The sequence below is a fragment of the Manihot esculenta genome, chromosome 18 (genome assembly GCF_001659605.2).
Source record: "Manihot esculenta cultivar AM560-2 chromosome 18, M.esculenta_v8, whole genome shotgun sequence".
NCBI lineage: Eukaryota > Viridiplantae > Streptophyta > Magnoliopsida > Malpighiales > Euphorbiaceae > Manihot > Manihot esculenta.
Genome location: NC_035178.2, coordinates 12,581,132 through 12,653,220, shown reverse-complemented (window position 1 = coordinate 12,653,220; position 72,089 = coordinate 12,581,132). Strand labels below are relative to the sequence as shown.

The window sequence follows — 72,089 nt, the reverse complement described above, 5'->3', positions numbered from 1 at the left end:
AATTGCCCCTCAAACTATTGGCGAAGGTTCAAACTTCAAATTAAGCCAATTTTAAAGTTTTTGCTGTAAATAATGTATTTTTATTAATATAATATTATTTTTTTATATATTTTAAATTTAAAAAAAAAATTATAATTTAATCTTTGATTACTACGTTATTAATAAATCAGTTCCTGTATTTTCAAAAATCTATTAAAACATTTTTAATTTTTTCTCAACCTCGATTTTTTTCCATTTTTCTTCTATTACTCTTTTCCTTTTTCTTTTTTTAAGTAGAGGCTATTCATCTATTCTTCTTCTTCTTTATTATAATCATTTTCTTCTTCTTCTTTTTTTATTATCATCATCCTCTTCTCCTTCTTTTTAATTATCATCTTCTTCTTTTTCATTTTTATCTTCTTCTTTCTTTTCTTTTTTTACTTTTTTTATTTTTTTTTATTTAAAAAAGAGAAAAAGAAAAATTATTTATAATATTTTAATAAATCTAAAAAATAAATAAAAATATTTTAATAAATTTTAAAAAATATAGAAACTGATTTATTAATAATAATATTTAAAAATTAAATAAATAATTTTATTTGAGAATAAAATTAAATTTTAAATTTTTTTATTTTTCATTTATTTTTATAAAAAAATAAAAAATTATTTTTTAATAAAAAATAAAAATATTTTAATAAAATTTTTAAAATATAAAAATTATTTTATTAATAATAATAATATTTAAGGATTAAAATCGTAAATCCTCCTTTCAAAAATTATCACTATTTTCAGTTAAACTAAAATTTTTTTAAAAAAATCTTCAACAACCCAAATCTCCACGATCCTCCTCTGCTTCATCTTTGACAAAGGCAAATCTTCTCATTCAATAAGAAATACTCACAAATGCAAACGGCCTACAAACCAACACCATAATAGTTAAATCCAGAAATCAAATCTAGATAAAATTCATAGCCAAAATGAATCCGGAAAAAAATTAAATCAGAAAATTCAACGAAGCTCTAACATCAAAAACCTAGAAATCAAATCCAGAACAAAAAAAAAATCACCAAAGTCAAAATTGAAATTCCAAACAACAATTCACTACACCTGTCCTTTGAATCTCTTCCTATTCCGTTCAACCCAACAATTCACTACAATTTGTTGATGAGATAAATGGCAGTGATAGAGTCGGTCTTTTGGGTTTCCAGTAAGGAGGAGGAGAAGGAGAAGAAGATCCGTTGGTTTCAATTTTTCTCAGAAACCAAATACTGCTGCAAGCTTCAAAAGAAAATTTGAAAGAAAAAACAAAAAGCTTCAAAAGAATCACTCATCAGACTAGAGAATTAGAAGAAAGCAGCCAAGGAATTTCCCGCGAGAGAAATTGTTTATTTCTGAAACCGAACCAGTTCCGTGAGGGTTCCCAGTTCAACCGGTCTGATCTTTGGACTAATCTAAGTCAAAATGTCACGTGCAAAACCTAACGGTCTTCACTTTTCAATTCGGATCCTTAGTTTGGACTTGTGCATTAGAGCAGAAGGACTTTAAATTGAGAGGGAAGAAGAGAGGCAGGACCTAATACTGGTGATGATAGTGTAATTTGAGTTAAATTTAAGGGTTAAAACATCGGATGGACGCAGCATCATCGTCGTGTTCCTCGACTCCGGCGAGCGAATCATCGATAACGTACTATGATTTCCTCAACAAAATGCGAAATCTTGCTTCTCTTGATCTCGTCAGATCCATCAAGAGGTAGTCGCATGCTTTTAGTTGCTAATCTATTTTGTGGATGCGATCACTTTGAGCTTTTGATTACTTCTCTTTTCGCTCACTGTTGTCACAGTAAAATTAGGCCATGTTTGGTTCAATTTTAACTTCTGTTTGCTTTTTGCTTCTAAGAGGGTTTACGTCTAATAGATTGTGATTTTGCTATCAAAAATAAATACGCGCAATCTCATGTTTATTACAGAAATATGAATAATTGAGATTTGTTTTTAAACAAAAGAGTAATGAAGATTTTTTTTTCTTTTCTTTCTATATTAGCCTTTGTTTATCTAACCTGCAAAAATGCTTTTTAAACTTTTCAAATTCCCAAGACAGTTCTTTCACTATAAAAATAGGTTACTTTCGTTGTTCATCTATCCCAAATTACAGGTCACTTCCTTTTCTTAAAATGGTAAGTAGTTTACCTAATTAATTTACATTAAAAAAATATATTGTCTGAACAATATCAACTATATTTTCTTAATTCATGTAAAAATAATTATAATACTATTACTACTATGTTCGTATGATGGATGAGTATTATTAGATAGGCACAACTATTCCAATTTGAATTAATATTGAATTAATTAATTATGTATGTGGTTTGACTTTGAAAAATGTATTAATTAAGTTAATAAAAACATTTAGGCATTTGTTTGGTTCAATAATCCAGTTTTGCTTTCTAAAGAGTGGAGTGTCACACGTCCATCATTCTTAACCAATGTATTTTTGTTTGATTCTAATAATGTTTGATTCTAGTAATATTTAGCTGCAGATGGAGCTTTTATTATTTAAAAAAAATAGTAATAATATTTTTTTAGTTTTCAACTGATAATTTCTTTTTGCTTCCAAAAAAGTAAAAAGAGCCTAACCAAATGTGACTTCAATCTATTTTAGCTTCATTGTATCATTCTCATTTTACACGGCCAACCCTGAAAATGATGGCCAAAGGGTACAAGAGTTCTTCTCCACAATGGAAGCTGCTATCATAGATCATCCATTATGGGCTGGTGCCGCAAATGAGGAAGTTGACTGTGCAATGGAGGTAAAAAAGTTGCATTATTTGTCCTAAAATTTCTATGCAATTCTTTTCCTTGAAAGGTCATGATTTTGAAACTTTTGCCCTGGCTCAACTTATACAGCACCACACTTGTTTCTGCATTGAATCCTGAAGCTCTTAGACAAGATAAGCTACAGTGTAGTAATTTAAATCAAAGCTTTCTTCAGGTCTTCTACCCCTTAGATACTTGCTCTTTCTGTGCCTTTGTAGGGAAAAAGTAATAAAAATAGAAGGATATATATTGGTTTGAATTGAATTAACTAAATCATAATTTTCAGTTCTTACAAGTGAAGGGAAAAGGTGAAAGGAAGCTAATGGAAGAAAATAGGGCCTGTTACTTCCCATTTGCAGTGGCAGGAAAGAGACTGTAATACAGATTAAAAATCTTCCAACAATTGCATATGAATATTTCCATCTCATAAGCTAAGAGATAATGCATGCCCCTTCATCTCTATGCCTTCCCCTTTGTTTCATGTCCATAACTTCCATGTAAAAATAGTGAAAATTTTGCCTTTTCAAGGATAATTAAAGTGATATCCAATAAGACAAGGGAATGTACATGTCCTTGAAATTCTTTAATAGCACTAGAAAATGCGCGATTTGTATGGAATTGATCCCCTTATTTTTGAAAAATGAATTCATTCTTTGGGCTATTCTATTGATTTGAAGATCTGTCGCTAACTTTTTCTGAGTGATCAAACTCCTGGAACAGAGGAAAAAATACTATGGGTTAAATTTCACCCTACGCCTATTCACCTTGCTAGTCTAGTTAAGCCAGCCAAAGTTGATTAGGCCATTATTACTCATGCTGGTTTACTTTTCCATGATTAGATTAGAAATTAATTTAATTTGTGTATTAATTGGCTGTGCATATACTTCCTGCTGTCCTACCTGTATATTTCCTTCTGTTGTATGCTGTACTATATGATTAAAGAATTATGTAGAATTTTTAATGTCTTATTGGATGAGGTTTCTTTCACTTAACTTTTATTCATCTCTTTTGTGGATATATGGTTTAGGGTTTAGAGAAATATGTGATGACAAAATTGTTCTCCCGAACATTTGCCGCTTCTCCTGAGGATGTCAAGATTGATCGAGAAATCTATGAGAAGATACAATTGTTACAAACCTTCTTGAGGCCTGAGCATTTGGACATTCCAAAAATCCTTCAGAATGAAGCTGCATGGCTGGTATGCAGTAGGTCTTATTTCACCCGCTGGGATTCTTCTTTGAAGTTAATAGGTTAAATGTCAACAATTTCGTCAGCTAACTTTTTTTTGTCAATTTAATCTGGAAGTTTAGAACTTAACATTTCAGTATCAGAACTTTAACATCCATAAATTGGAACCTTTTAACTGTTTCACAGACATCCAGATGACTTTTGTTTTCTTATTAGATAACCGGTAAATAAACTAGGTTTCAAATGCCCCATAAAATAGGGATTTTATGTACTTCTTGGATGGGATATCCAAATTTATTAAAAAAAATAAAATAAAACATCAGTTCTCTGCCTGGTAGGCTCCAAAATTATGTAGTCCCCTTGGATTCATGGATGTTTTAACTGCAAACGTGATCTAGCCATGTTACTGCACTTCCATCTTGTGTCAGTATCATGCCCTAAGTTCACAGGCATCACAATTAGAGTTGAATTGCACCTCACAAACCCATCAGTAAAGGGTTACAAGCTTGGCTATTCATAGGCTGATGAGTAAACCATAAACCTTTAAAACATTGGATTCCAAAAACTAGTCCTGATAATATAAGGATTTGGACTCCCACATAAAACCAAAATTTCCTAGAAATTCTCATAATTAAATCCTGAAGACATCAAATCCAACCATCTTATTCTGTCAAAGTTGGAAATTGTGAAATAGCTGTCTTAAAGCTGAAAAATATTGAACCAGCAGCTAATTCACTGAAATACACAAGCATGTAAGACTATACTAGCAAGTGCTCAGTGGAGTTCCAAGTAGATCTTTGTGAAATCTTGATCATAATTAAAAAAGTTTATAAGTTGTTAAACATGCTTTTACCAGAGCTTGAACTTGTTCCAACTAGTCTGAATCAGCTTTTCATTCATTAAATAATAATCCCCTCTTTTTTTCAGTTTATTCTTTAGATTGTGGTTTGGAATGGGAATTATGTATAGAACTATTTAACTTAAGAAGTTGAATGATTTATTATGCTGGGACTTCTAGAATATCACTCAGTAGCTGCAATGTCTGTACAACCCCTTAGGTAAGATCTCCACACTAATTATCTATACAGCACCATAGTAAATATTTTCTCTCTTTTTTTTTTAATTTAGTTTACTTCAATATTGAGCCACTCTGTCTTCTTCTTTCCTAGAGGGGAAGAGGAGATTTTTCAGTAGATGGTCATAATTGTTCTCTAAAAACACTAGCCATAATACTCCACCTTTTCCTAGCTTGCAGAAAAGGAACTACTGAAGATCAATGCTTTCAAGGCTCCCCGTGAAAAGCTTCTGTGTATTATGAGCTGTTGTAGAGTCATCAATAATTTGCTGCTCAATGCATCGATTTCAGAAAATCATGCTCTGGGAGGAGCTGATGACTTTCTTCCTGTTCTCATATATGTTACGATCAAGGCAAGCTCTTCTTGGTAAATAAGCCATTCTGCTTACCATCACTTTCCTATTTTGGATTATTGTTTCTGTGCCATTTTTTTGGTTGATTTTGAAAAGGGTTTCAAATGACAAAAATTTTCCTTCTCGACTTTTTCTCTCAAGCACTAATACTACATTTTTTTCCCAAGGCATGGACGCTTGAAGTGATTTATTCCTCTAATTGAAATCATTACTAATTCTTAGCCCCTGTTTGGAATAAAAGGTTTCACAAGAATTCAATTCAATTGAATTCTTTTCTATCAAATTCTTTGTTTGAAATGGAAGAAATGATTTTTTTTTTTTAACTTACAAAATTTGTATTTCTAAAAAAAATGATTCATGCATAATTTTGCTAGAATTCATTTGAATTCTTTCCTTTCAAAAGGAAACATTGCCACGCAGTGGGTTAATATTTTTCATTTCTTCCTAAAACAGTGTCTTTGGGCTACTATTGCATATTATATGGGCATTCATCCCTTTGTTTTCCATTTCCATGGCTTTTACTTCTTTTTCCAAAATATTTTAATCTTTACGATGGTCTGAATATCTTTAGGAGGCTCTTAAGGATTTAATTCCATCGGTACACAGTTCCAAATAATAACTTGTTAGAACTTTGATGTCCAAGTTTCTTACTTCCATCAGTTAGTGTCTTCTGACATATTCTGCTTGGAACTTATTGTGGTGGTCCAAACTCCAAATTCCATAGGGAGACACAAGGATTTGTTTTTACAAATGCACTAGTTGTGTGATGGATAAAATAGCCATAAGTGGTTCCAAATGATAGGCATTTTGTATGTGTGTTTTGTGTGCTTGTGTTGGTTACATAGATGAAGGTTCCACTTTGTGTAATTTTCAATGTTGCATATGTAATATGGTCTTGCACGAAAAAGATTAATTAGTTTGTTGAGCAGGCCAATCCTCCTCAGTTGCACTCCAACCTCAAATTCATCCAATTGTATCGTAGGCAGGCAAAGCTGATCTCTGAAGCAGCCTATTATTTCACAAATCTTGTATCAGCTAAATCCTTTATTGTTGACTTAACTGCCAAGTCTATTTCCATGGATGAAATTGAATTCGAGCAGAGCATGCAAGCAGCAAGGTTGGCCAACAAGGAATCACAAGTGGAACCATCATCCAGATCATATGAAATGACAGATTTAGGAGCAGAGACATGTCCTGGTACTTCAACAAGCATGGACGACAGAGAAACAATTATGAATGGTGAGTTTGTAAACTGACAAAATATTACTTTCCTGAACATTCTTTTCTTAATCTATATGGCCACTTTCCAATGACCAACTATTTGGTTTTGCATTGTTTTGGATACGGTAATCTATTTCAATTTATTGGGGGGCGTGAATCAAGATATTGTGAATCATAGCTCTGGATGTTTATTCATCACTCACTGTAATAATATCTCGGGGTTTAAAATGATAACCTGATATATCTACTATACACTATTAATTAAAGGGGTATTGGATAAAAAAATTCATAAATCAGCATTTTAAATATTGGAAGGTGAAGTCAAACTTTTTCAATTTGCCATAATTGTAACTAAGAAAATTAAATTGAATTTTAAAAAATTAATAACAAATCACAATATAGTCCTTCAAATGTTATATTATTAATAAAACATATAATCTTTTAATTTAAATTTTATATTGAAATTAAATGTCTTATATTTATTATATGTAATATTAAATATATTATAAATATTTATTATAAATAAATTCATATTATATAAAATACCACATATAAATAATATATATTAAAATATTTTATTTTTACACTCAATACATAATTTATACTTGGAAAATTTTATTTTCTATTAATAATATTTTAAATAAAATAAAATATCATATGTTTTAAATTGTAAAATTTTTTTTGTCATATTTTAAGTTTTTTTAATAATATATAATATTATATAAACGTGGAAATAGGAAATAAATAATAGGATTAACAAAAAATGATATTATTGTAATAAAAATATATATTTAAAGATTATTTTATTAGTTAAATAGAATTTTAGGAATTATATTGTAATTTATTATTAATTTTTCTAAATTCTATTTAATGCTCTTAACTGACAAATTTAAAAATTTAGTTATTTAAGATTTAAAGTGTTGAATATAAATATGAATTATTTTAAATATTTAAATTTTTTTATTCAACAACGTTGATTAAAATAGGTATATAATTAACTAATTAGCAGAAAATAAATGATTTACTAATTAGCGGGTTCGGAGAACTATTAGCAGTTCATCCTTTTCAAGTATTATTCATCTAATCAAGAAGTACTGTATTATCTTTCAAATAAGCCATAAATAGAGAAGAAAGGCTAACCCGACCTAAGAGTTTCTATTTTCTTAGTTGTTCTTCCCATTTATATTCTTAAAGATTAATGAAGATATATGGGGAAGGAGATAATTTTTTATTCATTTAACCATATTTAACTGTTTTTTAAATCATCAGGCACATCACATTATCCCTACATGGAAGCTGAGGCGGGTGAATTGACAGTTAAAGATGTGGAGAAATTGCTAAGTCTATACAAGGATGTGGTTACAAAGTATACTAGCCTCTGCAGTGCAGTTAGACGAATTTCCGAGTCTGGCAAGGTACCCTCTGTTCCTATTTTCAGAGAAACCAATCCCTTTTTCTCGCAAGTTGAGGGAAAATCTGAGGGAACGGATCTTAGTGTAGACCTCAAAGGAGAACAAAATGGCAAACAAATTTGCAAGTAGCTTGTTGCTTATTAGAGCAGTAAAAGATCTATTCTATGCGAGTCATTATAATAGAATTCGCATAAAATATATGAAATCCATATATTTATATGTTAAATCTAAATAAAAAAATGACGTCATTAGCGGCCTTTTCTTGGACCCTATGCAGATTTTGTTTTATTCTACTTTTGTCATATGAAATTCTTGTCAACATAGCCTTCTTTATGGGTTTGGTGTTTTTTTATCCCCTTATCTGATCAGGCAGATGTGTTGGGGAATGAATGCATAAATCTACTGAAACGTGTAGAACAACCACAATACTATTTATGTTTCAGGACACCTCATTCTTAACTATAAAGGATACACTTCCACATATGCACCATGCAGCTTACTAATTCTCAAGTACGTAGAAATCGATCTGCTTGAGATGGATTTGAAAAGCTCTACCACCTTATCTAAGACCTTCAATAAGACAAGATTTTAAGACCTTCAAGAAGCTAATTCTGACTTCATCAGCATCCTTTCATGATTTTACTCTCTCCTCGTCTTCTCCCTATAATATTCAGATTTCTCTCTATATAATCCTAAATTCCTGCAATTTTCATCAATATTAACGTATTAGTTCTTTTTCTTTCAAGTGAAGAATCTGGGTCTTGTGTATTGTTAAGTTTTGAGACGAGTGCTAGCTAGAAAACTAGGCTATATGTCTTCAAGGGCAAAAATGGACATGGAACAGCAGCAACAGCAAGAAAAAGGAGGACAGAAAGTTGTTGGGTTTGTGTGGAAGGCAGCTGCTGATGCTTACGAACATGCCAAAGAGATGGTGGTTATGAGTAATTTCCGAGAGAATAATGATGAGAAGGCAGTGGAAGAAGCTAAGGAGTCTGCTAAAGGGAAAGCTGAGGAGAAAAGGGAGGCAGTAATACATGGAAAGGTGGATGCAGCTACTCATAAGTTGCCAAAGTATCATTCTTTTCCTCTGTGGGCGCTAATACATGATATTTAGAATTAATATAAATAAATACAAATAAAATATTCCCTCTTTTTCTTGGTAGGAATGTAATTTAGACGGTTTCTTTTTTTTTTTTTTAATTTTCTTTTCCTCCTCCTAAGGGAATGAAGAAATCTTGCTTTAACCAAAGTATGCTTTTTTTCTTTTTGCTCAAATTGGAGAAGACGACGGGGAATCTTGTTAATGCGATAGAGGTAGATGATGATTTGGAGGCCAAGGTTAATGAGTTTATCAATTTGTTTAACCAGCACGTTTAATTGCCTAGGGTTGATTCCATTATCGTGTCTCCGTTTCCTATTCTTTTAATTTGAAATAAAAAATTTTATAAAAATTTAATTTAATTTTTTATTTAAAATGAAAAAATTTATAGTATTTTCTATTTATAAAAATTTTATTTTTTAAGAAATGTAATAATATATAATTTAATAAAAGTTTATTTAAATTTTTTCTTACAGCAGGATTAATTTCTTTTTACTGATCTTATGTGGGCTTCAGTTTTAAGTATGGTATACATGAACCAACTCAAATCAATTTTTAATTCGTTAAAATTATTTAACATTTGAATTGAATTGAAATTTTATAATTTTAAATTTAAATCAGATATCAATAAATTTAAATTTAATTCATTTACTCAACATGAGCCAATTTAACATTTCTAAATACCAATTTGTATGGTGCTGTCTCGGATCGTTTCCCCTATTATTCTGCAAATTGATTATGTCAAGTGGGCTGGCAAGGTGAGCCGCTTTAAATTTGAAAATTACTCGTTATCCTATCTTGATTTTTGCAGGGTGATTCAAAGATCTTGAGCTGAATTCCTACGTAGATCGATAAGTGTTTACTGTTTTCTGAAATAAAATAAATTATAACGGTGGTGGTGAACAGGATGGATACCATAAAGAGAAAATTATTTATTTTGAATAAATAAAATAAGAGATTTTAAATGTACTGAAATGAAAATTAATTGAAGGAGAAAATAAACTAAATTTAAAGAAACAAACAAAGCATTTATTTAAGGTAGAAAATGGCTAAATATATAATTATGTATTTGTATTTTAATATTTTTATTTATTAAATATTTTAATTTTAACTATAACTTAATAAATTTTTAAATTTAAAAAAAATACTTTTAAATATAATTTTATTAAATTCATACTTTTAAAGTTATTTCAAAATTAATTTTTTAAATCCATAATTAAATTTATAATTTTAAAATTCTGTTTAAAAATAGATTTTTTTTAAAATTTAAATGTTAAAAATAAATTTTTTTTTTAAGTATAAGGGTTTAAAAGTGATGATGTTTAAAATTTAGATATTTATTAAGTTATAGTTAAAATTAAAGTTATTAATAGATAAAAATATTAAAATATATATTTTATTAAAAAAATCAATATTAGACAATTTCAATTTTATGATAATGGAAAGTTAATTTTAAATTATTTATTAATTAATTAATTATAAATATTAAAATCAATCGAAATACTTTAATAATTTCTCCTTAATTTTTAAACTAATTAAGGAATGCTTATTAAATAGCTCTAATTTTTGGATAATTATATGAGATATTTTATAATTTAATTTAGAATAAATTATATTTTAATCTTTAAATTTTAACGTAATTAATAAATTGATCTTTATATTTCTAAAATTAAATATTTAAATTCCTATATAATCAATCCGTCCAAATTGAAAGTTTTTCCATCCATAATTCTATTAGTCAACCGGTTAAAGAGAGTGATATTACACAATAATCACCCAAAGAAGAGTATGTGCTGACACTCGAAGATAGAATCACGTGGCAAGAGTCTGATCAAATGATGTTCGGTCCCATGAGAAAAAAAAAAGACCTGGACGCTTCAGGTCGGTTTCAGTTTGGCTCTTCGTCAAAGACTCACCCTCTCCTAGAGAGGTCCGAGTCTTTACAGGAAGCTACCGTTAGCGGCTATAATCCAATAAACCCCCTTTTACACCTATAATTACAGGATCCCCAACTAATTAGCCGGCGAGATCACTTATCAACGAGCTGACCACATCATTACCGGATTTTCAGAAAATACAATAATTAACTCCATCCTCTTATAGTATAAAAGCCAATGATCATAGATATAAAGGTATGCAATTCTACACAACTACTCTTGAGTTCTAAGTAACTCCTTATACTCGCCTCATTCTTCAGTTTACTGAATTGAGCGTTGGAGTGACTGCCGTAGGCGTTAACCACGTCACATCTCTTTCTTGCAGGATTAACCAATCACAGTCCAACTCTATTTTAGCTATATCATCAATTTTGTTTTAAAAACATCATTTGGTTCTGTTGCTGGAAACTCTATTGAATTCTCTTTATTCATCTGGATTAAAACCGGTCTCTTAATCCTTTTCTCTTAAAAGGAAATCCCTCATTCCTCTCTCGAAATGGCCGGCGATTCATGAGTTGCTGCTAAGATTACTACCAATGAGGGCAACTGTGAACATTACTAGGTGGCTAGAGGTGATAATGAAGAAGCCAATTTTCTGGCCAAAAATGGTAGCGACAGAGAAAGGAGAACCGTGGATGATACTCGTGTACAAGTTTTTGACACAGGATGATCTACCGACCAATGAATGGTTGGCTAAATAGGTAATAAAAAATCCTCTAAATACGTACTAATTAATGGTCGGTTGTACAAGAAATTCTCAACTCAACCATGGTTACGATGCGTACCGGAAGATGAGGGCCGAGAAATTCTCAAAAACATTCATGAAGGTAATTGTGGAAACGATAAAGGAGCTCGGACAATCGGCCAAAAAATATTCAGACAGAGATATTACTAGCCAATGATAATGAAAGATGCAAAAGAGCTTGTCAAGAGGTGTCAATAATGTCAAGAGCATGCAAGCGCCCTGAGATTTCAGAAAGTCCTAAAGAAATGCAATTCAATTTGAATCAAGTCGAGTGTTTATGAGAAAAGGCTGCAATCAAAATTGCAGTTTACAGAAGCAAAATGTCCAGAATGTTCAACAGTAAGGTCAAGCCACTTGCTTTTAATGTGGGGGACTTAGTCCTTAAAAAAATAGATGCAACAGATATCGAGTCTGATAAGTTGGGTAAAAACTAAAAAAGACCGTTTAAGGTCCTGAAGGTTATTCGTCTAGGGTCTTATAAGCTGGCCAAGCTAGATGGCCGAGTCATTCCCCACTCCTAAAATTTTGTAATCTGAGAAAATTTTAACAATAACAATTAACAATATATTTTTTCATGTGTTATTCAGTGACAAGGAACGATAGGATTACTTTGTTCAAAAGGATTAAAGAACATGCATTAAAGGCCAGAAGACCAGACGTTGGACTCACTAATCAAGGTACTCATGTCAGCCACAAGTCAGAAGACCGGGACCACTAATCAAGACACTCATGCCAAGCCATAAGGTAGAAATCCTCTGGGCCAAAAGATCGGGCATTAGACCCACTAATCAAAGCATTTATGCCATGCCACAAGGCGAAAATCTGCCAAGCCAAAAGATTAGGCATTAGACCCATTAAACAATGCATTTATAGTAAGCCACAATGTGGGAACCCGCCAAGCATACGACCAGGTATTAGTCCCGATAAACAAAAATTTTAAAACCACAAGGGGGGAATCCGCCAGGCATATATCCGGGTGTTAGTCTCGATCAACTAAAGCATTTTATGCCAACAAGCCACAAGGCATGACTAGATGTTAGTCTCGATAAACAAAATTTTCAAGGCGGCTATACGCCAGACTAACCAACCGGGTGTCAAGTCCCATTTCACAAGAAGTTTTTAAGGCATTTCATACCAGGCCATAAAGCGAGCATATGCCAAGTCGACCAACCGGGTGATAGTCTAGCTCCACAAGAAGTTTCTAAGACATTTCATGCTAAGCCACAAGGTGAGTATTCGCCAAGCCGACCAACCGGGTGTCAAGTCTCATTCCACAAGAAGTTTCTAAGGCATTTCATGCCAAACCATAAGGCGAGTATACGCTAGATCGACCAATCGGGTGATAGTTTGCTCCACAAGAAGTTTCTAAGGCATTTTATGCCAGGCCACAAGGCGAGTATAAGCCAAACCAACCAACCGGGTGACAGTCCCGCTTTATAAGAAGTTTCTAAGACATTTCATGCCAGGCCACAAGCAAAATATACACCAAGCCGACCAACCGGATAACAATTTCACTTCAAAAAAAAGTTTCTAAGGCATTTCATGCCCAAATCACAAGGCGGGTATACGCCAGGTTGACCAACCGGGTGTCAGTCCCATTCCACAAGAAGTTTCCAAGGCATTTCATGCCCGGGCCATATGAAATTTAACTTCCGCTCATTTACTTAACGAAATTAAAAATTAAGTTCAAATTTGACTCATTTAAAAATTAAGCCAAATCCGGTTAAATTTTTATCGAGTCGAGTTGAGAATAACTCACGAACAGTTTGAGTCATTTACAATTCTACTGTCCGGCTTAGTCTATGTGAACCGGGCTAGATGAATTGGATTTGACTAATTTTTGCATATTTTGACCGAATATGACCAAATCTGAATTTGAGAGGTAAGCTGGATTCAGCATAGGCCCTTCTTAGATTTTTTTGGTTAAATCGTCAATGTTCAAAGCCATATTTGCTATTACCTGCATGACCATTCAATTCGCCTTTTAGCAAAAACCTGATAATTATTAAGAATCCCTTAAACTAATGTATCTCAGAACTTACCACTACAAAAAATTTCAGGATTACTAATGAATTTTTCTATTGGTAATCCTATAAAAACCCATTGGTAAACAAATTACCAACGGATTTCTAATGGATTGCGATTCGTTATTAAAAAACTCGTTGGTAAATTTTTACCAACGGCTTTCCAAGTCCGTTGGTAATACTAACGAATTTATTAACAGAATTTCTGTTATTATTACTAATAGATTTTAAATCCGTTATTATATTAAGAGAAAAATAATTTAATAACAGATTTAAATCCGTTGGTAAATTCGTTAGTAAATTACCAACGGATTGAAATCCGTTAGTAAATCTATTAAAAATTTAAATAATTTTAAAATAATTATTATTTCGACTAAATAATAAATTTTATTATTAATATTATTTTTATTAATTCAATAAGATATAAAATTATATTATTATTGTTACTAAATTTTTTTATTTATGTCCAATATTTATTAGAAATATATAGAAAGTGGAAATAAGAGAAAAGTAAATGAGAGAAAATGATAATAAAAAAAAGAAAGAAAAAAGAGAAAATGATTAGAGAAGAAAATAAATGAAGAGAAAATAATAGAAAAAATATAGATAGAAAGAAAATGATAGAAGAAAATAATATGAAAGGAAATAATATAAATGATAACTATAGAAGAAATGAAGAATTGAGAAAAAGGGGAAAAAATAATGGAAAAGAAAATGGAGAAAGCGAAAGGAAAATTATGGAGGGAAATAAAGAAAATAATGGAAGAGGGAAGTAAAGAAAATAATAGAAGAGGGAAGAGAATGAGATAAAAAAAAAAGGATAAGAGATGGAAGGAAAATAATAGGAAAAGAATGAGAAGAAAAAATTGAGATAATTATAGAGAGAATGAAGAACAAGAGAAGAAAGGGAAGAAAATAATGGAAAAGAAAATGAAGAAAGTGAAAGGAAAATTATGGAGGAAAATAAATAAAATAATAAAAGAGAAGAGAATGAGATAAAAAAGGATAAGAGATGAAAGAAAAATAATAGAAAAAAAATGAGAAGAAAATAATGAGATAAGAAAGTGAAATGAAAGAAAGTAATAGAAAAAGAAAGAAAATGAGAGAAAGAAAGAAAATGAGAGAAAGGGAAAGAAAATAAAAGAAATAAAAATGATAAAATGAATGAATGATAAAAGGAGAAGATGAGGTATTATATTTATAAATACGGATTACTAACGGATTTGAATCCGTTACTAAATTTTAAAAATAAAAGCGGGCTTTTTTCCTTTCAAAAATTACCAACAGATTTGAAATCGGTTAGTAAATCTATTAGTAATAGAAAAATATGGGTTTTTAAAAAAAGAACGCGAAAATTTTACGCGGATGTCATTTTGAATTTACCAACGGCTTATTAATGGATTTCAAATTCGCTAGTAAATTCAACAATTTTTTTACTTACTAATTAAATGATAAAATTTAGTAACGAATTTTCAAATATGTTAGTAATTTTTTAAACACATTACTAACGGATTTAGAGTCCGTTAATAATTTAAACATTTTTTTAAATTTACTAACATAATTCACTAACGGATTTCAAGTCCGTTAGTAAATTTCAACACTACTTATTCTATATATTTATAAAGTACCAACGGATTTTGAAATCCGTTACTAATACTAATAGATTACCAACGGATTTCAAATTCGTTGGTAAATTTCTACACAAAAGTTTTTATATTAAAATTTACTAACAGATTTTCATCCAATGCTCTAACTCGACTGCTGCTTTCATACGGATAGCCTGCTTGTGGGTACCGGGTTCTGATTCTTGTCAGGCGACTATATAATTCTTTTTGACCCTTTTGGAATATGATCCCTATTATTTCGGGTATTGCTCACCTAAGGATGTTGATGATCGGCTGGGCCTAACTGTCTCTGGACTCCTTTGAACCAAGTCCAGCCCATGAAACCATATCTTGGTTGGTCTCAGTTTCCTCTAAGTGATACGTTATGGGCCTATGTTATGTTTCCCCCGGGCCTCTTCAGTGTGGGCTACTGTGTTTCTATTAGTCTGGGGCCCATTTGTTATCAAATGCCCCTTTACTTTCTTACCAATTATTTCATAATTTGTGAGGGAGTAAACTTTGATATTTCATTTAATTTTGCTTGGCTCGAGAGAAGAACTTTGATAGGTGTCGTCTCTTTCGTCTTTTTCTGATTTTAAATTTTGCTTTTCACAACGACCCGAGAATCAGACTGCTACCGGCGCTAGGGTTCAGATCGACTTAAGGTCGCCGAAGCCCGTAGCAAGCCTACTAAACATCCTGTTATACCTGATAAAATCCCATATATGATCACACGATATAACAAAAACATAAAATATTTCATGAATCAAGACTCGACCTATGCATGTATCAAATCAGAAAACATAAAAACCCATACTAGAGCACTCATCAAATGCTCTAGTATGGTCAACATAACATGCCTCAAGCTCAATTCAAGCATAACTTATAATTTAAAATTTTTACATAAGGATCATGTAAATAGGGATTACAAGAACAAACACCAAGGCAAAGCACAATTCTAAAACTATAAAATAATACATGTCCACATCTATACTATTACAAAAGGCTATACCAGCAACTCAACCGACTTTCCCGAGCTAACTCTGATCCTGCAAACTTAGAGTTAGGGGAACAGGATAAGCTACAAGAGCCTAGTGAGCAGAATATAAAAAACAGTTCAACAAATATATGATTGAAAATGAAATGTGTCACAACACAAACAATTCACATCAAGATGGATTTGTCACTAGTAACCCTCTATAAATTTCACTAGTGCCGGCCCACAACGGGTGCTCCTCAGGACTTCCTCTTAAACATAATATAACATAATAAATCCATAGTGCCAGGGGCATAGAATGGGTCTCGACCTAGACTTTCTCTTACATATTGCTAGGGGCATAGAATGGACCTCGATCTGGACTTCCATATACATCATAACATAGCATACTCGAGGGCTAGTGGGTCATCCAACATCCATCCACAATAATAGTAAATTATGCAATGCATCATATTCGTGAATTCTAACGCAAACAACCTAATACATATACATGGCATTCGTGATGCATGAGCATACTTCAAAGGTTTGATTTCTTTAAAATAATAAATCAGTTCTGTTCTACTCACCTCTGGTTGACGCTCGCCTAAATCTGGTACAGTTATCTCACTGCAGGCCTCTACGGTCTTCTAAGTCCGATCCTACACAGATGGACTCAAATGAGGGACCAAACATAACTTTTACGAAACTCTAAACAACTCCCCAAGAACCCCTAAAAACATACCAGAACATACATAAAAAGCAGGCAGGGAAAGTGTAACGGTCAGCTGCTTGCTTGGATGCGGGAGACGTCCCACATCGGCGGAATACGACAATTTCGAATTGTATATAATAGCTAGCACGAAACTACTAAATAACTTGCGTTAACCATTTTGGGTCAAGTGGAAAGTGGGTCCAAAAGTTATTTGAGCCAGTTCCGGCCGGACTGTTTCAATTGGTATCAGAGTCACCCTGGGTCAGATAAATTGTGCGAAGCTAGTGGACCTGCGAGGAAATGGCTGCTCGTTTGAGACAAGGTGGAGCCACCCAAGGTACTAGCGAACCACAATACCTGAGGATCCGGTCCTGGTTAGCAATTGTATTCGATTCAGTTGCGACGAGGACGTCACAAATTTAGTAGGACTGAGTGTAACGGTCAGCTGCTTGCTTGGATGCGGGGGACGTTCCACATCGGTAGAATACAGCAATTCTGAATTGTATATAATAGCTAGCACAAAACCACTAAATAACTTGGGTTAACCATTTTGGGCCAAGTGGAAAGTGGGTCCAAAATTTATTTGGGCCAGTTCTGGCCGGGCTATTTCAAAAAGGCTGGACAGGAGACTTTCGACGGCAGGTTCGGCAGCTGAAGGTCCCTCATAGATCCGAAAGTCAATAACTTTCGAGGGCATGTTCGACGGCCTAAACCCCACACAGATCCGAAGGTTGGAATCTTCGGAGGCAGGTTAGGCGGCTAAAAGGCTGCCTCCATAAGCAGGTTCGGCGGCCGAACCTTTCTTCTCCAGTTTAGGCAGAACCCAATTTTGCCCTAGCATTCAGCCTCCCAAAACACCACAAAACTCACATGCAAGGACCTTTCAGCAACCAAAGCTTGTAGAAGAGGGAAAAAACTACTCTCAGAAGGTCTCCACGGTTTAAACCCCTAGATTCAAACTCCAACTTCCAAACCATAGCAGAAAAATAGGAAAACTTTGAGGGATTTGGAGAAAAACAGCAAAAGAGACCAAATTTGTGCATGCAAACACCTCTGCCTGATTCTTCTTTCCCTTCCTCTATAATCTCGCTTCTCCAATAAGAGGTTTGCCCTTCTTATGGCTCCTATTGAAATTTTGGCAGTGGAAGACTTGGTCTCTTCTGCCACTCCGTCTTCATTGCTCTAACATCTTTCCAAAGACTTCATAGATATCAAAATCCTTAGAATTAGGGCTCCATTAAGTATGAGAGAATATTTCTGTTTGACCTATCTCTTAGGGGTTTGGTAGACGCTCAGGAGGGGCATAATTTGGTATTTTTTCTCAAGCAATATGAATTCAGGTTAGCTTTCCCTTTCACCTCTTTTTTCATCGAGATTTTTCAATATTATGAGGTAACTCCCAGAATGTTGACACCCAATTCTATCTTATTCATGAGCTATTTTTGGTCTGTTTATTTGTGTTAGGGTTTCACTCCTTCCGACGACCTATTTTCTACTTTCTTTCATTTAATTAGGTCCAACAATGGATTCTATTATTTCGGTCCCCGAGTGGGGTTCTCCATCTTTACTGGTTATAAAGATTCAATCAAGGGCTGGATAGAACACTTTGCATTCGTCGAGCTGAAAGAGAGTTATGGGGTCGAATGGGATGTTGACCTATCTTGGGGGGAAATATCTCAAGACTGCAATGAATTTCCTAGGTTGAACCTTATAGATCAGATCTGCTTTTTTTGACTTACCTCTATAGGGAAAAAAAATATGATGTCGAAAAGTGCTTGTTCATGTCCTCCTTGAAGGACTATCATCAAGCTGGTATTTCTGAGTTTTTTCCTCTGAATTTTTCTTTTTCTGTACCTAGTTCTAACTGAATTTTCCTCTTTCTTTCTCTATGCACTTTCTACCATGCCAATGGAAAAATTCAAGTCTTCCATGAACTTTACCCTGTCTAAGGAAAATCTTAAAGAGACATTGTTAGCTTTTCGAGCTATTAATTCTGTTGTCGACATCACCAGGGAGGTCTTCTATGCTATAACTCCTCTATCATATGTCAGATCCTTTGCTCGCAATCTTGCGTCTTCACTAGCTTTGGTGTTGACCTTAGAGGGCTCCCATTCAGCTACCTCTAAGACGGTCCCCATAGACCTTATCGTCGTTAGTGAATCGAGGAAGGAGAGTTCGGAGAAAGGCATGGATTCTCTTGTTCAAAATGCTTCACCTCCTCCTTCTGTCGTAAGAAACATAGTCATCGGGGATCGTCCAGCTAAATAGGCTAGACCTCCATCTTTGCTGAGGTCGGCCTTCCTCTGCTGCCGATAAAGGGAAGAAGGTCGTGGAGAACCTTATTAGCCTGTCTTCCGCCCTAGACAATGATGTGTTGAATTCTGGCGAGATGGATGATGTTTCACACTAGCCTCTATAATGAAGTTACTGTGTAATAAGGTCTTCGGCGGGGTACCAGATGTTTCAGACTCTCATTTTCTAGGAGTCATATGCAGTCTGGCTTGCTCTACTAAGCAGCAATTAGCTTGCAGTTCGTGTTCTTTAGAGGATCTTGGGGACAATTTGAGAGAGTTGCTCCTCATGGTAAGCCGTCCTCCCTTACTTTCATCATTTTAGTTCTATTTCCTATTCATTGACATCATTTTCCTTTTGGCAGTACTTAGGAACTTTCATAAAGTCCATTGATGAGAAGGGGCTAGGGAAAGCTTGAACCCAATTCCTACAGTGATGAATATAAGCACGATTAAAATTCCTGGGGAGTTATACATTTGTGTATTGATAAGGACATTCACTATTTCTTGAAGCTCGATCTCTCCCCCGGACGAACCATATAGCCAAGAGAAAGCATGAACCAAAATAGAAGAGCTTGCCCCACCCATGAGTAAATATTTTGTAGTAGCCTCATTAGACTGATGCTCGAAATCGATTTATTCAAAGCTCTGTGGACCGTCATATTGAGGAGGCGCGACAAGATAAAAACTTAGCTGCCACAGTAGTGTCTCATGAGCATATTATCAACTTCAAGGGGCAAGTCACCGACCTTACCAAGCAATTAGAGTTAAAGGAAGAGACCATCTAGTCATTCCAGCGAGCATCTGCAATAGAGCTCCTATGGGATGAGGCCTTCGCTCAACTGTGTTCCTTAGAAGAGACACAAAGGTAGCACGATGAAGTTATGGCCCGCATCACTGTGCTTCAGAACGAGCTCAGCAAACAAGCTGAGGATCTAAAGGGCCTAACTCTTTTTATGGAGAATTTCTAACTCCAACAACAGCAACTTCGCCACGAGGTCTCCATTCTGGAAGGCAGGTGTGCTTCTTTGATGAGGGATGCTAAGGTTACTGAAGACAAGGTTAATCAGGCCTGCGAGGAGCGAGTCCAAGAGTTCAAGAACTTGTAGGAGCTGAGGAAAAAGATTTATGAGGAGGCCTTTTGCATATTCTCCACAGGCTACAATCAGGGCCTTAAAGCTGCTCGAGATGCCCCATTTGTTCCATTGACTGACTTGCGAGCTCCTGAATTTAACTCCGGCGGTGAGTAGGTCCATTATGGAGAAGATGATAAGCACCTCCCGAAGGGTCCTCTCACCTTGCCTCCTACTCAGCCGACAATTGATCCTTCCCGGTCTCCTATTAACGATGATTTGATTAGTTCTGCTTCCCATTCCCCTACTGCTTCTGTTACCAATTCTACTGATGTAGCTAAACAATGAATGAAATAAAATTTTGAATTTTCTAGGCTATCTATAGAATCTAATTGTCTTGTTGATACCATTTGAGATATGTTATTTTAATACGCTTAGAATTTTAATGTACTCCTTTGTTAATTGGGATGTCATCAACTAATATTTTATTCTCAAACTAACTTAGGTTAATCTTTTGAGCAAGTAATCGAGCTCGACTTATTTGCTAACAAAAGGGTTATCTTATGATGTAATCTATTTTCATAACGGGCGTCATTGAATTTCATGAGTTAAGCAATACTCTATTCACTTGATATCGAAGTTTTTTTTCAAGGATTACGTTTGTCGAGGTAAAGATTTTCTTTGTCCTGCTTCTCAATTCAGCTTACTTGGCACCAGGGATCAATTCTGAGGTTGGTGTTTGCCATAATTGGGGTCTTCTTGTTTTATTTCTTTACTCGACTTATTTGGCACTAGGGGGTCAATTTCTGAGACTGATGCCTATTGTGATTAGGTTTTTTCTTTTCTTTGTTCCTCAACTCGGCTTATTTGGCACCAGGGGTTAATTCGCGAGGCCGATGCCTGCTGTGGTTAGGTTTTTCTCTTGCGTTGTTCCTCAACTCAGTTACTTGGCACCAGGGGTCAATTTTTGAGGTTGGTGCCTATCATGGTTGGATTTTTCTTCATCTTGTTCCTCAACTCGGCTTATTTGGCATCAAGGGTCAATTTTTAAGGCTAGTGCCTACTGTGGTTGGGTTTCTCTTTGCCTTTTTCTTCAAATTGGCTTATTGGTACCAAGGGTCAATTTTCGAGGTCGGTGCTTGCCTGGTTGGTTTTTTCTTTGTCTTGTTTCTCAACTCAACTTATTTGGCACCATGGGCTAATTTTCAAGGTCGGTGCCTGTTGTGATTGGATTTTTCTTTTATGTTACGCCCAAATTTTCAAACCAAAGTTCTCAGAGTTGAAAGAAATAAGAAAAGAAGTTTTATTTCCATTGAATCAAATATTACATCAATCTTTCTATTGAAAGTACATTTTCAAATGTTGGATGTTCCAAGAATGGGGTTCTGGATTTCCTTGCAGATCTTCGAGTCCGTATACTTCCGGATTGATGACCTTTTAATTCAGGACGATCTTTCCTAATTCGGTGCTAGTTTTTCCACAGCAGCCCTCTTCCTGGTTACCTCTAGCCTTTTCAGAGATAAGTCGCCCACTTTTAAATTTCTCTCGCAGACCTTTTTATTATAATATCTAGCTGGCCTTTGCTGGTAAGCTGTTGTTCGTACTTGTACCTCATCTCTAATTTCCTCAAGGACGTCGAGGTTGCTTCTTAGCTTTTCTCCATTGAGGTCTTCATCATTAAATTGCATCCAATGTGTTGGGACCTGCAACTCTACAAGGACTACTGCTTCTATTCCATAGGCCAATGAGAATGGGGTCTCTCCCATGGCTTCGTGGCGTGGTTCGAAATGTCATAAATTGTTGAATAGCTCTGCGGCCCAATTCTTTTTTGCTCCATTTAATCACTTCCTCAATCCTTGGAGAATAGCCTTATTTGTCACCTCAGTCTAGCCATTTTTATGCGGATGGGCTAGTAAGAAGAACTTATGACATCCTGTGCAAATATGCTAGTGGTCAAGATGTCGTCCTGCCTTATGTATTTCTAAGCCCTCTTCATCAGCTCTAACAAGGTGCTTGGTGGCTTTCTACATAGGGATCCAAAGAATTCTGGAGTGATTGTCCCTCGTTGCATGGCTTCTACCACCCTTGTCTTATCTAGATAAGGTATTTGTGAGGCTTTTGAATTGAATCTGGCTACGTATTCTCTTAGAGACTCTTTCCATCTCTATTATCGTCTCAAAGTAAATCGTCTTTCTTCTAGCCGGGCACTGGCTATGAACCTTCCTATGAATAGGTTGGCCAAGTCAAAAAAGGTCCTCATGCTTCTTGGTTTTAGGCTATTGAACCATGTTTGAGTCGGTCACATCATTGTCATGGGAAAAACCTTACACAACAAAGTATCGGAGTGTGTTTGCAATTCCATAAAAGTCTTGTAGTTCAGCACGTGATCTCGTGGATTCCTAATTCTGTCATATGTTGCTAACGTTGGCATCAATGAATTTTTTCGGTATAGTCTCGAGTTGGATTCTCTTAGTGAATGGTGATGACATTGGCAACATCGGATCAACACTATCTCTGGCTCCAAGTTTTGTGAGCAGATTCTCCTTCAATCTTTTTAGCTTCTGATCAACCTCCCTATTATCATTTCTAGGCTTCTTCTCCTTGTAGTATCAATTTCTTAAGTACTCCTCAACTCCCATTTCTCCCTCAGGCTCAGATGAAAACTTTCCTCAATATCATTTTCTATAAGATCTCGCACCATTTTACTCCGAGATTGTGCCGTTGGTTCTTTTTCTCTTCTTGCTTTCAACCTCCCCTCCAGCCCTTCGGCTACTCTGCTATAGGTTCTGTCAATTGAGGGTGGGTTAAGGTTCACTATCATCAAGCTCTACTAGCATGTTCTGTCGACTTGGGTATTAAGGCCTCGTTGCTGTAGAATTTGGCCTAACTAGTTGGCAGTGTTCTGAAGTTGCATGCTTTAGAGTTTTTGGTCAGACAATGGGCTATGAGGTGTTGCTATTGTTGAGTTCAGTGAGTGATTCAGTAATGTAGGCGATGGGGTTTGTAGACTAAAGAATGAGAATAGTGGAGTATCTTGGGTCCACTTTGCTAATCTCTTACTAATTTTTCTTCAAGTATCCTCATCTATTGAAAGCCCTGGTAGGGAAGCAGGTTCACTTTGCTATCATCGTCTACCAATACTTTCCACACTCAAAAGTTATGAATAACTACTTCAATCACTAAGGCGTCTTCATATGGCATTTGTATCCCCTGTGTGTCTTCTGAGAAGAAAGAGATGGTCATCGGAGTATGCTCCAAGACTTGCATAACTTCCATCTCATTCTCGACGCTGTGCCTTCCTCTCTTCTTGCCTTTCCAGCTCATTTTGCCATCGGTTCCTCCTACTATCATATTGATCATGCCACTAAAGCCATCATTCACTAGGGCTCTGACTAGCTTTCTTATCACCTTCTCAGCTCCTCTGGGATGTATCCTTTGCTCTTCCCCTTTCTTCACAAAATTTTGGAGATGGCCCCTTTTGATCAATCTCTCAATCTCATGCATCAATTGGTAGTAATCATTTGTGTCGTGACCATGAGTTCTGTGGAACTGACAATACTTGTCTAGATCTCTTCTTTTTGGATCGACTTTCAAGGGTTTAGGCCACTGCACATAGTTTTTGTCTTGCACCGCCACGAGCACTTCAACTCGCGATGCATTCAATGGGGTAACCTCCATCAGAATACAGGCTTGATATGGCCGCTGATCTTTTCTCTCCCACTTGTGTCTATTCAGTGCTTCTAGACGCTTGTCAGCTCTTCTCTCCATGATATTCTTCCTTCTGTCATCAATTCCTCTTCCTCTCCCTCTCCTTGTCCTCCTATGCAAATCTGCTAGTGTTCAGGGTGTCATCCTGCCTTATGTATTTCTAAACCCTCTTCATTAGCTCTGACAAGGTGCTTGGTGGCTTTCTACATAGGGATCCAAAGAATTCTGGAGAGATTGTCCCTCACTGCATGGCTTCTACTACCTTGTCTCATCTAGGTCAGGTATTTGTGAGGCTTTTGAATTGAATCTGGCCACATATTCTCTTAAAGACTCATTCCATCTCTGTTATCATCTCAAAGTAAATCGTCTTTCTTCCAGCCGGGCGCTGGCTATGAAGCTTCAGATGAATAGGTTGGCCAAGTCGAAAAAGGTCCTCACAATTCTTGGTTCTGGGCTGTTGAACCATGCTTGAGTCGGTCCCATCAATGTCATGGGAAAAACCTTACACATAAAGCATCGGAGTGTGTTTGCAATTCCATGAAAGTCTTGTAGTTCAACACATGATCTCGCGGATTCCTAGTTCTATCATATGCGGCTAACGTTGGCATCATGAATTTCTTCGGTATACTCTCGAGCTGGATTCTCTTAGTGAATGGTGATGATGTTGGCCACATCAGACCGACACTATCTCTGGCTCCAAGTTCTGCGAGCAACTACTCCTTCAATGTTTTTAGCTTCTTATCAACCTCCCTATCATCATTTTTGGGCTCCTTCTCCTTGTGGTATCAATTTCTTTCGTACTCCTCGCCTCTCATTTCTCTCTCAAGCTCGGATGAAAATCTTTCCTCAATATCATTGTCTATGAGATCTCACACCACTTTACTCCGAGATTATGCTGTTGGTTCTTTTTCTCTTCTTGCTTTCAGCCTCCCCTCCAGCCCTTCAGCTACTCTGCTATAGGTTCTGCCAATTGAGGGTGGGGTAAGGTTCGCTGTCATAAAGCTTTACTAGCATGCTCTGATGACTTGGGGTATTAAGGCCTCTTTGCTGTAGAATTTGGCCTAACTAGTTGGCGGTGTTCTGAAGTCGCAAAACCATGCTTTAGAGTTTTTGGTTGGACAATGGGCTATGAGGTGTTGCTATTGTTGAGTTTAGTGAGTGATTCAGTAATGTAAGCGATGGAGTTGGTAGACTAGAGAATGAGAATAGTGGATTATCTTGGGTTGAACTTGGGTTGTTCATACTAAGGGGGTTACGAGTAGTAGAGCTTGCAAGGTCGCTTTGGGTGAGCATTATGTGGTTTTCTCCGAGATTGGCCATATGGATCTCAGTGGTTAAGTGGTTGAGTGAGGACTGTGGTAACATTAAGATCCTTTAATTCCCACAGACAGCGTCAATTGATGCTTGAGATCCAAATATGAGTTTTTTGGCTAAGGTGTTTTTTAGTAAGTTTAGTCTTATTTTGATTGATCCCTCCTCTTTTATCCTTATTTCTTTTTGTCTTTTTCGAGCGTACCTCCACTGTCCTACACCCTGATCCGACTGCCACTTTCATGTGGATAGCTTGTTTATCGGTACCAGGTTATGATTCCTATTAGACAGCTATTTAATTCTCTTTGACCCTTTTGGAATACGATCCCTATTATTTTGGGCTTTACTCACATATGGACATTGATGATCGGTTGAGCTTAACTGCCCCTAGACTCCTTTGAACCCTGTTTAGCCTATGAAACTAGATCCTGGTTGATCTCAGTTCTCTCTAAATGATACGTTATGGGCCTATGTTATGTTTGGCCCGGACCTCTTCAGAATGGGTTGTTGTGTTCTTATTTATCTGGAGCCCATTTGTTATCGATTAATAACTTAAATAGATAGATATATAAACAACCTGATGAGAACTTTTCTTCACTTACACTACCTTGTCTTTGAGTTCTAGTTCTATTATAATCCTCGCCTCATTTTTTATTCCTCAACCCCATGATACCACAACTTATAACATGTGTTAGCCGATCTCTTTTAGACTAATTCTTTTTTTTTTCTACCTTTGTCCATAATATATGAAAATAATTTTTTTTTTATGATTTAAAATAAAAAAATATAATTGAAAATCAAAGGATAGAAAAAAAAAATTTTCAAATTCAGGAAAATTTTTTCTTTATTTAATAGTCATACTTAGGAACTGCTATGTTCAATAATATAACCGTCAAACAAAGGTTATAAGAGTGATGAGTTGACATATTTGACACTTTAATTGATGGCCATGTTCAAGAGTCTTAACTCTCAAACATGACCTCCTTGTACAATATTTAAATTTATTAAAAAATTAAAAATAGAATTTTTTAAGAAAAACAGTATAAAAAAGAATTACAATTATTATTAAAACATATAAGTTTGATTGTTGTAATTTTTAGATGTATATATATATATATGAAAAAATTAAATATTTAAATAAATAATTTTTTAAAGAAAAATTGCAATAAAATTCTTATATTGAAATTATATATAAAATTATATAAAATGTTATATATATATTTAATTTTGCTTCAACATTAGTACCTTCAAATATTATCACAAAGGTAATCTTCAAATATTTTAAAGTGTTTTTACTATCATCAAAAAAATTTAAAATGTCTTTGTTATCATAAAAAGATTATTCTCACAATTTTAAATAATTAATAAAAATTTTAAAACTTCATTTATTTATAACTTGTATTTGTGAACAATATTTTCTATAAAAAATATTTTCAAGAAAAATATTTTTCAATAAATTAATTTATTTTCATTATTTAATTTTAATTTAAAAAATAAAATATATTTAAAAAAATCTATATAAAAATATTAATAAGATTCTCAAAAAATACAAAATAACCTACTCTTTTTTAAAAATAGAAAGTCATTTCTTTAAAATAACTTAATTTTTCTTTTAATTAAAAAAATATATTTTTTGGTGATTAATTTTTCTGAATGCTCTAAATATTAAAAAATATATTAAAAAATATTTTACTAAAAAATATTTTTCTAAAATATATCATTTCATTATAATAATTTTTATACAATTTTTCTTATACTCTTAGCAGAGCTACCTCTAAATATTCTCATAAATATATAATGTTCTAAAATTTCAACATGTTTTTACTATTATTTTATATTAATTTTTTTATAAAAAAAATTATTTGTTTAAATATTGTTTTCATATTTATATCCATTTACAAATAAAAATAATTTTAAAATAATCAAACTTATCTATTTTTAATAATAATTTTAATTATTTTTTATATAATTCTATTTAAAAAATCTATTTTTAAATTTTTTTTTTATAAATATAAATCTTACAAGCAAGGTGATGGACTCTTGAACATGACCCATCGAAATTCAGCAGCTGACATAGAGTTGACATTTACGAATATGCCAACTCATCACCCTTATAACTGTCAACAAGAAAAACTTTTCCTGAATTCAAAAAAGAAATTTTAAGTATTTTATATGTAAGTCTCTGAGGAATAGCTAAATTCATAAATTAATTCCTTATTAAAATTTCGATAATAAATTTATCCTTAAATATAATTTTCATTTAAGTGGGATATCAATTTTTTAATGACAATAATACCCTCAAAAATAAGAAAGCTAAACTCTCTTCGATATTTCTCATTTTCTTCTGGACTTTGATGATTAATCTTCCTAAACCTCTCTCTGTATCTATCTCTGTTTTTGGTCTCTATTACTTGTGTAAATGAACTTCTACTGATGTGAGTTTGTAGTCATTCTATTTTCTACTTTTAATTTTATTTGATTATTTTTCCCTCATTTTTTTTAAAAATTCTCAAATTTTAAGCTAATTTTTTTCATTTCTAATTGCACAGAAACAGATTCTGCATGGATAATATATAAATATTATAATATTATTTTAATTAAAAAATAAATCAAATCTTACTTAAGAGTATACCAAGAAACATATTAACACTTTTTCGTACAAAATACTTGATAAAACAATAAAACTCTTTAGAGACTAGTCCACCCTAGAAAATGGGCTCCTCTCTCTTTTTTTTTCTTTTTCAACAGACCATGATAAAGAGGTTTTTCTTTTTTTTTTTTGGCTTCTCTTCTCTGTTTTTTTTTTTTTTTTTTTACATTTCCTATCATTAAAATTGTACGGAATAATTTCTTAAATCTAACTTCAATGATAAATGTTAAGGACTTTCACCGAAAACATTCTCAATAGAACTCTGACGTTATTTTTTTCTATTTTATTTATCTTCATTTTTAAATCGTATATTGTAGAATTCATACGATGAAATAAAATAAAAATAACTCATTATCCACTATTTGATATTAATTGATGCTTTAAAAACCTAAAAATTGTATAGTTAATTTGTTACTTTTTTCATTGGTTAGTGTTTCTTTAACGAGATTTTAATGACTTTGATTAATAGCATTTATTTTTATCAATTGTTGTATATTTTCATGTGATTAGGGAATTAAGGTCTTGGTAGGATTCATCTAGATTGGACAACGAGAATCAGCTTGGTATTAAGAGCTGCTCAATGATTGATTAAGATTCATGAAGAATACAGTGTATCAAAAATCCCCATGGAAATGTGAAATCTTCAAATGTGCTTCTTGACAAGAACGAAGTTGCTTAAATTTCTGATTTGGGTTATCCCACCTCCTACACCCAGGGGCGGAGGGACGGTACGGCAAGGGGGGGCACGTGCCGTACCGGCGACCGGAAAATGCTTGGAAGGGGGATGAAGGTGCCGCAGCGGCGCAGCCGGTGGTGCCGCAGCAGTGCAGTTGCAGCGTCCCCCGGTGGTGCCGCGCAGTAATCCGACAACACATGTAAACAAATGAACAGAGGAGCTCAATTTTGGGAATAGCATAGCAACGACAATATTTACCAGAAGGGGACATTAAGATAAGCTGTTGAGGCTTAGGGATGGAATCATCGTGGACCTTGATGGTGATGCTTCCACCTGTCCCAGAGACCCATCCAAGGTTGTAGAACTGGCGGCAGAGATCAGCGATTAACACCCTCGTGTCCTTCACAGCAATACTCTCCAAATAAGCTTGAGAAGTCACCTTGCCTCCTCCGTTCACCGCTGCTGGAGCTGCCGCAGTCGCAATTGCCTGCTTTTTCGAGGGAGAGCAAATTGAGAATTTCTTTTAGCTGGAAAAGTGAAATCTTTTTTCTGTTGCTGTTGTAACAGAAGACGGTGGCAGCGCATTTCATTCTGTCAAAAGAGAGAAATAATAAGGTCACTGCACGTTCACCGAATTTTGGGTTTTAATTGGGCCACGTCATGTCTCACGTGATTATGTGGTTCATTATTGACTCTGTTTAGGGATTTAATTAGTGTAATAATTAATACAAAAAATAAAGTTGTGTAAAATCAGCCTTATTAAATGGACTCCAATTTGTACGTTACAAAGATTAGGACAATATTATACATATGAATTTACTTGAAGTTATTTATATAAATAATTAATTTCATATAAAATATATATTTTATAATAATATTTATCAATTATTTTATATTTTTATTTAAAAAATAAATTTTAAATTTTTTAAAAACTAAAAATTATTAATGAAAAATGCATTTTTATGTAAATTATTAATTAAAATATATAAAATTAAATAAATTTAGTATATTCAGTTTATAATAATTGAATTTTTGACGGGTTGAATAATTTGTAATAAATTTCAATTAAATTTATAATAAATTTCAATTAAATTTAAAATGAATTCTGAGTATGGATTATATTAATCAAATTAAAATAGAGTGATTTTTCTGATACTTCATGAATGTACTTATTCATATTTTAGTACTGAAAATATTCACTATTTCAATTTTTTATATATTAGGCAGGGACAGAGGGAGGGTACGGCAAGGGGCACGTGCCGTATCTGCGACCGAAAAATATTTTGAAGGGGATGAAAGTGCCGCAGCGGCGCAGCCGGTGGTGCCCTACCAAAGAAAAATTTCTGGCTCCGCCACTGCCTACACCCAGTTCATACAACAACAAGAATGGGAGAATACAAGACCCAGAGAAGGAAGAAATCGAGAGACTCTCTCAAAAGGCTGATGTGCAGAGTTTTGATGTCTTGTTATGGGAACTTCTTACTGGAAGAGCTCCTTCACAGCAGTATCCTTCACCGCCACATCCTCGGATCGAGGAAGAGAAACAGGGGATAGATCTTCACAGTATCCATTACTATTTATTTCTTTTTCCTTCTTTTAAAAGGGCATAGTAGTCATTTTTCAAACAACTAACGGCAATATAATCACCGTTTTAACAAAAGGATCTATTTGTTGTATCAAATCAAAACTTATTATTAATTTGTTATCAAAATTTTAATGAGAGACTAATTTGTGAGTTTAGTTATATTTTAAGGACTTGCACGTAAATTATCCTTTTTTTTCTTCTCTTTCCCTTTGAATTTCAATTATATTTTCTCTATTGTCTTGGATCATAAAAAAAGCTCTATGAAAACCTTTGCTCATGTTGCATCACCATTCAAGGAACAATGTGGCAAGCCCATCTCTAGTAAAACAACTCTCGTCTATAATCTATTCAGGTGGGCATTTAATTCGTCAAAAAAATAATATAAAATATTAAATGTATTTCTAATTTTTTTTCCATCAGAGGCCTATTTAGCGCCACAAACTTATATCCAAGTATTGCTTCAGTATTTATCCATTTAAACATGTCTATGTTCATATCAAAAGAATCGATACTCATAAAAGTGACTTTAACATACCTATCGTCACCCTTTTCTTCTCTCTAGTCCTATCGTCCCCTTTTCTTCTCTCTAGTTGTTTCTAAAAAGAAGTGCTCTCATCTTTCTTTTCGTGTTAGGACTTCGTCTTCTTCCTTTTCGTGCAAGGGCTTCGTCCCTCCTTATTAGTTGATGGTCAAAGGCAGAGAAAGGCCACTCGTTTATTCTCTAATCTAGAATGGATTGTATATATTTTTTATAGTTGCTGAAAGCAGCGCGGTAATGAACGGAAGAGAGCTCATGATGCTCATTATACTCATGATTAATGGGCCCTGATTGGCTATCTCGATGATGCTCATGATACCGCTCCGATTAAGTTGCTCCAATCACAGAGTTTTATCTTCTGTCTTTATTCATTGAGGCATGTCCTCTGGGCTTCTCATCTTCACAATGCTTGAAAATAACTTTTGAATCTTTAAATCTGAGGGTTCTTGCCATAGCCAAAGCTTCTAGCTTCCTTGTTTGGCTCCAGCTTCTGGTTGCCTTTTACGTATATGCATGTCTTGAATCTTGCTTCTGGTTGCCTTTTCCGTATATGTATGTCTTGAATCTTCCACTCCATGATCGATGGTTGCTTGATGTTGTCAAGTCCCTTTTAGCTTGCCGACTGTGGCTCTAGGCTTCCACTACATGGTTTGTTCCTTAAAGAGATGAATTGGCCGCTCAACTGTACGATGGGTTCTCTGGCCAGATCATCATCTTAGGTCGTTTCAGTATCCGGGTTTGGGTCCTTAAGTTTTTCAATTGTAAAAACCTTAAGACCTATTTTGTTTAGATTGGATTAGGCTTGGGTTTTTTTTTTTTTTTTTGGCCTAGGTGTTTTTTTTTTGTGGGCCTTAGCATTGTATTTGCTTTTAGCCCCTGGGCTCCTGCAATGAAATCCAACTTTGGCAAAAACAATGAAAAGTGACTTTACTAACCGCTATCCTATAATGCAACTCTCCTCCTGTACTCAGCCATGACACCGACTATACTTTGAAATAAAATGAAGTAAATAATTTACTAGCATATAAAAATTAAAACATCAAATAATAAAAAAACATAATTATCAGACATTTTGAAAAAAGAAATAACAATAGTTGTGTGAATAGCATGGTAACTTTACAAGTAGAAACCACAACAAAGGAAACAATTCCAAATTTCATCAACTCCTTGAAATTGATGTCAATTTTCAATTAGTTCAGCAATTTCAAGAAAGAGAACAATTTACAAAATGACGAAAAATGCCCTGAAGTAGTCCCCTTTTTCCCTTTCTACCATTAAATTGAGAATTGTTTAACTAATTTTTTTTCATAAAAGTTAAACGCATAAATAAAATCTGTAAAGACAGTGCAACTTTGCTCTTGACTACAAAATTTACCATCATTATTAAATTAGTATTTCAAAATGACTTGAGCAGAATTGCAGCATATGAATCAATTTCGGTGAGCCTTTCTTTCTCCTTTTTTTTTGCTCCTCAACACAACCCATCTCTATTTCTCATTCAGTAATAGCAAAATATCAAAAGCTAAAATTTTTCAAACAAAGAACGCAAATGAGAAAATGATATTGGGAGAAGCAAGTGGTTTCCAAATTCATACTGAATGCTACTGAATGAAGGTGATGGTTTTAGCTACCACTGCCGAATTGATTCTGGATGTCCTTGAATGATATGGTAGCAGATCCTCTTCTTTTGGCCTTCTGCTGTGAAGGATGTTCTCTCCAACCTGTCATGTAGATAACCTACACAGAAAAGGGCAGTGTAAAATATAATTGCCAAATGCCTTGCATCATCTAATGCTTCAGTAAACCAAACTTGATTACTTTTAGCCTCACAAGAGTCAAATTTTGGATCACCCTTTCATTTTTCTACAGATCGTTAGGATTACTGAAACCCCACCAAAGAAATGGAGAGGATAAGGAAGAGATGGAGAAAAAAAGAAGAGAAGAGAATAGTTTAGAAAAGATTAGAGAGAGTTAGAAAGAAATAGAGATTATTTTTTGAAAGGTTCTTCAATAAATCTAGAAGAGACTTCATCCCCTTTTATAGCAGTTTACTGTTCTTCCAGGCTCCAGCTCAGTAACTGCCCTCCAACTATCTCGGCTACTGTTAAGTAGCTTTTAATTGTATAACCGTCTTAAACTCTACCCAACCCCTCTCTTGCCACTTAGTAACTCTTTTTCTTATACCTCCCGTATCAGATACTGATACATAGCACAGTAATAACATATAATAGACACATCAGCTTGTAGAAAGTGCCATAAACCAATCAAATATCATTTCCCTATTTATACATGGTCTCAAAAGTGACAACTATCATAATTTCTAGGGCAAAATCATAGAATTTGCTTGATCACAATATCATGCTAATTATTATGCATAAATTTCTAAAGTTGTGTGAATTTGTTATTATTGCATTAGCATTGAAAGATGGTGGAAGGTGATATTTTCCTTTTCCTATCAGATAAATATCCCAGGTATTCAACAACACTCACCTGGAATGTTGCAGGAATGGTGCCGTCTTCTGCTGCAAACATTGAATCATAGATTGCAGCAGCTGCTAGGGCTGTTTCTCGCTTTAGGATCTGTTATTCATTTATGGATATATCAAACTTCCAACAAAAAATTAATAATAATGTACCAGAAAATTTATGTCATTAAGAGAAATATGTATAAAAACAAAAGCTTTCACAATCGCAGATCTTACAGTGTTCCTTTGCAGAAGAGCATTAGTTTCACCCATTGCACGCAGATGGTCTATCAACTCCAGAGCTATGCCCATCAGAGAAAAGGATAAATAGAGTTAACAACCAAATAATTTCTGTAAATTGTAGGCTAACCTCTAATGTAGAACTAATAGAATGACAGGGAGCAGACAAACAATCCTCAACATTGATAATAACCATAATAAATCCAACCTAAATCCTAGAAGACATTTATATATAGTATTTGCAATCCCACTAGTATTTCCACCATAAAAAGACAAATCCAACAAATATATCAGGTTGCAAGCAAATGAAAGGTAATAGTTTTGTACTAATATGAGTTTGCAGGTTCAGGGTCTGACAGTAACCACTTAAAACTGTCAGCACATTTGTCTTCCCAAAACTATATCATGCTTTGATGCAGACACAACTAGATAATGAAATTTTAGGTCACATCAGTTCCAAGTTATTTAAAATTTGGTACAAGAATTTCAAATGCCAAAAAGGTAATGTGCAATGGTATCTACAACCACTTATCAGTTGGATCTTGTTAGCGGTCATTTCGCAATGAAATGTGAGTTTCTTCATGATATCCATTAACCATCAACACATAAAAAACAGATGAAAAAAGTACTGCACAATATATCAGTTGAAAGGACCATGTACAGTAGAATTAAGGACCGCAAATAAGTAAGTCAACTGTTACACAAAAAGGAATGTCAATAGTAGCTATGTTGAACCAGAATGATTTTTGTGAGAATTATGAGAGAATGACGTTTTGTCACAGGATAGAATAAATGAAGTAGAAAAATAATTCTTCATAATGACGAGATTCCTAAGTCCCATTGCCAAAAGTGAATCTCTTGCACTATAGGCCCAACCTTTTTTCCTGCATACAGTTCATCCACTAATGAAAGAGAGATTGCAGCATAATGGAGACAGACAAACAGTACATATATGCCCAGCAGAGTCACCATTAATGTGCAATGCAAACAAGCACAGTGGGTTGCTTAAAATCATTGACATGAATGGTTTTGTAAATAAATGTACAAAGTAAAATATGATAAATAAATTGAACTCCTATTCTCCTAAGAAACAATTTGGCATGGAAATAAAGTGTAGCTCCTAAGGATGCCATACTGAAAAAACAGGAGCAATTAACAGTGTCTGCACAAAGAGAGAGTTCAACTAGTGGATAAGAGTCACAATTTTAGTTCAGCACAAAATCCTAGTTCTAGAGTCTTGTATTCTTTGAGGCAAATCCCAATGCAGCAACTAGAGCATGCAATTTCATTCACAACGATAATGAGGAATAGAATCAATAACAGCATCCACCATCGAAGTCCGACAAACTTAACAAACAGAAATCTGACACAATATTTTTAGGATGATTTTCTCACCACTTCTATACTTAACTACATATTCATCAACATCAACACCAGGAAGGGTGAAGCCTGCCCTAGTTAAAAGATTTCCTGCATCACGGACCTGCAGTGCAAGAAAAATTGTCTAAGTCTTTCCATTGAGCATTGGCAGGAGAGAGGAGTGGGCAAGAAAGCCAAAGAAACTTAACTTCAACTACCCACACGTTCTCGTGGGAAGAAAAACTAAAAGGTATGGGAAAATTACTAAAAGGGGGCAAAAAAAGGATCTCTAGTCATGCAGCCATAACCAATAACACCACCTGGCTATACCAAGTTACCAACACCCAACCCCCAACTAAAGAGGAAAAAGAAGGGTACAGAATTACATAAGGTAACATGCATTCAATTAAATAAGTATGCCAGAACCAAACACTAAATTAAAATTGTACTACTAGTGCATAAATGTATAAGCCTTGGCATTTTAGTTTCCAAAGTTCATTAAAAATATAAGCTACACAGTACCAAGGGAGTATAATAATAACAATGCAGCAACATACATACTTGTGCCAAAGGTGAAACTAGGGGACTGATGCCTCCTTCACGCTCCATTTGAGCTACAGTGCATGCAATTCTTAGCTCCCTATTCATAAATACGAACAAGAGAAAAAAATAAAGCAGCAAATTTATGCATAATACTTTGAAATTTAAAAACAAGAAAAAGAACAGTGACAATAGACAACTTCAAGGTTTCTCCACCAAGAATAGCTGCTAAAAATAGACCATCTGGCTTGAGTGCCAATCTACTCTGCACAAAAATCAATATTACAGACATGTCAATATTGGAATTTCACACTGAAAATAAAACCAGTAGAGATAATCAAGGATGCTAAGAACTTTAAGTAAGGTTGTGTCTTGGGTCATGATAGTGTTACAGGAAGGTGGTAAGCCACTTAATTAAAACTAGGAGAATAGGGGTAGGCAGTAGGTTTATTTGGTACACTAATTTGATTCACGGCATGCAAATTATTTTTATATTGTGCATGAATTATATTTATGTTGTACAATTTATTTTCTAATTTTGATTAGCATAATATTTTTATAAAAAAATGTAAAAATATTGATTTAATATGAATAATTATTTATCTATTATTATCATCATCATCTTTCATTGCTAAAAACAGATAAATAATTAAAGAATATAATTAATAATTATTAGTGCGTATATCTCCTGGCAACTCTCAACTAAGCAGTCAGCTAGTTACTCTCGGATCTAAACCCACCATAACAAAAGATCAAGAGTCCCATTCTATCATTTTCTTCTCCTTCACATCATATCTTTTTTTTCTTCTTCTTGCATCAGTTCTTCTCCTGTGCACAGCTACTACTTTTTCCTCTTTTCTTTCTTCTTCTTCTTCGGATTAGAACTCGGTTTTGGTGATCCAGATAAAGTTTCCCAGTGTGGGTTGCCAAATTCCCACAAACTGGAAAGTGCAGCCCAGATCATTGGACCTAGGGGACATGTGAATCTGGTAACTATGGTAATACCTGGTCACTGGACATGACTGGAGTCTAAAGTGGCGAAGAAATGTTGAAGAGGAAAGAAAGGGTGACAAACACAACCACCTTTAGTTATGATGCATCCTAATTTTTCAATTATGGTTCATAACTAATTTTTCTCTCTGCCCCCCTCCCCCTCTGTATAAAATGTTTCCATTTAATCCCAAGAGAGTGGTGAGACCTGGTACAAGGGGGGATGTGCAGGAGTTGCAAGTAAAAAACCAAAAGGATGAAACAAGTAAAAATATATAAAACAGGGATTCTGCAATTAAAAGATTTAGTATCCAAGCTCTGTTTGTTTCACGGAAAATATTTTTCAGTAAAATATTTTCTACATTTTCTAGTGTTCGGGGACACTCAGAGAAATTAGTCAATAGAAAAATATTTTCCTAATCAAACGAAAAATTAAGTCACTTTAAGAGAAACGACTTCTTTTTTTTTTAAACAGTAATTCATTTTCTGCATTTTGAGAATTTTATTAACACCTTTATATATATATTTGTTAATAATTTTTACTTTTTAAATTAAAATTAAACAATAGAAGTTATTTTCCTCCAAATACAAGTTATTTTCCGCAAACAAAGAAGCCTAAGGCTCCATTTGTTTGTACAAAATAACTTTATATGGAAAATGTTTTTCATAAAAAATATTTTTTAAGAAAATAACTTATTTTCCATTATTTAGAATATTAAAAAATCAAGGATATTAATAAATTTATGTATAGAGGTATTAATAAGATTCTCAAAATTCAAAAAATGACCCTCTTTTGAAATGAGAAAGTCATTTTCCTTAAAGATTGTTTTATTTTTCCTTCGACCTAGAAAATATTTTCTGTTGACAATTATTTTCAGTGCAAAAAAACCAAAAAATGCAGAAAATGTTTTCTAGGAAAATATTAATGAAGCCTAGAAATTCTAAATTGAGCTAGAACAACGATTTCAAAAAGTAAGTGGACAAAAAATTATGTCCTGAAAGTTATCTCATCTCTTTTAACAACCTCAATATTTTACTCTCTACCAAAACCACCAAAACAAACAAAAATACCATCAAAACTTCACTATACAAACATCTTTGCCTTATAACTTCAAAGTTAAAAGGCAAATACCAAAAAATTTATAGTTGAGAAGACATCATTTACCACATTTCATATATAATGACCAATAAATAAGCATACGTTGAACTGTCTAACCATCCCTAATCAAAAGTCACAAAAATATTGACCATTTCATTGAAGGTCTTTTTTGGCTCTTTGGTAGCTTGCTACTTGCACTGCGAACCCATACCCATTTTATGTTTTTTGTCATGTACTTTTGATTGATTTCAAAATCGACAAAAATTGTATTTGCTGCTGCATGCATTGCAAATCCTGGCTTATATCTCCTATTGAAACCAGATGCTAAAACTTTTTCTTTAAATAAAAGGCACAATAAAGAAGCAAATACCTGTATCATTGCTCCAGGAAGGTCATTTGTCCAGTGGAGTCCCAAGCAACTGATTACCAAATCTAGCGAACTTCATATTCACAAATGCAAACTATTATAATCCAAATTAGATCTTCTAATTGCAATATCATTGCAATCTAACATATAGACAAATTATATATCTACAAAAAGGACCTTTCTTTAATGGGCAGATACTCTTCATCACCAACTATAAAGGATGTTTCAATATTTTTATTTGCATCTTCCTTTGCATCCTCACACAATTTAAGCATGTCATAGGACATGTCCATCATAATGAGCTTTTCAATGGAGCCTGACATTAAATAGAGTAAGCAAGTATTTGTGTAATAAAACATCTACCACGAACAGTGCCAATCTTCTATAAATTTTTGTTTATGAGATCATGCTAGTTATCATCAGAGGCCAATAGTTAAACACAAAGTAATGACTTTTTACATGCGTACATGATATAATCTAATGGCCATTCAATATAACAAAAGAAATTATTTAGAGCATCATAAACAAGTCCAATGTTGATCAAGTGAGAGTTAGAATTCATCATTCAAGTTTATTAAACTATGCATGCATAAACATACACATACATGTCAAACTTGCACATATCTTTCCCTAAGACATATCAGAAAAAATATGTACTTTTATTTATTTGCTTTCTTAATTTTGTAAATAATGAGACAACATGTCAGCCACCCATCAAGTGCTAATCCATTTGCAAACTAATATTAACAATATATGAGCAATCTTAAAATTCAATATGCCAACATCCATATCAATACCATAATTTCTGAGACTTTTAGGTTAAACACAGACGCAGAGAGACAGAGAAAGAAAAGTATGAGTGTACCAAACTAAAACTATAGGCATCAAGTCAAGCATAATTGAATAGAAGAGGTTGAAAGATGAATTCTTACCGCGGCCGCATAATAACCGTTTTATAGCTTCCAAAGAACCCCCCATACATAATGCTGTAGGAAAAGTTCTCTTACAATCCTATAAAAGGTAAAAACACAGCTAATTAGAATATTAATTGAGAAAACACTATGAAGCTTTTGTCAATGTCATGATTGTGGAGGGTGCCCATTACAAGCTCATACAGAGAGGAGCAAAGTTTTGTTAGAAGGGAATACTAGGAGAGCCTTTATAACTTTTTCGGGTAAATTTAAGATGTCTTCTGGATAGAAATATAGATGCAAACATGTAAAATAGAAATAAATTGTAATACCTCTAATCTATCCAGTAGATTATCAGCAACAGCATCCACAAAAGAATCATTTGGGCGCATCAACCATGCTGCTCGATCGCGCTGCCCCAAAATACAACCAAATTACAAGAAGATAGTGATAACCAAAATTGAAATTGCAGTTCTTTATCATTTCTGCATTCTCATACTGTCCAAAACCAGAAAATAAAGCTCCTTAATTTGCTGAGATACTAAAAAGCAACTAAAAAGTAAGTTTCATTACAGATAAACCAACAAATCAGCAACAATAAATTAGTAAAATAGAAAGCATTTCAAATATGTCCTTTCTGTCCTGCCATACGAGAATAAGAAGAAACCTTCCTCCTATCTTCTTCCCACTTGTGCAGAAATGCACACATCATTCAAAATAAAGGTGGAATAATACCTGTTTGCGTTTAAGGTGGCGATCGAAGATCTTAACCCTAGAATTTTGGAACCCATCATTGCTACTGTTGTTTTCTGTACAGTAGGAACTAGAAGAGACAAAAGTATATGCTCTTCTAGAAAAAACTAACGAACTCTTTTGATACAGAGACAATCCTTTCATTTTCTCTTCCCCCAAGCCTTCTGGTTAGAAACAAACTTTCTATGCTGACTTACTTCTGCAGGATTATTCTAGTGCTGCCATTACAGACAAAAACAGAATAAAATCAACTCAATCAAGCTCCGGAAAATGGAAAAAAAAAAAGGGAGGAAAAACTCAATCAACCTTAAGAGATTAAAATAAAAAGAAGCTATATGAAATTATGAATCACTCTATTTGCTCTTTAAATTCAAAGAAAACCATATATCGTTTCCCATTTTCAAAATTTTCTCAGAAACAAAACACTGCTGCAAGCTTCAAAAATAAATTAAAAAATATATATTAATATATTCAATGAGAAGAATCCCAAGGTAAACAATACCTCCTATAAGAGAGAATCACTCATCAGGCTAGAGAAGAAGAAGAAAGACAAGGAATTTCCTGCAAGAGAAATTGTTTATTTCTAGGAAAATTACCCTCATGTAATTATAGTTTGAGTGTTTGACCTAACTAATTAAAATGTTTCTCCATTTTTTAATTAATTTGCATGAAAAAGACTACATTACCCTTAAAGGTGAACTTATCAAAACCTCTAATCTAGATGATTGCTCCTAGATTAACACAGTACGCATTTGCCCATTTTGCAAATTCTTCAATCCAGATTCAAAACTAACCGAAGAAAAAGATTGTATCAGCTACTAGAATTCAGAAAGAATCTAAACAGGAATATGTTAGGAATTCATATCTAGAATAAACCCAGTAGCTTCGAGATGAGAATATGGTCTAAAGTCATACAAAAGATAGAAGTACAACTTCTTACATAAAATTAGCATGGAAAAAAAAATTAATCAACGAGAAAAAGAATAGTTGGAAAGGAGAAATACATAAATAATTTCAGGTATATGAAAATGAATCGAGTAAAGTAGGAAAACGGAAACGAAAATGGAAAATTAGAGCAAAAGTGAACTCAAATCTGAACCCATTAGCCAAAAAGGATGATGCAGTGGGACTGGATTGGTATTTCCACCCATCAAATGCAAATACTGAATTGAAGCTCTATATCACACATGCAGTGAAAGCGACAACAGTCGAATGAAGAACGATAACTGAATATTCTCAATCTGTATGAGGAACCTTGAAAATGAACCCATGCATAAGGAAGAAGAAGGGACCGTGAAGGAAAATCTGTTTGAGAGCGTTTACTCTACTGGAATGACAGAAGAAATGAAATAATCAAGGAAGATGTGATGCATTCAATGAAACACAATTTCAACAGACAACAACACACAGCAGAGCACAAATTAAACAGCACACAAACACAAAATTGAAACACAATTCAACAGACAACAGCACACAGTTCTCTCAATAGTCAATACTCCTAAGAAAAAAAAATATTTAGTTACCTTCTGCAGTTGACTCAACAGCACACAGCAGCAGCGATGGACGACCGAGCCAGAGGGCAGGAGGCGCGAGAGCTCTTGGTCCCGGAGACTGGTAGACGGAGTGGAACTGTGGAAGCGCGACGTCAGATTTGAGAGGACGTAGAGGACAGAGGAGTCACGCGGCCGCGCGTATCTGAAGAGTGACGAGCCGACGATGTGTGGAGACTGGAGAGCGAAGCCAAGTCGCCGACGATGCGTGGAGAGCCGAGAGACTGAAAAGCGACGGCCGACGGCGACGATTGCGTGGAGAGAGAGACTGGAGAGCGACAGAGGACTGAGGTGAGGTGTCGCCGGGTCGCGCAGCCGCAGCGTATCTGAAGAGTGAAGAGCGACGAGCCGAGTCAGCCGACAATGGTCGATGCGACGATGCCAGAACTCAGAGGAAACTGGAGGAGAGTGGAGGCGCAGCCGCGAGATGCGCGCGTGGAGAGAGACTGGAGGCTGGACCGCTGGAGCTCAGAGGCACTGAGGTCTGAAGCACAGCGATTAGCCAGTTAGCGACTTCTTTTAGATTATCGTAGGGAACATAGTATATGTTAGTCGTTCGGTTAGCTGTAATCGAACTATTTGGGTCCAGAACTAAAATTACCGATTTTTAAAAAATTTAAAATCTAACAGAATAAAATTTCAATTAATTATTTTAATTTAAATAGAATATTATTCATGCCTGATAATATTCATGAGTAAAAAAGACACATCAAGAATGAGAATGAGAGAGAGGTTATATTGATAGCAATTTTATCATTAAAATATTATTTTTCACCTTTGATTAAAAGAAAAATAGTGGATTAATAGTAAAATATTTTAAAAATTAATGTAGATCCTTTTATATTGACAAAAGTAAAAATTAGAGAGTTTTTAATGTAATTAAAAAATATTAAAATTTATTAATTGGTGACACATTCTGAAAATTATAATTTTTTATATAACTATCGATATACTTAAATTTTATTTATTTTTTTTTAAAATAGGGAGTTGGGGGAGTCGATATACTTAAATAAATTTAGATTAAAACTAAATTAATTTGCATCTGGTCGGCCAATTAAAATATATAGTGTTTCTAAAGACCTCATTTAAGGGAGAAAAGTATTGAAACACTCACCCTAATCATTTGCCACCCATCCCAATTATTTTATATATCCATCTCACTTTGTCTATTTCCTTTAGACCCAATTCCCTTATTTTTTAAGTTTATTCTTAATGTACATTCTACGGATGGTTTGAATATAAATTCTGAGTGAAACAATCAATTAGATCAACATTATCAACACCAACAACCTCAAAGTACTATAGTGTAAATTAATATCCCAATAATTCTATAAATGGATTAGTAGCTTTTATTCAAATATATAAAAATACGACAGCTTAATGCCTTTGATTTGGTAATTGAATTATGTTTAGTCTAGTTCTTGAAAAATTCCATGTATGATGGGAGGATGAGAGTGATCAGTATCCCAATCCTAATTCTTTTGTGCCTTTTCTTTTCCAAAATGCCAAAAGGGTAGTAGCAACTAACTAGAGAGCAAGAAAAGAAAAATTAAAGAAATCGTTATATCATAAAGCTGGTTGGAATAAACTGTTTAACATGTAAAATTTCAATGTCTCCTTGCCTAATGCTTGGCATTACAAACTGAACAAAGTTCAAAATTTACTCAATGCCTAATGTTTACCATCAGTGGCGGAGTCAGGAGCTTCCGTTTGGTAGGGCACTGTTGCGGCACCACCGGCTGCGCCGCTGCGGCACCTTCATCCCCTTTAAAGCATTTTCCGGTCGCCGGTACGGCACGTGTCCCCTTGCCGTACCTTCCCTCCGCCCCTGTTTACCATTGACCAAACTTATGACATAATTGACAATTGTCTCTTTTAATCATTCTCAATCGTGAAACATAATTCTCTTTCGATCTATTTTTTTAAAAGAAGATTAATTCTAACCAGCCCATCAACTATTAACAACTCATCAACTCGCAATTGTCCCTTTTAACTTAAAATAAATAAATTATTGGCAAAATATGTAAGAAGGCTTGAATTGACCAAGCATCTACGTATGGCTCATACACAAGATACTTATTATCTTTATTAACCTAGAAAAAAGGCAAAAGGAGAATACAGTTGCAAGCAAAGAAACCAAAACCTATAAATTAGAGCAGCAGCAACGCAAGTTAACACAAAGATGACATGAGAGAGAGTGCGAAAATTTTTTTTTTTCATTTAGTGCAATAAATATATTTTTTAAAAAAATATTAATTATTAACGCACTTGAAAAAATATAGTAACATACGAGATTTTATCGCGTTTCAAAAGTGGGATAGAATCTTTGAATTTAATATCCCATCAACAGAAAATGTGAACGTGTCTAAAGACGTGGACGTGTCTGTCTTTGGCTGACGATATATAATATTTATTGCGCTTTTAAAGTACAATAAATGCTATGTCACCTTAGCAAAAGGTGTGTATGTCTCCAGCCGAGTCATTTATACCGCGTTTTAAAAGCTGATACTGTGTAGCATTGGAGGGATAAAAAAATATCCCCTCTTATTTTGCTTGGTTTAGAATTTTTTTATTTGATCCTTAGACCTAAATTTTTTGAGACTACACTGTTTAGTTGAGTTGTTATAGAACCAATTTTAGACGCGTAAAGAAATTGATTAATATATAATTATTTATTTTATTTAATATTATTAATTTAAAATATAAAATTTTAAGTATAAAAATTTAGTGAAAAATATTTTAATATATAATATTTATATGTGATATTTTATGTTTGAAAATTTTTTTTATAATAAATATTTATTATATATAATTTTTTTAGTATTATATATGATGAATATAAAATATATTTACTTTTAATTTAAATTTTAAATTAAGGAATTATATTTTTATTAATATAAAATTTTACAAACTATATTGTAATTTGTCTTAAACTATATTGTAATTTATTTTTAACTTTTTAAATTCAATTTAATTTTTTTACTATAATATGATAATTTAAAAGAATTTAATTTTATTATCCAACTTAAAATTTTGATTATAAATATAAAATAACATAATTAATTATAAATATAAAATAACATAATTTTCCTCTATAGTCTCTCTATGACTCGATACTCTCGCTTTTTTCTCTTCCTTAAACTTAACTTTTTATTTTTCCTTACCCATGAAAGACGATTTGCGTCAATTTACTATCGAAACGGCTCATCCCGTCAAAATTCAGGATAGCCGAAAACAATAATCGTCCTGTGTTGGAATTACCGAGAACTCGGTAATTCTCGAACAGTTAATGCATTAAAGAATTTGGTTATTAGTTATAAGTAAGACATTTTATTTTTAATGGAAATAAAAGCTCTTAATTCTTGTATAGAATTTTTTCATAATTTTTTATATTTTGATGGTTGCTATTCAATCAATAGATAATAATTGGGATGAGACCTTTCGTTAATGTGGAAGAGTCGTGTCTGTTTTTGTAGTTGACTTTTTTTCAAATTTCATTAATTCGATTGTTTTTAAAGGTCATATTTAATTGTTTTTAAAGGTCATATTTAATGGAGATTTACTAGTTATTATGAATTTTCGGAATCGCAACGACGACGTCAGTTTTTAAATCTTATTCGAATTTTATTTCCTATAAGCTTTCTTCCATTGTTTTGTTCGGAACACTTTAATTTTATGTACTTTCTTATAAAATAATGTAAAAACTTAACAAATAAATTAAATTATTAATAATATTAATTATTTAAATAATAATTTCTTACTTTTTGATGTATCGATTAGTGGATAATTATTTTATATTAATGTAATTTAATAAAGCATAGGGAAAGAAATTATAGTAAAATAAATTAGTTCAGTTGGTTAAGAAAATTTATTGAGTAAATATTTTTTTTAATTAAATGAGAATGATTTAATTAAAAAATAAATTCAAACCATTTAATTTTTTCAATTTGATTAAAATTCGATCGGTTCACATCGATTTACTTCGATTTTAACAAATAAAGAATTAATAATTTAAATCGAATCAGATATAATTTTCGATTAAATCAGTTCAATTGCTGGTCTAATTTTAACAACTATGATTATTAATTCATAAGAGCTGTAAAAAACATTTAAAATAAAATAAAATCATATAAAATATTTATAATTTAATTTGAAAGGTCTAACTTAACTTAATATAAAACATAATAATTAAGGGAGTCTAACTCAATCATAGTATAACATAGATAATCAATTCAAATTTTTTGTTAGTATTTCAACAGAATTTTAAGAATAAAATAAATAAATTAATAACCAAATAATATAATATCTTCTGGGAATAGATGGAGGTTATATTTAAAAAAAAAAAAAAAAACTTCCCCTAAACCTTATAACTCCTCTAAAAATTAATTAAAATAGAATTTTAATTTTATTTAACTTGATTTTTTAAATAATAAATATTTATTAAAAACTTAAAATGTCTTAATTTTATTTTCATGGTCTTTTTCTTTTAAGGCCAATTTTAATTAATCATTAAAATTTTATTACCATAATAGTAAAATTACACATGTACTGATATACAAATATAAAAGAATTAAGAAAAACTGAAGGGAAATAAAAATAAGTTAATTTTCTTGTGAAAATTAATATAAAAATACGTAAATATTCGTATCATGCAAGAAAATTAATTGGATAGATATCTATCTAATCTCCTAATATATATCCTTATCGAAACTGAAACTGGAAGAACAAATCTGCAAGAGAAGAAAAAGAACAAAATTAAACAAGAGTATATATATAGAAATAGCATGCAAGAAGATCCATTCGTCACCATGGCAGCTTTCAGAGCAACACGTGTGCTCACACTTCATAAATCTTCTTGCATGTAAAATCTTCGTTGTTGATAATCTAGCACTACATGTCAAAAACCAAGAAAACAAAGCCCATCTCCTACGGCTATCTATCTTCCTCCATTCTCATCTGTTTTGTTGTTTTATTATTGTTATTTATAAGCCACAGCCACCCAGCCACAGCCTTCTCTCGCAGCAGCAGCTGATGATGATGATGGATTTGCTCAACTCTTTGTTGAATTGGGTGGCGCCTCCTGCGAGCTTGGTGATGTTGGCTTGTTCATGGCCTGCTTTGTGCTTTATAACTACTTGTGAATGGCTTTATAAGTCTTTTTATAGTGAGAATATGGAAGATAAAGTTGTTATTATCACTGGAGCTTCTTCTGGTATAGGAGAGGTAATTTGCTTTACATTTTAACTACTGGGTATTGTTTTTAATGCTTTGATTTAGGTTAAGTTGTGGTGACTGTTTGTTTTCCTTCATAATTTGGGAGTAGAAATGGATTCCCAATTTGCTAAGATCATAAAATTGAAATATTTTGAAAGATGAATAATGGGCATTGGAGCACTGATCTGCTTTACTCTGTGATTTTGCTGTAGATCTTAGCTGTTTGATTCCTTTGTCATTTTTTATATTGAGATCTCTATTATTACTTGTGCAAAATAAACAAGTAAATATTCGAAGCAATTGGACTAGATTTATGATTAGCTAATTCTCAAGAAATAAATTTCTGCTGCTGAAGTTCAGTGATTAAGCTTTTCAGAATCAATCTTCAGCAGCGGGGGTTTCAGGCCTACAAAAATTGGCTAGATGATGTGCAAACAGGACTTTTTGCTAAAATAAAGGATGGATGGGCATCAATTCGATTATTCACAGTGGCCTTGGGGCTGCAGATGCACCATGGTGAAGAAATTTTACATTCATTGAGACTGCTAAGCCACTCTCTAGTTGTTTTTTTTTTTTCTTTTTTTTCTAATCGACTTGCAATCACCCACCAATATTTTGATCCTTTCTTTACTCCTGTTTAGCCTGCATTATAAGACCAAAGTTTCTTGATAACATTGCATTACAAAATGCAGAATTTAGAATTCTATTCTTCATCTTGCAGTAATTCTCCCTATATAAAGCAATGGAATTTGCCATTTTGGTAATTAACAAACACCCACTTGTACTGCATAGCTTACATTAGTTGATAGTATAAATCCTTCTTATCGGATCCTTTGCCCCAAATTAAGCTTAGAAGTACAGCTTCAGAATCACTGTTGGATCAGCAGCAACACTAGACTTTAAGGATGATTGAGGGTTCTGAGTTGAAATTTTTCCTAAAATAGCTTATTCCCATTTTCGTAAATTGACTTTTGAGGGACTTCTTTGATTTGCATTTCTACATTTATTATCAACTGCATGGGAAGAGTGTTAGTAACTTGAACCTCTGGTAGGAAGAAGAAACTTCCATAAAAATCTTTTATCGAGGACAGATATTGAATGAGGTTTTAAATCACAACTACAAATCTATTCAATTGGTTTGATGAATGTCGGATTTTCTTGTGGTAAGTATTGCATTGCTGCTGGTGTATCAAATTAAAACTCTTGTATCAATTTGATGGGAATTTTATATATTGATTTTTGGGATTACAGCAAATTGCATATGAATATGCAAAAAGGGGAGCAAACCTTGTATTGATTGCACGGAGAGAAAATAGACTTCGAGGGATTGCTGAGAAATCAAGACATATGGGTGCAAAGCATGTCATGATTATGGCTGCAGATGTCGTCAAGGAAGACGAGTGTAAAAGATTTGTGAATGAGACTGTAAACTTCTTCGGGCGTGGTACGTACATATCACATGCATCAAGTTTGGTTACTTTATAGAAACAATGGACTATGAATTCATCACATAATCTCATGACTCATTGAATACCAATATGCATATATAAGCTGTGAATTATGGATTCTCAGATTCCAAATTGAGACTAGTGGAAAATCTCATCCATGTAAGACCATCTTCATTTCATTCGTCTCTTTTGTTTATGCAGTGGATCATTTAGTCAACACAGCAACCCTAGGACATACATTCTATTTGGAAGAAGTTGTTGACACTTCTGTGTTTCCCCATTTGCTGGTAAGGCTTATAGGCTGTGTTAATGAGACGATGGGAGTATGCACTTGTTTTTATTAGAATTTATCCTAAAATACTATGGTATCAAATTGTGTCAGGACATAAATTTTTGGGGAAATGTGTATCCGACATTTGTTGCGCTTCCTTTCCTTCATCAGACTAATGGACGAGTCATTATTAATGCAGCAGTTGAGAGCTGGTTACCTCTGCCAAGAATGAGCTTATATGCTGTGAGTATATAGCCTGGGTTAAAATCTCTGTGTAGTTGTTATAATTCACTTGATGAAGCTTATATCTCCATAAAATGAATGTTAACAAACCTGCTTTACTGATTTCATGTTGCTCTCTGTTTCCTTATGAATTTCTCCTTAAATTCTTACCTTATTGTTTTCTTTCATCCTTCTTTACTGTGTGCTTGTATTTCCTGTAATATATGTTCTTCTTTCTTTTATTTTGCTAGGCTGCAAAAGCAGCATTGGTTAACTTTTACGAGACACTGAGATTTGAATTGAATGATGAAGTTGGAATAACAATTGCAACACATGGTTGGATCGGAAGCGAAATGAGTAGAGGCAAGTTCAAGGTAGAGGAGGGTGCAGAGATGCAATGGATTGAAGAAAGAGAAGTAAGACTGCTTAGTGGGTTACACAAGCGCACGGGCAACTTTACTAGCTATTAGTGCACTGAGGCTTGTATGAAGTTATTAAAACTTTTTTCTTTAACTTCAGGTGCAAGCAACCGGAGGTCCTGTAGAAGAATACGCAAAGTTGATAGTAGCCGGGGCCTGCCGAGGAGACCAGTATGTGAAGTTTCCTAGCTGGTATGATGTATTCCTACTGTACAGGGTTTTTGCACCTAGCGTTCTCAACTGGACATTCCGGATGCTGCTTGCGACTCACACTGGAAGAAGAACTTCTCTGGTGGGCACCGGGAGAAGTATGCTGGAAGGCAGCCCTCCTAGAAAACTTCTTACTGGTTCTAATTCCCTCTCCCAAACTAGTTCCTTGCAGATGCAGAAACTGGAATGAAAGAAGCTCTTGTTTAAGTGAATTCTGCAATTTGCAACCCTTTTAGAGTTGTGGTTTATATACTTGATAAAACAAAATTTGTGTTTTTAGGGATCACTTTGAAATTTTGTGAATTTTGATGAATAAGAGAGGCTTGTTTTTGTGATTTGAATATTTAGGCATTCAAATACAAAAATGATTAAACCAAGGGTTGTCCACTGTCCTGTAATTCAATTGTTCTGTAATATTTATATTTATATTTTATTATTAAATATCATATTTCAAAAAAATATTTTATTTTTTATTTTTATATAAAATTTATATTTATTTTTATACACAGTTTTTAAAATTTTATTTCTTATTTTATATAAAAATTTATACCAAACAGTTTTTAGAATTTTATTTCTTATTATTTATGTAAAAATTTATATGTATTTTTAAAAAATTATTTTTAAAAATAATGAAAAATAGAAATTCTACAGTAATAGCTAATATTTTTAACATTTTTTTTTGTTTTTCATATATTCATACCTTAATAAGTTTTAAATACCTACTAGTGACGGAATTAATTATTTTAGTTAAATGTATATGTACAGATGTATTTAATTTTATCCTAATAAGCATTAATTAAATTTTAAAAAATTATTATTTTTGAATTTTTAAAAATATTTATTTAAAGTACTTAAATTTAAAAAAATTAGTTTAAAATTTTAAATTTAAAAATAATTTTTTTAAAAAAATTTTAAATGTTTATTAAATCGATAAAATTAATAAAATGTAAATATATAAATATATATTTGATCGATTTATTTTTCTAAAACCAATGAAAAAAATTACTTATAATTTAAGCTATGATAGCCTTATAAAAATTAAAGATATGTTATTTTTATGAAAACTTAACAGTTTAATAATTATTTTGATCCTTCTTAACCTTGAAAAAGTTTATTTTATTTTAGTTCGATAAAATCACAATATAGAGCCCATACCATTTATTTTTTGAAAAATTAAGTTATAATTGCTAAATCTAACACAATTTAAGAATGAGAAACTTGAAATAATAAGCTTTAATGACGAGAGATTTTCTGGAAAAATAATTTAGTTTAATTTTTTATTTATTTGATTCGATTTAATTTTAATAAAAAAATATTTTAATTAAATTTTAAAATAATAAAAATAGAAGTAAAATATAAAAAATTAAAAAATTATTAAAAATTCAACAGATCAAATTGAATCAAATCAAATTAATTTGATTTAGTTTAATTTTTATTTAAAATCAATTCGATTTAATTTTTATAAATATTAAAATTTTAATTTTTTATTTATTCATTTATTTTAATCCAAACCCACCTAGTATTTACTCTACTCAATGATAAGGCTAAACACGGCAAATTTTAATAAATTTACTCATGGAATTCAAGGGAACGAGTGTCTTTCCCTCCAGGCCAAAAAAAAAAAAAATTTGTCTTTCCCTAACCTATATTTTCTAACTCCTATGTTATTCAGTTGCAAAAAATTATTAAAACATACTCAAACTCAAACATCTTTCGCATAATTGGAAAGATGAAAATCAAATTGATACTGCTTACTCAAAAAATTATTTCATAATTGTTATATTTTAATCATGGACAAATTTTTTAGAATAATATAAAATATTTTTTAAATACAAATCATTACATTCTTATAGAAATTATTCAAGCCTGCTTTTATTATTGGCATATAATATAATTTAATTTGCTTGTTTTAATTCAATTATTGTTTTTTTAGGATATATACTAGCAAGCTCATTAAAAGGTAGAGTATTACCTTATTGGTTTGACTAATATAGATTCGTCTTGGTCAGACTCACTAGAAGATAAAATACTCTCTCCTAAATTTTTAAAGATACACCGCACTCAAAATTTAAATTCGAGATCTCTAATTAAAGGAGAAGAGGTTCGTGCCATCCCATCTGACTCTCGGAGTTCTTTTTAGTTATCTATTGGTTACATTTAAAAGTACAATCACAAGTTCTTTTAAACTTCTTAAATTATAACTTAGGTTATAAAAACTCAGTTTTTTTATCATGTTTTTACTATTATACCCTAGATTCAGATATCTTTCATTTTATAAGAAAAGTCTGCCAAAATTTTAATTTCAAAGTATAGAACCCTAGACTTGACCAACACAAATTGAACTAGAATTACTTTTTAGGCCTCCATCTTAATTAAAGACATCTAACTCATGATTTGAAGCAATTTCACTTACCTCAGTTAGGGCTACATTCCTTTATAAACACTTGCTAAAAATGACTAGGATTTAAAATAATTTTTATTTATGGTCACTGAATTATAGTGACTAATTCATTACTGTTATTAAATTTTAATTTATTTTAAAAAAATTATCAACGTTTTAACATTTGTATGAACTATTAATTCAAGTGATAGTTGTATTTTTTATTAATAAAAAATAAATATAATTATTTTAAATTATAAAAAATTTAGATAAAGAAAATATTCTGTTAATAAAATCTCAGAAACTACAACTTTTCATATCAAAATAACCGGTTTGCTGTTGGAAGGATGGGGAGTGGACGTATGAAGGATGTTTGGATGCATTGGATCCCGCCTCCTCCGGACTTATTTAAGCTAAATTCTACTGTGCGGGTCAATTAATGGGAAAATCATAAAATAGGAAGATAATGACATAAATATTAAAATTAAAATTAATTAATTAATATATTATAAAATATTAAAAATTTTAATTTTAACAAATTAAGAATAATTTTATTCCATGGTACAATGAGTCGGCTGGAATTGTAATACCCCATCAGAAGTTAGAAAAGTTCCGGTCAATTTAACACTTTTTAGTCTCTAGAGAAAAAAAACGCAGCTCGAAGATGAGGATCACGTGCGGTCATTTTTAATTCTAAAAAAAATTTATATATAATTTTTAGTCCAAACACCTCCGAAACTATTTGAAATAAATTATTTGTATAATTTTTATTTTCTAAAAAGAGTAATTTTCAAGTTAAGAAAATGTTTTTTTTTAATTCTACACATAACAATCCATAAATAAATAATTGAATTAATTTTTACAATTTTTTTAAAAAATTTGTAATAAGGGTGATTTTAATTATATTTTAAAATTTATCTTTTTAATAGATTACTAATGATATGCACTCTCACACAAAAAATAATATGCACTCTGTTAATTAAACCAATTGTAACATATAATATATAGTATTATAATGTATATTATTGATAACACTCACACTCACAAACATAACTAAATAGTAAATATATTCAAATAATAAATTTGAGAGATTTCAAGTTTTATTTTTCGATATCCAGTTTAAAAAATTTAAACTACAAATAATCTTCGACGGAAATGTTTAAACTCTCTCTATCATATTTAGTCTGAGTTCCTTCACAGCTGCCACAACTACATACATTTTCCCAGTTTATTTCAACCTCCGACAACCCAACATCTACACTACTATCACTGCTACCTTCGTTTCTTATGGATTCATTACTAGACGAACGAGTCATGTTTAGTATCATATGAGCATCAATCGCCATACCAGCATTAGAAGCTGCTTTCTGTATAGACTTGGGCGACATGTTATCTCTTACATGTGAAGGCAACAGTTGTGGAAAGTTTAAACGACCATTCAGTGAAGTAAACTGTTCTCCTCCTCTTAAACAATAAGAAGCCAAATCAAAAGCCACTGCTGCTGCTTCAGGCGTAGAATAAGTACCTAACCAGAGTCGCTCATGAGTGTTAGGAACTCTTATTTCTGAAACCCATTTTCCCCATTTTCGACGGCGAACTCCCTTATATTTGCTTTGATTGGCTGCATTAGGACTGGAACTTCGATGGTGCAAGTGTTGTGCCGCACTCATGTTTGTGTAAAGGTGTGAAAGAGGGAGATTTGGTGATGACGAAGAGCATTGAGGAGTACATATGTTTATAGGTTGAAGAGTAGAAAGTCAGAGAAGAAAATAAAGGTCAAAATTTTCAAAGGTCAAAGTAAGAAATAGGTGATTAATTGTAATATCCAATGAGAGAAGTGGCGGTGTAATTTAATTTGGGTAAGAAATTAGGGCAATCCAAGTTGGAGGGAGCTAGAGAATTTAGTGCTGTGCAATCAGTAGATTCGGTTTCGAATTGAACCGAATCCAAAAAATTGAAAACCAAATTGTAAAAATAATAAAAATTGAAAAAATTGATTATAAAAATATAATCGAACTGAATCGAATCGATAAAAATCGATTCGGTTCGATTTGATTCGATTCAAATCGAAATATATAATTTTTTTAAAATTTTTTACTTTTAATTTCACTAGAATAATTTAATAAATATTTCACATAAATTTACCAATAAATATTATCTGAATACATAATGATAATATTTAAAAAATTCATAAAAATTTATGTAAAATTTAAAAATACGTATAAAATTAATAAAAGTATATATAAAATTGATTTTTTGATTTTTCAGTTATTTAACACGTTTAAATCGAACCGAACTGAAAATTGAATAAATTGGAAAATATTAACCGAATCGAACCGAATATTTCAATTAACTGAACTATTAAATCGAAATTAATCGATTTGATTCGATTTTTCAATTCAAACCAATTTATGCTCTCCCCTGCTAGAGATCCTGATATGTGAAATCTAATTAATACAAGGCTCCTCCTTCTCTACTTTTGAAATATTTTACCCATCATCGTCTCTCCACTTGCCGAAACGTTGGTCTTAAAACGTCTTGGAAAGTTAAAAAACTCAATTAATGGTAAATAATTATATAAAAATTAAGTTTACGGTCAATTTTTAAATGAGAAAATATTATTTTGATTAAAAAAATAAAATATATATTTTTACGAATTAAATAGTTATATTTTATAAAATTAAATAAAAATTTTTAAATTAAAAAAATCATTATTTTTATATTTTAAATAAAAAATATAAAAAAATTGATTAAATTAAATTTTCACTATTGTAAAAAAAAGTTTTGAATTTTTCGAAAGTAGCTTATCCACAAACGGAAACCAAACCTTCCCACGAGGTTTGAAATTTAGTATTCATCTTCTTAGCCACAAAATTTCTCCCTGGATGAAAAAGAAAAAATAATAATAAAAATTAGAATTAAAATCTTCTCCGTGGTCTTTAAGTTAGATTTTTATTTTATTTTATTTTATTCAAATTCCTTCAACTAAGGTGGGAGCTTCCTTAAATAAGAAAGGTTCAAAACCAGATAAGTCCTATTTTGACCTTTATTTATTTATTTATTTTAATTATCAAAAAGCAGAAAAGCTAACAATAAAAAAATTTAGAACTACAGAGAATATGTTTATTTTTTTAAAAATATTTTTATTTTTCTAAAAATTAAAAAATTATACATTTTAATTTTTTTTACTTTAATTGGAAAACATAAATTTATTTTTCATAATTTTATATTTCTTCATTATATTAAACAATTGAAAAATACAATTTTTTAAAATAAAAAAAAATACAGAACTCAGATTTTACATAAATAAAATACGATTTTTAATAATTATTTTTATATATATTTAAATATACATATATAGAAATTAAGGTGGAGTGCTATAAAAAATAAATATATTTTCTAAAAAATAAATGATAATTTGAATATATTTTTTAATTTTTCTAATTGAAAATAATTTTCAATATTATATTTTTTAAAATTTTTTATAAGAGGTTATTTGGTATGGTCAGCCAAGAGATTAAGAGGTTATTTGGTATTACTATTAAAACTGTGATTAAGAAAATTATTATTTAGAAAATATTTTTATACTTTGTTATATAAAAGTAAATAACAAAATATTTTTTTAAAATATGGTATAAATAATTTTATAAATGTATATAAAAATAAATATTAAATTAATTTTATAATATTATAATAAAAAAATTATTATTTAATTTTAATAATATAGTAAAACTCGGTAGTTACTTCATCAATTTTAAAAGTGTATTAAAATATTTTTTAAAATTTTAAAATATTTATTAATTAGTCTCTATTGGTTACTATGTACCCATATCATATATGAAATTCATTAATTAATTATTTTATTTTAAAAAATTAAATATTTTTAAAAATTTTAAAAATATATTAATTAATCCTTTTATATTAAGTGTGTATATAAAAATTTAAAATATTTTCAATACAAATAAATTAATTAATTAATATTTTCCTATTATAGTAATTGAATAGTAAAATATTTAATGACTAAACTAATAAAAGCATTATTTAGTATATATTTTAATACTTTTGAGACATTTTAATATATTTTTAAAAATTTAATTAATAAATTTTATTATATTATATGAATTAAATATTAAATTTTTTTATAAAAAATTTAAAATATTTTTAATAGGAAAGAAATAATTAATAGATATTTTTATAAAAGTAAAAAATTAATTAATAAATTTTTTTATTATAAGTAATAGTAAAATATTAAAAAATTAAAATTAATAAAATAAATAATTAATAAATTTGTTAAAATTTCAAAATTTTTAATATATTTTTTAAAATTAAGAAGCTGATTAATAAATTTTTTTCATAATTTAATGGTTCAAATCGAAGATCAGTTTAATTTTGATTTTTTAAATAAATAATTTTGAAATTTTATGTCAATTAAAATTGATGTATAAGTAATTTAAATTATAATTTATTTTTAACTTATAAAAAATATTATTTATATTTAAATATAATATTATTTATTTTTATATTATATATATATATTATTTTATTTTTTTATTTATATCATGTAATGAATATATTTTATAATTTTCTTATTTAATAAAAAATGTATTTAATAATATTTAAGAATTATATTTATTTTTTATATTTTATTTATTTTTTTAAATCGAATCTAATTAATATTTATAATTTAAATTTAATTGAAATCAAATCTAAAATCGTAAACTATTTTAAAATGGAATTGAAATCGAACTGAAACCATTAAAAATTTAAAATCATTTTCAATTATTTTAAATCAAATCGATTTTAATTCAGTTTAAAAAATAAATTAAATTGCAGATTTCAAATTAAACTGATTGAGGATATGTCTACCTACAAGATGGTAGTATATATTTAGAAATTCATATTTTAGCCCTCAGAATTTCTTTCCAAATATAATTGATGTATGTTAATATTAGAATATGTTAAATTTGAGAGTTAGTAACTCAAATCATATCAATTATTTAAATATTTTATAACTTCTAGAGTAGTAAAATTTTATATTATTTATTACGATATTATTCGTAATAAAATATTAATAAATTTTTTTATTTTATTTTATCGAAGATTTTATATTCTATTTTATATGACTTTTCCAATTTAATTAGGACCTTTTTCTTATTTAAAAAAAATTAAGCCTACTGTATTGTGTTCGTTTTATGCATTCTAATTTCTAATTGTATATTAATTTAATAGGAGATTTATAATTTAGTCTTTAGATATTACCATTATTAATAAGTCAGTCCCTATATTTTTAGAAATTCTATTCCACATAATTAAAAGTATTGAAAACTCTTTTTTTTCATCGATAAGCTCTTAAAACAAGGTTTATCTAGTTTCAAAGTTAGAAAAAAATAATTTTTTTTATCCCCTGGCCTTATATAATTCAAAAGCAAATTTAACATTTTTATCTTATATAAACAATAAATATATAACTTGATATAACAAGTTAAAAATATCAAATTCTATTTGTTCACATTTCCAAATTCTCTTATAAAAAGAATAAAATAAATTTATAATCCTTAATATTACATTTAAAACTCATCATATCATTACCTGGTTCATTGATAATAATTTTATTAAATAAGCACTCTAATTTAGTCTGATTTGGTTATGTAGCGAAAGGCAAGATTAGGAGTGAGTATTCGATCAGTTCGATTTAAAATCAAATCGAATTAAATAAATCAAAAATCAAAATTATAGTATTTACGAAAATCAAATCGAATTAATTTTAGTTAGAAATCGAATCGAATTGAACTGATCTGATACGGTTTAATTCGATTTGATTTGATCGGTTTAAATTTTTAATAATTTTTTTTATTTTTTATATTTTTAATATTTTAAAATTTAATTAAAATATTTTAATCTTAATACGATTTAATCTCTCTATATTATTAAAAATAATATATTATTATTACTAATCAGTTCGGTTCGATTTTTTAAATTTTTCTAATCAAAATTGAATCGAACCGAAATGAATAAAAAATTAAACTGAAGTTTTAAATTAATTCAGTTGGATTCATTTTTTCTATTTGAATAGAATACTTCAACTCTTGCCAGGACAGTCATTTACTAAGTTTTAGTATAAGTTTCCATTCTTTTAACCCCACTACTCAAAGACCAAAAAGCCTTATGGTTTCCGTTCGTCCCCATTGTCACCATCTTCATGAATTGTCAATGCTTTTATCCCATTGACATATCAGAGCTAAGATCATCCTCCATTGATAAACAAAATTAAAAATGAAAATTTCAACAAGATTTTATACTCTTATGAAAGAAAGTATACACTCTATTTGTTTATGGAAAATAACTTATTATTAAAAAATATTTTCTATACAAAATATTTTCATATAAAATGATTTATTTTTTATTATTTAATTTTAATTTAAAAAATAAAATATATTAACAATTTTATATATAAACATCTTAACAAAATTCTCTAAATGCAGAAAATATTTTTTAAACTGATTTAATTTTTTTAATAAAAAAATATTTTTTTAATTTTCCCAATACCTTGTATGTAAGAAAATATAAAAAATATTTTATTAAAAATATCTTTCAGCCAACAAACAGAGTCTAATTAGACTTGAATTGTTTAATAGAAAATATCTTTTAAAAAATATATTTTTATATTTTTTAAAATTTGAGACGCTTAATAAAATTGATTAATTATTTTCTTGATTGAAAAAAATTAATTTATTTTTTTTAAAAATTATTCTTTTAAAAAAATTAATTTTAAATTTTAAAAATCTTATTAAATATCATTATATTTTCTACCCATAAATTTTTAATATCGTTTATTTTTTAAAATTGCAATCAAATAATCATAAATAAATTATTTTCTTTAAAAAATAAAAAAAAATGAAATCGGATATGAGGATGACTATACAAAATTTAATTAAAATAGACAATGAACTGTAACCATAAAACAGTGTTACATGGCAAGGGTAAGAATTTGATAAATCTACACAGATAGATTTGCTCTCTCAACTTCAAGTCAATTCAACAGATCCTTTTACCTATGCAATCATGGGATTTTCGACCAAGGTGTTTTCTTACGTATAAAATAAGAACAACTACAAGAATCAATCACATAAGCAAGGTATGTTGTTCTATCACAGTTACTCTTAAATTCTAAAGATTATACTCAGCCATTCTCTGAACTAGCTGGCTGTGAAGGAACAAAGGCTAATTCTTTAAGATACTTGTTTTCCTCCATTGGATCTTTTGGATTGAAGCATAGCCACAACTTTCTTCTTACTTTGATTCCCTGGTAGATCTATCATCCATAAGCTTTTCACCTCAATTACAGCAATTCCTCACTCCATAAACCAACTTTTCAAATTATTATAACATTCTTGAACATATTACAGTTCGGTTTATTTTGAAAATGAAAATGAAAACCATAAGCATTTTCAGAACTCCAACATTCTCTCTCCTTGCTCTCTGTTTGAAGCAGAAACCATTTTTCAAATGTGTCACTTCGAAATGGTACTCAAGAATTCTCCCGTTTAGAAAGCACAAGGAGAGAAAAGTAACATAGCATATGCAAGGAGAAATTCTTGCATTAATTCACTCAGAGATATTGTACTGAGATGAACTGTTACAATTCTCATTAAATTTGAAAATTTGTATTTATTGTATACATTGATTAGATACATGGGATCAATATATAACCATGAATCAGCTTGGTCTATCTTTCAGAACAATATACAATAGCAGAACAAAAAGAAAATATACATACCAACTTGTCCCGACTGAATAGAAGATTTACCTTCCTACGAAACGAAAACACTTCTTACCCTTGAAGAAGAAATGCTGCCTCTACTTGAAAGCATCAGAGACAGCATATAGAAAGTCTAAGAAGCCTGTTCCTTTGAGTAGACCTTTACCCGTCAAGAGTTCAAAATCTAATAACAACAAGAAGCCAATTACAGCAGCCTTCCCATTTATCAATTCATTCTTGCCAGTGAAGCCAAACCCCTCTTGTCCTTCATCCACTACCATTCTCACCTAAAACAAAACCATAGAACATGTTGTTATAGATAATGGAATGATCAAATCTATTCTTAAATAAAGTCCAAATCTGAAAGAAGTATATCAATAAAGACTATATTTTTTATCTGCAACAAATCGATTGCATTTATCAACGAGATCTGTGATCCAGGATCATAACACATACATTTTGCATATCTCAAAACAAATATGTAACTTCTTTCTGTTGCTTCAAAGCATTCCATATGACATTACGCATTACCTCATCTACATTGACATCACTTGCAGTGACACCAGGTTGAGCCTTCCCACTAAAAACTATTTCTGCTGAAGCATCAGATTTTACAGCTCCTCTCAGACTGATATAAATATTTTCTTCATCAGTTTTTACAGAATAAACATAGAGTGTCCTTAAAGCAGGTGTGAGAACTCTGAGCACAGGATTTTTTGGATACCAATCTTTAATAGCTCCAGTCCGAAGATCAAATGTGCTATCAGTTGTTGGGCAAACTATACAACCATCCTGTAAGAAAAAAGCAAATCAAATACCATGAGCATATGCACTGCTAAAATCGAGATCAACATGGCCTGCTTAAAAACACATCCTAATATTAGCATTTGTCATTGCACAGAGAGATAGTAAGCATGGTAAAATAGGTACAAACTTCAAAATTCCAGATTTGAACAGGAAAAAAAAAAAAAAATCAAAACCTCATCTCCATTCAGCTAAGTATATAATTAGCTAAAAGTAAAGAAAAGTAAATAAGTAAATTAGACCTGGGTGAGCTTGGCATTGATGAGGCCTTCAGTATAAGCCCCCTCAGCAGGTGACCTATTCTCAATAGCAAAAACCTCATCCTTATACCATAACAACAGTATGGTCTCCCTGTCTTGAATTATCACTCGTCTTTCTCCTTTTGGCAGCGCCGCCAACGGGACTACCGGAACCCAGTTCTCGCCTCCTCCTCCTTGACCAGAAGTCGGAGTTTGCTCACTCACAGATACTTCTGCCGCCTCACACGCAATCTTGGGTCGAGGTTTGGGAGTCCACAGGGAGGAAAGTCGATACTTTATGGGCAATCCGGAGACTTTGGAAATGCATGGCGCATGGCGGCGGGAAAAGGGGATACGTGGAGGGTTAAAAGAGTAGTTTTGAGCCAAAGATGAGGTGAGATGGGAGGGTGCGGCGGCCATGGAAGGAAGGGAAAGGTGGAGGAAGGAAAGGGAAGAGAGGTAGAGAAAGGGGGAGAATGAAGAGTGTGCATGGCCACACAAAATGGATAATTAGGAGCAAAGGTCTGAGGGAGGTATGGTGGTGGTAGTAATATCCGTTAACTTGATCGCTTTGAGCCACAAAGTCTTGCATTATTGATTTCTTTTTTTTTTTTTTTCATTTCTTAGTTCCTCAATCCACTCATTTTAAAGAAATTTTACAATTCAATAATTTTATTATTTTCATTTGTTACTATGAATTTATAATTATAATTCCACTCTATTAATATAGATCCTTAATCAAAAGTTTTGAGTTGAACCCATTTTACTTCAGCATGGATCGTATTCGAAATATGTTCAAAATCTAGTTTTTGTTGTATTTAGATAAGTTTTTATTATTAATATTTTATCTCTTTGATTCAAAAAAATAACAATTTTATGATTCTTTCACATTTATAATCTAAACTTTTAATTTTGAATAAAAAACTTTCTACTTATAAATTTATTATACTTATAATAATTTTTTAAATTAATTTTAATCATATTTAAATTAACTCACACACAATATACTATATATCATTATTTTTATCACATAAATAACTTAGTTAATTAAAATTAAACTTTAATTAAGATTATAAACTCTTAATTATATGAAATTCTTAAATTATTTATTGAAATACTTAATTCTTTTCGTACTTCAATACGAATTTTAATTGAAAATTTTAGGTAATTAGGGGTTTAAGGTCTTAACCAAAATTTAATTCAAGTTAAAAATAATGACACGTGATGTAGCATGTGATCTAATTTAAATATAATTAAAATTAATTTAAAAAGTTGTTACAATTATAATAAATTTAAAAGTTAGGGTTTTTTTTATCTAAAATTAAAATTTTAGACTATAAATCTAAAAATTTTTGGATCAATAGATTAATATTTTTGCTATTTTCAAACTTAAGGGGTCCGCATTATTGTGTTAAGTTAATTAACAGTGGTTGTTATGGTCTGATTATCAGCTCCAATTTCTCTTTTCTGTTGTACTGGCCAACTATTTTTGGCCTTCTTTTGATTAATAAAAATATAAGTTAATCTTTCAATTTCAAGCATCCTCTGAGTATTGTTCGTCTATTCTACTCTTTGATCTAACATTTGTAGTATCAGAATGGAGGATATAAAATCAGTGTGAGTTCAAACGAGTGAGATTGAGTGCCAATATTAGTACAATTGCAAGTACTAGTAACACCAGTGGTAATGGCAATGTCATGGTAACAACACAGCTGCAAATACCTGTGTTCAAGGGAGAAATTATACGTATTGGAGCATAAGGCTCAGAACCTTACTTCAGGCACAAGATCTCTGGCAATTTGTGGAAATTGGATTTGTTGATCCTAACACTGATGTCAATAGATTGAGAGAAAACAAGAAGAAGGACAATAAGGCATTGACAATTATACAACAAGCTATTCATGACTCAATTTTTTCACGTATAGCTGTAGCAATAACAACAAAGTAGGCTTGGACAGTCCTTCAGAAGGAATATAAAGGTGATTCAAAGGTAATGATTATTAACTTAACTCTCTTAGACGTGAATTTGAACCTTTACTAATGAAAAGTGGCGAGTCTATTGCTGATTTTCTAGCAACAATAATGGCAATTGTTGATCAAACTATCGTAGAAAAACTTCTGAGAAGTTTAGTACCCAAGTTTGATCAGCAGCTATCGAGGAGTCTAAGGATCTCTCAGTGTTCATCTTTGATGAATTAATAGGCTCACTCCATGCTCATGAAGCCAGGATAAATTGCACACAAGAAATAATGAAGAAAAAGCCTTCCAGGTCAAGGAATCAGAGAAGGAATTTTCTGGAAGAGAAGGCTTTTGAGATGGCTATTGAGGCAAAGGTCGTGGACATGGTAGAGGCAGAGGTTTAGGTTTGTCAAATGTGCAATGCTATGATTGTAAGAGAAACGGGCACTATAAATCAGACTGTTTGTACATGGATGATCAAAAGGCCTATTTTGCCAAAATGAAGAAGAATGTGATGAGGGAGAAGGCATGTTGTTCATATGCCAATCAACTGAGAAATTGCCTAGTTTCTTGTGGTTTGTAGATAGTGAATGCTCCAATCACATGACAGGAAGGCGATCCATATTCGAGAAGCTTGATGAATCTTTCAAGATAACTGTCCAGCTTGGAAACAACAAAGAGCTGCAGGTTGAAGGCAAAGGAACAGTGTGAATTGAAGTAAGGGTAGATTAAAAAATTTAAATAATATTCAATATGTACCTGCATTGGGATACAACTTGTTGAGTGTAGGACAAGTGATAAGCAATGGATAGTCAGGGACATTTGATGGCGGAGAATGCACCATCAAGGAGAAGAAGACTAGAAAAATAATGCACCTGAACAGAACGGAATGGAGTTGCTGAGAGGAAAAACAGAATCATTGCGGAGATGGCAAGAAGTATGTTGAATGAAAAACAACTTCCTAACAAATTCTAGGCAGGGGCAGTAGCTATGTCAGTCTGTTAGCTGTACATATCTCCTACAAAAGTTGTCTTGAACCAAACTCCGCTTGAAGTTTGGCATGGTAAGAAACCATCTGTAAGTCATCTCAAGATTTTTTTTGTGTTGCATACAGTTTAATTCATGCGCATAATAGGAAGAAACTTGATACAAAATCTAAGAAATGTATCTTTATTGGATATAGTACACAGTCTAAGGCATACAGATTATATAATCCATTGAATGAAAAAGTACTAGAAGAGATGCAGTGTTCAATGAAGATGCTAAGTGGAACAACTCAGAAAATAAAGAGAAGATTGTTGTAGATCAAGAAGTGCAAACTGAAGATGTCAATGTTGATTTAGAAGGAGGTTCTAGCCCATCATCTACTACATCAAATCCTACAAATTCTTCAGAAAGCGCTTCATCAGATGAAGACACACCACCAACCAAATTGAGATCACTAGTAGAGATGTATGAATCAACACAATTTGCTTTGGTTATAGCTAATCCAACAAGCTTTCATGAGGCAATTCAAAAGAAAGAATAACAAGAAACAATGAAGGTAGCACTCACAGATTTAGCTTGGTATCAAGTGTATCTGAGCAAATCCGTATATCTGAGCAAATTTGAGAGGTCTCAGGTTCTACCCTTTTAATCTCTAATTTCTGATTAAAAAAAAAAATAACGAACGAAGAGCTGGCAGAATTAAAAAAAAATAATACATGGCAAATGAGTGACCTAAAGGTAAGAATGCGTGACAAAGTAAGGCTTGTTGCAAACTTAAGATTAACATAAATATTTTAGCTAGATAAAATATTTAAATTATTTTTAATAATAATAGCTTATAATAAGTATAATATTTTTTAACAATATAAAATTAGATTTAAAATTAATAATGTTTATAGAAATACTTAAAAATTTATGGTTACTACAATTTAGATAATATTTGAATATTTATTTATTATTTAATTTCATAAAAAATAAATAAGTAAGAATAAAAAATTCTAATTCCATTTACGAGAATTAAAAATTTATATTTAATAATTATAAATAATAAAATTAATTTTATATATGATATTATTAATGTAAATTTTTAGATAATATTTGAATATTATCATTTTTTATCCAATTATTTATATAGTTTAAATTTTATACATAATTAGTTTTTTTCGATGTGCCTTACACATTTATTTAATAAATTCTAAAATTAATTTATATTATAGTTTAAAAATATTCTAATTTTAAAATTTATAATCTTTTTTTATATATCTTTTAAATTTTTTAAATAACTCTAAAAATATTATAAAAACTATAATTATTATCATTTTAAAAATTAAATTTAAATAATAAAATTATCGACTAATTTAAATATTAAATACAGATATATATAAATACCATGTTATTTTTATTTTATGAACCCGACGTTTCAAATCTCTAGAAATTTTTATTAGTGGTTTATAATGTTATTAATTTTAATAAGGTAAGTCATAATAAAAACACATGCTTATCTTATTTTAAAAAATTATTTAATATTTAATTTAAATTTTAAGTTTAATTTTTTGATAATTAAAAAAATCACTTATTATCTATTAATTTTATAATATCTAATTTATTATTTTATATTTTTTAAGAATTATTTAATATTTAACTATATTATTTTAATAATTTCATCTTAAAATTTTAATTTTTTAGTATATATATATCCTAAATTTTATATTTTTATTAATTTTAAATTAATTTAAATAATAAAATGTTATTCACTTTAAAATTTATTATTAAAATTATTGTTTTATATTTTTTAGTCTTATCTTCAAATTTTATTTTTTATTTTTCATATTTATCCTAACATTCAATGTTTTTATTAATTTAAATACTAAAATTATTTTCTATTTTTAAAATTTAAAATAACCGTAAATAACTAAATAAGTTGAAAGTATAATTAGCAATCCTTTATTTCCCTTCTTTTAGATAAATTATAAATTTAAAAATATTTTAATTTATTTATAAATTTATATTTTTTAAAAAAATAAATAATTTATAAGCTATCCCATCCACATAGACATTTAAAATATAATTTTATTAATCAAATTTAGAAAAAAGTTAATATAATAGATCATCAGCTTTTTTCAAAATACTAAAAAAGATTCAAAGTGAAAAGTAAATATTCTCACCATTCCAAAAGTTCCATATAGGTTTATCAATATGCCTAGAAATACTCATAGGAATACAAGCTGTACAACCAACACCTATAGGCTAAAAAAAGCTCACATATACTCTAACCCATCCACACAAGGAGTTTCTATAAAAAAGTTATAATCTCGGTTAATCCAAGGATCACCCCAAACTCTAATTATATCTACATTTCTTATTCTCCAACTGATACCAAGTTTTAATATATCCATAGTTTGTAAAATACTCATCGAAATAAAACTTGGATTAGGTCTCTCACTAGCATCAAGAAAATCCATTCAAAGAAAATATATAGTTTTGAGAATATGAAAAGGAAGAGAGTCTTGGTTGGAAACTAATCTCCAACTCTACCGGCTAAGCTTAATTAGCCAACTTAAAGTACTACAGATTTCAAACCTGGTAAAAGCATTTTTAATCTATTAGCTATGATTTTGTATAAGGCATTATATGAAGAAATTAGTTGCAAGTCTTTTAAACCATTTGGGTTTTCCCTCTTTGAGATGACTAATAATAGTATCATTAATAGTTTCAGGGAAATTATCAATTTGCAACTATTCTTGACAAGAAGCCACCACAGAATCCATGATAATATACCAATTTTTTTTTATTTTATAGAAAGTAAGGTTCATACCATCAGGTTTAGAGATTTATCCATATGCATTTGAAAAATAGCTCTGTGGAACTCATCAACTAAAACTAGGGCTAAAAGATAACTATGGTCTTGGTCACCCATATTTGGCTCAGTAAGATCAACAATACTTGAAATCTCTATTAGACTAAAAAATATGTTAGTAAAATAATCAACAACCAGAGTTACCATACCTTCTTTGCCATACACTCTCTTACCCTACTGGAGTAACAAGTCAATATGATAGTCCTACTAACAGAGGCCTAGAAATGAAAAGTTTTAGTATTTTTATCCCATTCTTTTAACCAAAAATTTTTTGACCTTTGTTTTTAATATAATTCCTCGTCAGCAAGAACCTTATTCAATTCTTTCTTAAAACTATTCTTAATATATACAAAACTATCATCATTCTTTCCCCTAATATCTTCACGTGCATTATGTCTTTGATTAGCCTCTTTCGAAAATTAATACTAAAGTTTTTACTTAAGATAACCAACTTTGAGTATAAAGGCTAATTCTCTCACCAATCCTCCTACCTATAGAGGCATCCCATGTGTCTTATATCAGATCATAGATATTAGGTTTGGATAACCATAAATTTTCAAATCTAAATCTCCTCTTTCTACCCTTCCACCTTCTTATAATATTACAATTTAATAAAATAAAAAGTGATAAAAATAAAAGCATGAAGATTAGTTAATTTATAAATCGAATATAAGTCACCCATAAATGTGAAACAAGAGCTCTATCAAACCTTTCTCTTATATATACATTGATCCAACCCTCGACCTCTTTCCCAAGTAAATTGATATTCATCCAAAGGTAGATCTATAAGTTGACTAGTATCCATCGCCTCTCTGAAATCATAGAACAAATATTTAGGATGAGGGTTGCCTCTATCTTTATCTCCCACATATAGCATATCATTAAAATTATCTAGACAAACCCATGGCAAAAAAGAAATCTATGCAAGAGAGTTTGACAAGTCTCGGGACTCTTGTTTTTACTCAAGTTCTCAGCGATTCTAACATAAACAAATCATTGATCCTGACAGGCTTGGAGACTAAAACCCACAATTTGATCAATAATAGAAGTAAAACCAGCAGCAATAGATTTATATACATTTATGCAATGTAGCAAAGATTTATATACATTTATGCAATGCAGCAAACTTGAATGAGAAGCATCCTTCAACATATGTTCCTCTTTTTGAACTTGTTAATTAGCCAACTATCCATACAAATTATTAAACAAAGTAACATCCTTACCACCTAGCATACTAGCATCATTATCACCAGAAGTACCGCCTAACCCAGCACAGGTAGGATGTTATCGTGCATGAAAATTTCCAAACCCATGCAAGGTGTCAGCCCAAACACCCATTGGCACATCCACACCCAACCCCTCCTAAATTAATTGCCCCCATAATAAGTAGAACTAAAAATGTCACATAACTATTGATTATATATGATAGGTGCGATATTCACAAATATAAGGAATAATCTCAAATAACAAGGTGTGAATAGAGTATCGTATTCATATGAACTGAAAATTAAGTACTAATATATGTATATCTAATTATTATTTAGACTACCAAATAATAATGATGACAGTAATATTTGAAATAAAATAAGATAATAAAATTAAACAACTCAACAAGATAGAATTCCTAAAACAATTAATATTAAGTACTAGGGTACCTTAATTTCACTTAATCTAGCTCAATTAATTTATTTAATTAATAATTCAATTTTAATTATCAAAATTAGAGTAAATAATCATAAGGTAAGTTGCCCTTTCTCTCAAATAAAATTAAATTAATTAATCAAAAATTACTATCTATTTTTTAATAATCTGATAATTTTCTCATTAATTCCCTAAACAATGTGATTTTTTTTTCTAAAACTCCACAGGTCAAATTTTTATTTCAAGTCTGATGACCACTGGATTTCTTCACCCCAGAACAGGGGCTTGACCACAGCCAAAGGCCCATGACACAGAGGCCCACGTACTTGATACCCCCCAACAAGCCTGGCTCATTCCAGCTTCCGGGCCGGGCTCAACCAAGCCTCCTCACTCAGTCCAGCCTGATCCCTGACCAGCAGACCCCACTCGGGCCCAGCGTCCAGCCCAACTCTCGGCCCAGCCCGGGGTCCAGAACAGTACTCGCCAGACAGCCTGGCAGATCCGCTCGAACGTACGCATGAGGAGAATCAGAGGCCGTTACGCATGTAACAGGCAGCTGATACCCTAGTACACCCGAATCTGTATGGCAGAGACGCGTGGCCCAATCCTGGAGAGACCTTTACACGTCACCAGCAAGCAAGACAATGTATAAAAGAGGACTCCCCTCCTCAGAAAGTTTTAAGCCTTATTCTGTAACACAAAACCCTGGAAAAACCCTATTCTATTGGATCTCAGATCATCAATTGGCGCCGTCTGTGGGAAACGAAGGAGATCTTTTCATCACCGGAGTTTTCACTTTCAAAACCCACTGAGATCCACAATGGCAAACCACCAAGAAAGTAACCTTAATATTCCAAATGACTTAAGCTCCGCCCAAGAGGGGCAGCAGTTCTCTTTTTCTAGTCCTATGACGTTGAATAACCAAACACCCATCTCTCTTAATCCCTCGCCAGGCTTGGCAGGGAATACTCCCACCATGACCCTATCTAACCAAGACATTCAAACCATGGCTCTCCAGCTGCAAACCACTGCTCACTGGTTGGGGCAGATAATGCAACAGAGGGGGCTTAGCACCCCAGTAAACGTACTCCCAGTAGTGGAGGAGCCTAGAACCGATGAACCCCGACCTACCTCTATCCGCCTCCAAACTAACAACCACGATGCCGGAGAAGAGGAAGAACCGGAGGCCCGAATCCATGGGAGAAGGGCAAGAGAGATGATAGAAAATGAAGAGGTGGACGACTATTCTGCTGAAACAACCAGGGAAACGGGAACTGAAACAGAGGAGGAAGAATGTAGTTTGGGCAAAAGATCCAACCCAGAAGACGAGAAAATGAACCAAAAACTGAAAAGGTTGAAGGAGCAGCTCCTAGCCGAGCTAGGTAAGAAAGGTCAGAGTCAAACCTCCTTGCCTACTTCTTCTCCCTTCTCGAAGGTAATGCAGCAGGAGACCGTTCCCAAAAAGTTTATGATGCCACCGATGGCGGCCTATAATGGGGCTGGAAACCCGAGAGAACATGTCATGAACTATAAGACCTTCATGGAGTTGCAAACTCTGTCAGATGCCCTGATGTGCAAGGTGTTCCCAACAACGCTCTCGGGACCAGCGAGGGCATGGTTCAACAGCCTGGAGGCCGGAAGCATTAAAAGTTTTGGAGATCTTGCCCTCCGCTTCATCAGCCGGTTCGTAGCCGGGGTGCCAGCAGATAGGAAGACGAGCTATCTGGAAACAGTTAGGCAAAAAGCTGGTGAATCTCTCAGAGAGTATGTCGCCCGTTTCAATACGGAGGCCCTGCAGATTTCCGAGCTCGACGAAGGAAGGGCGGTAGAGGCCATGCAAAAGGGAACAACCTCTGCCGAGTTCTTTGGTTCTTTGAGCAGGAAACCTCCGACCTCACTGGCCGAGTTGATGAAGAGGGCGGAAAAGTACATAAGGCAGGATGACGCCTTAGTAACGAGTAGATTTGCCAAAGGGGTGGCAGGAAAAGAGAAAGCCCCGGAGGAAGGAAGGCTGGAGAAACACGAGAAGAAGCGTGGGAAGAGGCCTGAGCCATATAAGCAGGCCTGGGAAAGAAGGGATCAAAGGCCCCCCCCTCCTCCCAGGGCTCATGAACCACGAGTGCTCCCCCCTTGGGTTCCTGAGAAGCCTACTCCCCTTAACGCTTCCAGAGCCGAAGTGCTCATGGCAGTCCAGGATAAGGAGTTCCTCCAGTGGCCTACACCCATGAGGACGGAAGCAGATCAGAGGAATCCTGACAAGTATTGTCAGTACCACCGGACACATGGCCACGATACAAATAACTGTTTTCAGTTAATCGCGGAGATTGAAAGATTGATAAAAAGGGGGCATCTCAAAAATTTTGTGAAGAAACCGGAGGGGCAGAGGCCTCCGCCCAGTCCGGCAGCCCAGATGCCCAGGAGAACCGGAGCTGGACCAGTGAATGATGGGTCTAGTGGGACTATTAATATGATTGTTGGAGGAACTGGAGGACGGATGAGCCGTCGAGGAAAGAAGAGAAACCGGGAAGGAGAGATCAGCAATGGCGAGGTCATGCAGATCGTTGAACACTCACCCATGGCCATCGTTTTCTCTTCAGAAGATGCACAGGGCATTCAGATGCCCCATGATGACGCGCTTGTTATTGAAGCAGTCATTCATAATTTTCGGGTGAAGAAGGTTCTGGTGGATGATGGGAGTAAGGTCAATTTATTGCCATATCGGGTTTTCCAACAGATGGGAATCCCGGAGAAACAGCTGGTTCGGGACCAGTCACCCATCAAAGGGATCGGAGGAGCACCGGTATTTGTAGAAGGGAAGGTGAAGCTGGCCCTTACCTTGGGAGAAGCACCCAGAGCTCGCACCCATCATGAGGTGTTTTTGGTGGTTAAACTCCCACTGAGTTACAATGCGATTTTAGGGAGGCCGGCGTTGTTTAGCTTTGAAGCTGTCACCAGCATCAGGTATTTGGCACTCAAGTTTCCAACGGAAGAAGGAGTGGGCATGGTTCGGGGCAGCCAGGAAGAAGCAAGGGCGGTATACTTGGCCACAGTAACAGAACCGAGCTCAACTGGAGAAGCACTCGACTCAGAAGTTCTGGAGGTCAGAGATGAAACAAAAGAAGCCCGGACAGAGCCAGTCGGAGAATTGGAGACCTTCCCCTTATCAGAAGCAGATGCAAGCAAGGTTTTCAGTCTTAACGCCAACCTCACCAAAGAACAAAAAGGTGAAGTCATGACTCTGATCCGAGGTCACGCGTCGACCTTCGCATGGAAGCCCTCAGACATGCCAGGAATTGACCCCAAAGTGATGACACACCGATTGAATGTCCTCCCCGAGGCCAGACCAGTGAAGCAAAAGAAGAGAGTAGTAGGAAGAGAAAAACAGCAAGCCACCCGGGAGGAAGTGCAGAAGTTAGAAGAAGCAGGCTTTATTAGGGAAGTAATGTACCCACAATGGTTGGCAAATCCTGTGTTAGTCAAAAAAGCCAATGGCAAATACAGGATGTGCATAGATTTTACCGACCTAAATAAAGCCTGCCCCAAAGATTGTTACCCCCTCCCTGATATTAATAAAATGGTCGATTCAACGGCCGGATTTGATTATATGTCTTCTTTGGATGCTATGTCTGGTTATCACCAAATCCCAATGGAGAAGTCGGATGAGGAGAAAACCTCATTTATAACTGAAGACGGGACTTACTGCTACAAAGCTATGCCTTTCGGATTAAGAAACGCCGGGGCAACTTACCAACGATTAATGAATAAAATCTTTAAGAACCAGATTGGCCGGAATGTAGAAGTGTATGTGGATGACATGGTGGTTAAAAGTTCAACTTTTCAACAACACATAGCAGATCTAAGGGAGATATTTGGGGTGTTAGATCAATACAGAATGAAGCTAAACCCAGCAAAATGTGCTTTTTTCATCAGGGGAGGAAAGTTCTTGGGCTACATGGTGAGTGGAAGAGGCATTGAGCCTAATCCGGAGAAAGTAGAAGCCATATTGAATATGCCAGAGCCGACCTGCGTAAGGGACGTCCAGAGATTAACCGGGAGAGTGGTGGCGCTTAACCGATTTATGTCAAAGTCAGCAGAAAAGTGTTTACCATTCTTCAAAAAGTTGAGAAAGGTACCAAACTTCGAATGGACGGAAGACTGCCAAAAAGCTTTCGCGGAACTTAAGAAATATCTTAGCTCGCCTCACGTGCTCAGCAGTCCCATAAAAGGGGAAGAGCTTCTGATATATTTGGCAGCCTCAGAACAGGCAATCAGCGCGGTACTAGTAAGGGTAGAAGGAGGAGAGCAGAAACCTGTTTTCTACATCAGCAAGGTACTTAGAGACACTGAGGACAGGTACTCGAACATTGAAAAATTGGCTTATGCCTTGTTGTTAGCAGTCCGGAAATTCAAAGTTTATCTGGAAGGCCACCAAGGA

At 32.5% G+C, this 72,089-nt stretch overlaps 5 protein-coding genes across 6 annotated transcripts; 2 read left to right on the top strand and 3 right to left on the bottom strand.

Moving 5' to 3' along the window:
* The first annotated feature begins 883 nt into the window (after positions 1-883).
* On the top strand, positions 884-8,356 carry LOC110605903 (vacuolar protein sorting-associated protein 9A). The gene is made up of 6 exons (XM_021744582.2): positions 884-1,728; positions 2,638-2,785; positions 3,820-3,990; positions 5,229-5,408; positions 6,338-6,647; positions 7,899-8,356. The coding sequence occupies exons 1-6, from the start codon at positions 1,607-1,609 to the stop codon at positions 8,168-8,170; spliced, it is 1,203 nt and encodes a 400-aa protein (XP_021600274.1). The 5' UTR covers positions 884-1,606; the 3' UTR covers positions 8,171-8,356.
* Positions 8,357-32,328: 23,972 nt separating this feature from the next.
* On the bottom strand, positions 32,329-41,788 carry LOC110606567 (putative methyltransferase At1g22800, mitochondrial). Of its 2 annotated transcripts, XM_021745432.2 has the most exons (13): positions 41,218-41,788; positions 40,197-40,255; positions 39,677-39,912; positions 39,274-39,354; positions 38,963-39,041; positions 38,208-38,346; positions 38,034-38,103; positions 35,775-35,839; positions 35,596-35,674; positions 35,071-35,158; positions 33,673-33,737; positions 33,461-33,550; positions 32,329-32,707 (listed from the first exon to the last, which is right to left on the bottom strand). In XM_021745432.2, exons 3-13 carry the CDS (start codon positions 39,836-39,838, stop codon positions 32,594-32,596), a joined length of 1,032 nt encoding a protein of 343 aa, XP_021601124.1. In that variant the 5' UTR covers positions 39,839-39,912; positions 40,197-40,255; positions 41,218-41,788; the 3' UTR covers positions 32,329-32,593. The 2 variants fall into 2 exon arrangements, with proteins under 2 accessions (XP_021601124.1, XP_021601123.1); XM_021745431.2 differs by lacking the exon at positions 40,197-40,255 and having other exon boundaries at positions 41,218-41,786.
* Positions 41,789-46,004: 4,216 nt separating this feature from the next.
* LOC110605769 (11-beta-hydroxysteroid dehydrogenase B) lies at positions 46,005-49,392 on the top strand. Its single transcript, XM_021744401.2, has 6 exons — positions 46,005-46,467; positions 47,710-47,902; positions 48,108-48,193; positions 48,289-48,420; positions 48,651-48,815; positions 48,919-49,392. Exons 1-6 carry the CDS (start codon positions 46,276-46,278, stop codon positions 49,216-49,218), a joined length of 1,068 nt encoding a protein of 355 aa, XP_021600093.1. The 5' UTR covers positions 46,005-46,275; the 3' UTR covers positions 49,219-49,392.
* Positions 49,393-52,541: 3,149 nt separating this feature from the next.
* On the bottom strand, positions 52,542-53,078 carry LOC110606237 (ethylene-responsive transcription factor ERF020). The gene has a single exon (XM_021744989.1). It carries the CDS (start codon positions 53,076-53,078, stop codon positions 52,542-52,544), a length of 537 nt encoding a protein of 178 aa, XP_021600681.1.
* Positions 53,079-59,032: 5,954 nt separating this feature from the next.
* LOC110606039 lies at positions 59,033-60,726 on the bottom strand. The gene is made up of 3 exons (XM_021744768.2): positions 60,214-60,726; positions 59,699-59,959; positions 59,033-59,454 (listed from the first exon to the last, which is right to left on the bottom strand). Exons 1-3 carry the CDS (start codon positions 60,628-60,630, stop codon positions 59,266-59,268), a joined length of 867 nt encoding a protein of 288 aa, XP_021600460.1. The 5' UTR covers positions 60,631-60,726; the 3' UTR covers positions 59,033-59,265.
* Positions 60,727-72,089: the final 11,363 nt, after the last annotated feature.

Excerpts from the sequence above, each read along its gene's own strand:
- LOC110605903 (XM_021744582.2), top strand. The coding sequence starts at position 1,607 with ATGGACGCAGCATCATCGTCGTGTTCCTCGACTCCGGCGAGCGAATCA. Across the intron at positions 2,786-3,819 it reads AAGTTGACTGTGCAATGGAG|GGTTTAGAGAAATATGTGAT; the intron begins GTAAAAAAGTTG and ends TATATGGTTTAG. Across the intron at positions 3,991-5,228 it reads AGAATGAAGCTGCATGGCTG|CTTGCAGAAAAGGAACTACT; the intron begins GTATGCAGTAGG and ends ACCTTTTCCTAG.
- LOC110606567 (XM_021745432.2), bottom strand. The coding sequence starts at position 39,838 with ATGAAAGGATTGTCTCTGTATCAAAAGAGTTCGTTAGTTTTTTCTAGA. Across the intron at positions 39,355-39,676 it reads GCCACCTTAAACGCAAACAG|CGCGATCGAGCAGCATGGTT; the intron begins GTATTATTCCAC and ends ATTTTGGGGCAG. Across the intron at positions 32,708-33,460 it reads CCATTCCTGCAACATTCCAG|GTTATCTACATGACAGGTTG; the intron begins GTGAGTGTTGTT and ends TTTTCTGTGTAG.
- LOC110605769 (XM_021744401.2), top strand. The coding sequence starts at position 46,276 with ATGATGATGATGGATTTGCTCAACTCTTTGTTGAATTGGGTGGCGCCT. Across the intron at positions 46,468-47,709 it reads CTTCTTCTGGTATAGGAGAG|CAAATTGCATATGAATATGC; the intron begins GTAATTTGCTTT and ends TTGGGATTACAG. Across the intron at positions 48,194-48,288 it reads CTGTGTTTCCCCATTTGCTG|GACATAAATTTTTGGGGAAA; the intron begins GTAAGGCTTATA and ends AAATTGTGTCAG.
- LOC110606237 (XM_021744989.1), bottom strand. The coding sequence starts at position 53,078 with ATGAGTGCGGCACAACACTTGCACCATCGAAGTTCCAGTCCTAATGCA.
- LOC110606039 (XM_021744768.2), bottom strand. The coding sequence starts at position 60,630 with ATGGCCGCCGCACCCTCCCATCTCACCTCATCTTTGGCTCAAAACTAC. Across the intron at positions 59,960-60,213 it reads TCAATGCCAAGCTCACCCAG|GATGGTTGTATAGTTTGCCC; the intron begins GTCTAATTTACT and ends TTTTTCTTACAG. Across the intron at positions 59,455-59,698 it reads GTGATGTCAATGTAGATGAG|GTGAGAATGGTAGTGGATGA; the intron begins GTAATGCGTAAT and ends GTTTTGTTTTAG.